This window comes from Amblyomma mixtum, chromosome 10, assembly GCF_055824585.1.
Source record: "Amblyomma mixtum isolate Tamu chromosome 10, ASM5582458v1, whole genome shotgun sequence".
NCBI classification, from domain to species: Eukaryota; Metazoa; Arthropoda; class Arachnida; order Ixodida; family Ixodidae; genus Amblyomma; species Amblyomma mixtum.
This window is the reverse complement of record NC_143021.1, coordinates 103,832,756-103,904,430: the sequence shown is the minus strand read 5'-3', so window position 1 is coordinate 103,904,430 and position 71,675 is coordinate 103,832,756. Positions and strand designations below refer to the sequence as shown.

At 48.3% G+C, this 71,675-nt stretch overlaps 2 protein-coding genes across 2 annotated transcripts; both read left to right on the top strand.

The window, feature by feature from the left end:
• Positions 1 to 25,660: 25,660 nt before the first annotated feature.
• On the top strand, positions 25,661 to 35,721 carry LOC149326591 (cytoglobin-1-like). Its single transcript, XM_089564625.1, has 2 exons — positions 25,661 to 26,146; positions 35,320 to 35,721. The coding sequence occupies exons 1-2, from the start codon at positions 25,685 to 25,687 to the stop codon at positions 35,719 to 35,721; spliced, it is 864 nt and encodes a 287-aa protein (XP_089420751.1). The 5' UTR covers positions 25,661 to 25,684.
• Positions 35,722 to 44,790: 9,069 nt separating this feature from the next.
• Positions 44,791 to 67,671, top strand: LOC149326590 (cytoglobin-1-like). Its single transcript, XM_089564624.1, has 3 exons — positions 44,791 to 45,279; positions 60,789 to 61,178; positions 67,615 to 67,671. Exons 1-3 carry the CDS (start codon positions 44,818 to 44,820, stop codon positions 67,669 to 67,671), a joined length of 909 nt encoding a protein of 302 aa, XP_089420750.1. The 5' UTR covers positions 44,791 to 44,817.
• Positions 67,672 to 71,675: the final 4,004 nt, after the last annotated feature.

The following is a 71,675-nucleotide window of genomic DNA, read 5'->3' as shown; positions in this document are numbered from 1 at the left end:
TGTCAAAGCTGTGGGAGCCGTTACGAGCGAGAGGAACGGGATGTTCTCCCGTATAAGTGTTAGGAAATTCCCGCTTGTCTTTATATCTAGATTAAAGTCTCCCCCCACCCTGCCACCCTGGCAGATGGCAACGTTTCTGCACACCGTTGCCAATGCCAAAGCATGCAGCGATGGATGGATGGATGGATAGGAGCGCCCCCTTTGAAACGGGGTGGTGGCAATTGCCACCATGCTCAGCTTTTCTTTATTTATTATTTTTTTTGGTTTACTGTGTTGGCAATTCTCATTAAGATTCTCCATCAACTTTGCCTACGGTTTCCTACTATTCTAACCTTATTCCACATCTCTGCTTTTCAGCCACCAATCCTCCAATCGCTTTTTGCTGACTTCCACTGCAGATTTATTTACATGACCATTGTTATCTTTAAACCCTAGGGCCTCAGAAAGAGTGACTGTGCCTGCATCGACATCCGGATGGATACCATCACATTTGATTATGAGGTGTTCAATTGTTTCCACAGATCTACCACACACTGCACATGTGTCATCTTCTTCGTTAAATTTCTTTTTGTAGCTGCGCGTTCTAAGACACCCTGATCTAGCTTCAAAAAGTAGGGCACTGCCTCTTGAGTTATCATAGAAAAATTCTTTTCTGATCTGCCTTTTCCAGAATCGATATAGTTCTACACTATGTTTCTTTTCCATTGAATTCATCCAATTTTTAACTTCCGCGTTTTTGACCTGTCGTTTAATGCTCTTTCTTTCTCCGTCCTCATGACCGGCATACTTACTGGTTAGTTTTCTAGTTCTTTTCCGCCACAGTGAGTCAACGTTCTTTCTGTATAAATATTTAAATACCTTAGCTGCCCATCTGTTATCGTCCAATTTCCTCAGGCGTTCTTCATATAGTATTTTACTCTTAGCTTCCCGTGCCTCGAACGATGCCCAGCCCATATCCCCTTGTACTGCCTCGTTTGTGGTTTTGCCGTGGGCACCTAGTGCTAATCTTCCAACAGCTCTCTGATTTACGTCTAATCTCGACTGAACTTCTGCCCTTAAGCACAGAACCGCATTGCCGAAAGTAAGTCCCGGCACCATTATTCCTTTCCAAATACCTCTTAGTACTTCATATTTGTTGTACCCCCATAATGCCCTATGTTTCATTATCCCGGCGTCTCTTCGTTCTTTTGCCCTAAGAGCCTGTTCATGCTTTTCCGTGTATATCTGCCCTTCGTTTAGCCATATCCCGAGGTATTTGTATTCGGCCACTTTGGGTATTTCGTGGCCTTGTATTGTAAGCACCTGATCAGTTGTATCGTTAAAAATCATCACACCTGATTTAGTTGCGCTAAAACTGAATCCTAGAGCGTCTCCTTCGTCTCCACAGCAATTAACCAAAGTTTGTAAATCTTCCTGGCTATCTGCTAACAGTACAATATCGTCCGCATACATTAAACCCGGGAGTCGCTGCTCAACTACATTTCCGCCTAATCTGTACGATAGATTATAACCCAGATTACTTTCTTCTAGCCTTCTTTCCATATTTATCACGTAAAGCATGAACAGCAGCGGTGATAGAGGGCAACCTTGCCTTAATCCTTTGTGCACCCCTACAGTTGTGGTACTTTTTTTTCCTTCCCATGTAATTTCAACTTCATTATCTCGGTAGATTTCCTGTAGAAAATCAATTACCTCATCACCAATACCTAAATCTTTCAATATGCTCCACAGGAGTTCCCTGTTCACGTTATCGTATGCACCGCTTATGTCTAGAAAGGCTATAAACAGAGGTCTATTTTCCGCCTTAGCTATTTCTATGCATTGGGTAAGCACAAACAGGCTATCATCTAACCGCCTACCCCTTCTGAACCCATTCTGAAGTTCTCCGAGTATCCGATTACCTTCTACCCATGCCTGCATTTTTAATTTCACCGCCTGCATTGCCAGCCTGTACATAACAGATGTTATCGTAATCGGACGGAAGGATTTTATGTTCATCTTATCTCCTTTCCCTTTATAAATCAAATTCATTTTACTCTGTCTCCAGCTGTGCGGAATTTGCTTATTTGTTATGGCTGCCTCCAATGCTTTTATCAGCGCGTCCTTGCTTCTTGGGCCAAGTTCATTAATCAGCTTAAATGGAATTTCGTCTATCCCTGCGGATGTGGTTTTAGGAATATTCGCTTCCGCCTTTTCCCAGTTAAGACTAGTCAGTTCTAAGCTGTTCTCTTTTGTGCTGTCCTGTGTTGCCGCCTCACTTGGGGAGATTCCCCCATTGGCGTCGCTAAAAGACGCAGCTATAAATGACGTAATGTAGTCCACAGCATCGTCTCCCTCCAAACATTTTCCCTCAGCATCTATAATCTGTTCCTGCTTTCTTTGATTTGTTTTTCCCAACCAGCTTATATGGTTCCAGAATTTTCTTGGCCCCCCTTTATTTGCCTCGCGAACTTCAGCCAGCCATTTATCAGAGGACTGCTTTATTTTAGCCTGGACTAGGACCTGAACTTGCTGTTTCTTTTGTCGATAAGATTCCCATTTTTTTCCTATTTCCTCTACAGATAACTGCGCCCTCTTTGCTTCTCTGTGTTCCCTTGAAGCCACCCGTCGTTGTTCGATGGCCTCCTTAATTTCCATATTCCACCAGCTTCGTGGCTTCCTCTTTCCTCTCCAGCGGTTAACTCCTTTCACTTGTTTCATTTTTGTAGCGATGAGCAGTTCCAACTGATTATAATCCCAATTTTCCATGTGGCGTTTCTCAATTACTTCTTCTATATCGGCTGATATTAGCGCTATTTGTTCATCATTTAATTTTGCGTTGTCTTTTGGACTTCGTTGCATTTCTCTTTTGACTAGGGCTCCCAACTGTAGACTAATACGTTTATGATCACTTCCTAGGCTCTCCTTCCCCTCTTCGTCTATTTCCATTATTGCGAGCTTGCTATAGATGCCCTGCGACATTAGACAGTAGTCAATGGTTGTTTGCCTGTTACGGGATTCCCACGTGATTTGTCCCTCACATTTAGTTTCTCTATTGACAATAACTAAGTTGTGCCGCTCACACAAGTCTAGCATTAACTTCCCGTTACAATCTGTGTATCCATCCAGATCCTCGATGTGGCCGTTCATGTCTCCAAGCAAAATAATATCGACACCGTCTCCAATCGGCTTTATATCGTCATTGAGGCACTTAACTAGATCCTTGTTTTCTTGCCTGCATTTGTCCCCGGTCCCTAAATAAACTACCCCTAGCCATGTCCTTTTGCCAGCAATTGTACCTGATACCCAGACATGTTCTTTGCAAGTTGATTTTATTCTTTGCCAATTTGTTCTTTGATGTATCAGCATACCTACTCTTCCTCCCTTCTTCTCCGTTGTTGTTCTGTTGCACCCTTCCCAGACATAGCCATCGATGAAAGGTGGATCTTCTAGATCCCTCAGATGTGTCTCGCATCGAGCGTACACACCTACTGATTCGTCCTTTAACTGCTGTTCTATTTCTAGCCATTTCGCTCTCTTTCTACCCCCTTGCATGTTTATGTAACTGATCCTGGCGTTAAATTTCTTTTTCGTAGTTTTCTTTCTGGGCCTCCTAGTGGCCATTTTGTTGGGATCAGCCGCCATTGTTACATTTACATCGCTTCTACCTACACCTACGCCCTGAGCCACCGTGGACCCCCTAAAAAAGCTACCGCTCGGCCTCCCAGGCGCCTGCCTATCTCTTCTCCTACCCTTCCACTGAAATGGATGCCATCTCGTCCAAAGTCTCTGCCCGAACCTGCCCTGTGCACTTCCTTGTTTATTTCTACCACCTCAAAGCCTTTCTCGAGGCCTAACTGCCTTATCTCGCGATTAAGATTCACAACGTCTTTAGCAACCTCTGCATTCCTTCCTTGTACCCCGGCACTGTACACACCACGATCTGCGCTTGCTGTGCTATCGCCCTTATACCGTCAACTCCCTCAGCTAATGTTTTCCCTACTTGTGCGGCGTTACCATTCAGGACATCATTTAGCCCCGCCGCTACCACTACCAAGTTACGCCTTGCAGCCTTCTCGGAAAGTTCACTTTTAGTCGCTGTCAGGACATCGTCCATTGTCTTTCCTGGAAACACCCCGACTGCTACCCGCCTATCACCCTTCACCCGGTCCAGAATAGCTCTTTTGCAGCGCCCCATGTTTGAGTCACCAGTCACCAGCGATAAGCACTAGGGTACTCTGCCACTCCCTCCTAACTTCCGGATCTCGCTGCCTCTTATCAGCGACTGTGCCCTCATTTCCTGGAAATAGCTCGGACCCCTTCTCAGTACCGCCTCTCGAATTCCCAGCTGCCACCTGGGCATAGCTGTTCCTGCCTGAACATGTCTGACCTACTGGCCCCTCGCTGTCCATGCCAGTGCAAGCCCCATCCACGTGGCTGGCGCTGGAATGCCCGCCATTGTGGCTTCCAATGGCGGTGTCCGCCGTTTTTGACTCGATCTGAGATAGCTGTACTTGAAGCTTACGCTTCTCTGCCCTCTCTATCTGTAACTCTGTTTCTAGAGCATCCATCCTTAGCACTAGTTCGCTGTTCGCCTGTTCAGCCCTGTCCAGGCGTGCACCTAATACGCAGAATTTGCACATAAAATCTGCGCCTTCGGCCTCCTCCACTGAATCGAACCGCGTTTCTTTTAAATTCACCGCTTCCTCACACTCCATACATCTAACCTTCAGTAGCTTAACCATCGTAGCAACACTCGATTATTGCTTGCACCAAATGCCCAGATATCTACACGCTCAAGACGAAAACACTTGAAAACACGTGCAAAATTAAAATAAAAGTCTGGCTACCGCAAATGCCGATCAATCACTTGGAAAAAAATAGCTATCTCTCTAAAAGTTAACGCACAAAAAAAAACACTGAGACAACTGTCGGCCAAATAGCCCCGGCCGAAATTAGGTCACTGACCTAAATTCTATTCCTTAACCTGCACTTCCCCTAACAGCCTAAAAAACTAAACGCACTTTTAAAACTTTTACAGGAAAGTACTCATCTATTTTACGCAGTCGCTCTCGCAGTCTGTCCGGTCCCGGTCTGCACGCGTGATCCGAAGAGCACCAAAAACGCACGTCCGCACAGCACGGCTGTCAACTGTCAGACAAGCTAGCGTCAGACACGTCAGACAAGCTAGCGCAGCGCCACCCGTGACCGCTTAAACCGGCTTACATCTGTCACTACCGCCACCTAGCTTAAAGCACGAAGGATGGAAACAACTTTATTACACAAAAAATATTCCAGGGTGGTCCCCTACTCGTCCAGGAGTCCACGGGCTTGTGCTTCACGTAAAGCCCGATCCACCAGCCATTTCTGGCCGGCGGGCTGAGTGGTCTGTAAAGCAGTTTCCCAGGAAGAATGAGTGGGATTGGGGATGGGGATGGGGGGTACTGCCTTTGGGGAAGAATATTCCCAAAGGTAGTGGAAAAGTGTGGATCTGGGCACGCCACAGGTGGTACAATCAGGAGGAAAGGTGGGGTGAAAGCATGAGAGACAGGGGGGGGAGGGGGAAATAAAACAGCCTGTCTGTAATTGTCGCCATGTTGCGCTGGATGAGGGCGACAAGGTACTGTGGGGTGGTGGCTTTGTCATGCGGCTGAGTTTCTAGGATGTTGTGATTTGATGACAGGTAGTGAGGACCGATGGGGCCTCTTTCGCAGGGTTGGGTGCCTGATCATCCGGGGTCCGGGAGGAGAGTTCTCGGGCCAGCGCATGAACGCGCTCATTACCGGTGATCGAGGCATGCCCAGGGACCCACGAGAGAGTAACCGTTCGGTCGAGAGAGGTGACTGTGGCAAGAATACAATGTGTTTCTGGCGTCGCCACACCCTTTAGGTAGTGGCGGTACGCGGCCTGGGAATCTGTGCAAATTTCGGTTATGTTTTTGTCAACGGTGGAGTGGGCCAGAGCAAGTGCGATGGTAGCTCCTTCCGCTTCTGCAGGCGAATTAATCCGGATAGTGGCGGCGGCCCCCACTGTGCCGTCTTCATAGGCTGCGACTGCCGTGAAATATCCTGGTTTCGAATTTTCTGCCGCGTCGACATATAGGATATCGGAGCGGTTGCTGTATGTTTTCGTGTAATAGCTCGCTCGTGCCTGCCGCCTACCCTGATGGAGACTAGCGCTCATATTGCGCGGTAGGGGCTTCTGATATGTGTGATCCTAAGTGCGCAGAGAAATCATGTAAGGTGTAGGACTTGAAGTGGGAATGGGTGGATTGAGACGTAGCTGTCGCAGTAGGTGTTGTCCTTTTTCTGTGCGACTCAGGCGGACTAAATGGTTGGTGCGTTGAGCATCTATTAATTCGATCACTGTATTGTGGGCACCAGTGGCCAGGAGACATTTCGTGCTAACCGTCCGTGGAAGACGTAGGGCGGAGGTCACAGCCGTGCGCATTAGAATGTCTGCCTATTGTGTTTGCCGCTGAGTGAGTATGTCGTATGGGAGGTGGTATATAATGCGGCTAATGATTAATGCATTTGTTATATTGAGGGTCTCGCGTTCAGGCAGCCCATGATTGCGTGCTGCCACCAGCCTGATAAGTGCAGCGACCTGTTTGGTCTGCCTTTGCAAGAGCTGAAGGGTGACGGTTGCATCGAGTGTGTTGCTAATGAGAAGGCCGAGAATCTTCACCTGAGGCGCAATGGGCACTGGATTCCCGTACATGTGCAGTTCAATCTGGGGGTCACTGGAGAGGGGCTTCAGCTGCTGGATTTCCGATTTATTTGGAGAGCAACGGAGGACTGTGTTTGCTAAATGAGTGGTGGTGATGTCTATGGCAGATTGCTGGATATCCTGGGCTGTTCCAAGGGATCCTCCCGTTGTCCAGAGGGTTATAGCATCTGCGTATATGGCTGTGTGGAGCTCTGGGATAAGGGCCGGTTCTTTTTAACATTGCCCTAGCGCCACTGGCAAAGGCTCTTGCAGCTTAAAGCACGATTGAGGGGTCCACTGCTCCAAGAGGGCAGTTATTCGCCTTCCCTCTGGTTGAGGTGTCCGTCAAGATGTGTGAGACACATACTGCGCATTTCCTTTCCTCAAAAAGCAATGTACAAATTTTACCATCTGCTTTCCAAGCCCCTGCTCTATTTGTTTCGCAGTTTTACGAGACTCGAACTGCGCGTTTCCTTTCCTAAAAAAAAATAGCGAAGACACTTTGGAAATTCTAAAGTGTGCTGGGGAAAGCCTTCTGGTCAACCCACTTCTGCTTCCCCGAACTGCTCGGCGCGGAATCAATGGGCCGCTTCGCAGATATGCGCCTCACTCACTCGACTGCAACGAGATGTCTGGCGAAGGAGCGGTCGTGTTGCTGCCACCGTCGTCGCGCGAGTTCTCGTTCTACCGCTACTCTGTGACGTCACGGTTGCTATGCACCGCTGCGCGCCCCCCCGGCGCGCCGGTTGCTATACAGAGGAGGAGGTTGCGCTTTTACTTTTTCATTTCCAAGCTCCCGCTCCATTGCTTACGCAGGTGGAAGGGTGTCCACTGCTGGTTACAGCGGACAAGGGCGACGGCGAAGCCGCGAAACGCAAAAATGGATGCCTAAAAGCTGCGCTCTAAAATAATTGGAGGGGACAGCCAAGCTCCGCCTTGAGGGTGTAACGCGATAGCGTAATCAACTAATTCCCATATAAACAGAAGGCCATTCTCTGCATTCATAGATCCCTGGGAGTCCTCATACCGCTCTTGGCGCTGATGTGCAGCGGTGGAGCACGATTAAGCTTCGGCACCTTGCCAAAACGCCCTGGTGTCAAGTTGCAGTCGTAGTTCGTCGGCACATCGTTCTCGATAAATCTGATGCCACCAACGCTAGCATAGCTTCCGCGCTGAAAGAACGGGCAGATAGCCGCAAGATTTGTGGTGAAGGCGCCTTGGATGTGCGCTGCGTTGTTTTCCGCTCACCGCGTGATTCCTGCGTCCCCAAACGGCCCCAGTGTGCCCGAACGCGACGAGGGTGAGGCGCTGCAGTCACGCGCTATCTGTTGGAGAAGTGGCGCACATTGCGAGGAGGAGGTGAAATGAATGGTTTTAATAGGCGCCGCCTGATAGTGCTACGTACGCGCAAAGCAATGAGGAAATGTAGCGGAAACGTACTTTTCTACTCGATTAATTGCGGCTTCTGTAGTTTCCAGTCTCATAATTACTAATATACACCGCAGCACAGGTCTCTAAAGCACCCTACTAAGACAACACCGTATTCACTAGACGCGCCTTCTTTCAATTCAAACCATCGAGCTGGCGTGGCGCAGTGGTTAGCGTGCTCGTCTCGCACTCCAAAGGTGCCGGGTTGATTCCCCAACTGTACCCATTTCCTACAGTTTTATTTATTAATGCTTCTGGGATTTTTCACTCACGGCCAACGCCGCCGACTTCGGCTTTTCTGCGACACGGGGCCTTAACGCTATGGCGTTGAAACTGTAGGAAACTCCGAGGCTCTTGTGAAGGGGCGCACTGCCAAGGAAAAAGTTCGGACCCTGACGTACAATAACATCTTGCAGGGGAAAAGAACATTAAGCAGAGGTTGGCGTTGTTCTTCCGATTATTTGTAGGGGCGCTGCATGTTCCTGGGCATCCTTGCTTACCTGTTCGCATTGGAGAGCAAGCAGTTCGGGATGCAGTCGCAAAAGATGCGTCCGGGCCTTCTATTAGCAAGCGTTCTCGGACCCGTTGGGAGGAGAGCCCAGTAACGAAACGATCGCGCAACGTGATTTCCGGCGAAGGATAGCTGCAAACATTAATCAATTCTCTGAAAGCAGCTACATGCTCAGCGACAGATTCGCCAAGTTGCTGACAGCATCGATGGCTTTCTATGACCAAGTGACATTGAATTGCGAACTCTCTCTTCACGAGAGTAACTTTTTATAGATATCTGGAGCGGCATCACCAGTGGAAGGCTGTGATGTGGAAGGTTGTGACGCAGTTGCCTGTCCCTGCGACGTAATTCGGATCAAGTAGTCTGCGTCCTTCATCTCCGAAGCTGTAAATTGACAGTTATTTTTTGCTTTCAACTAGCGCCGATGCTCAACCAAGAACACTGAAGCAGATTTCAGAAGTCTTAAACCATTGTGGCCATGGGACCGCTGGGCGACCAGGTCTTTGAAGAAACGGTTCGGGAAAACTTGCACCCGTAAAAGACAATGTGGACAATGCCATTTCTTCCAACCAGTTCCTAAAATATGTATTATTCAAAATGAGATATGGCAAAAATGTTCTTATTCTTCTTGCTTGAATTCACACTTCGTCGCTCTAGTCAGAACTGTACGTGGGAATCAATGACGCTTGAAAGTTCTTAGTTTAATATGGCTACTCGACCTCCCTGAGCACCAATACAATATGGAGAAGTCAAGAATCTTCCTCCTGCAACAGTCACTGACATTCAACATGGCTGCTCGGCCTCCTCGAGCATCAAGCCACAATGGAGAGCAACCGTCTTAGTCCTTAATATAAGATGTAGTAGAACTCTAAGACCAAGTAGGGCTCAACTGCGCAATCAAGCAAATATCAATCATCGCACAATATTTTGCTTTTGCAATGACTGCAATTATTTCTCCCTTAGTGATGAGTAAAAACACTTTGCATCACCGGTTCGAGAAAAGGTTGATCACACAATCTTATCTGCAGTTTGCTTTTGTTGCTACCGTATACGAAGAATTTAGGGTGCACGCTACTATTGTTCAAAGTCATAGACAAAAATCTCGTCCAAACATTGTTGAAACACTTCCTGTCACTTGTCTGTAATGTCGTCACTGAAATGGGATGGCATTAAAGTGGACGAGGAAAAACTAATAGCTTCAACATTCGCCGGGCGCTTCAGTACCATCGACTTCTTGAAGAGCGGCCAGGGCCTCTATGAGATGACGCAAAAAAAGCTAAATCGGCACTACAAAAAACATTTCGCTAACTACTAATGGCAAAACATGCCAGCAGCTTGTTTCAATCTACGGGAAGAGACGATTTCACTGGCAGAAATTGATTTTGCCAAATTATGTTCGGGACTATAACAGCGTTTGATCTACCCTAGCCTTGCTTCGCAGATGCAGTATCGACCGACATGGGCTTACGAAGAGGCCAGGCTCCACGTAAAATGGGACTGAAAGACGCAATTTACTGGTCGCACACATGTATTCATAGACAACAAGCACTTGACAAAAACAGCGGATCGACAGGAACACACAAACACAAACAAGCAAATAGCCAATCCATCAAAATGAACCGAAAACCAAAACCAAGGGATACTACAGTATGTATGTTCTTCCGCACGACAGCGGAATGCTATCAACACACCTTTGGAGCTTATGAGATATTTAAACTGGTGCCGAATACTACATCCCGCATTGGCGTGTGACACCTCTTCTCTGTGCGTTGAAAGCACAAAAGTGACCTTGCATAACAAGAAATTTGCTCTTATCGACAGCTTTTCTTAAATTTTGATTGACCACTGCCACACTTAATTAACCCGTTGGTGACAATTAAAAGAACTGTTTTACCGTTTCCATGTGTTATTTAACCACTTGAGATGGAGAACAGCGGTGTTTATTAGAAGTTTTTTTCCCGAATAAATCTAAGTTGATAGTTCAGCGCCTGGTTGTGTGTCCTCTCCTTTCTTGCGTGTCGTCGCTGCACGCTGCTCCGTAGCAGTGAATCCATGCCAACTTCCCCAGTTAAAGGTGGACTGAAGAGGAATCTTAACTCGCATTTTTACTATTGGAACTGGATCTACACGTTAGCGTTCATATAAACCTGGAATTAATGCCCTCTTCGGCCGCTTTCCCTAAATTAAATCCGATTAAACGTCCCGGTTTCCGACTTTCTTGGGAGGAGTCAACCAGTCTTTCAACCAGTCCCGTGGCGGCTTGCCGCTCAGCCGTAGGCGGAGTGATACATAGTGATCGGCGAAACAAAACAGTCTACGCGTATTTTTATTTCCGTCGACCTAAATTCAGCTATTTAGTCTCTGACTAGATCTATTTATTCGCGGAAAACTAAAAAAACAAAATAATAGCGAAAGCAAAGCCGCCACGCGACTGCTTAAAAGGCACTGCATGCGTTGGTTCACTCCTCCCACCGTCTGCGGAGAATTCAAAAAATAAGGCGGGAGCTGGACGTTAGTCTCATTTTAATTAGAGAAATTTCCCGCACTGGGCAATAATTAGGAATTTCCAAGGATGCTGGAAACGTGCAGATTGAGTTCCCGCGGAAAAAAGACGAGTTCATGTCCCTCTTCAGTGCACCTTTAACCTTTTTAGCAAAGTTTGAATAACGAAGACGATTAGGCGGGGAGACACGGTCTCGCCAATGCTGTTCAGCACCTGTTTACAGGAGGTATTTTGAGGGCTGGACTGGCAACAGTTGGGAATAAGAGTTACAGGGGAATACCTCAGTATTCTGTTATTCTCTGACGACATTGCCTTGCTAAGTCAGTCTGGAGATGAACTGCAATGCTTGATCAATGCGTTATACAGGCAGAGGAGAACGGTACGTCTTGAAATTAGCATAGAGAAAGCCAAAGTAATTTTCAACAGTAGCAAGGGAACAGTAGTCCGCAATTGGTAGGGAGGGGCTGGAGGCGGCAACGGTATAAGACGACTTAGGGCAGGCAGCGGCCGCTGATCCGGATCATGAGATGGAAATGCCGAGAAGAACAAAGATGGAGTGGAGCGCATTTGACAGGTTTTTTTGAGCTCATGAATGGTAGTTTACGAATACCCGTATGGAGATAAGTCTACAATAGCTGGAACATACCGGTACTCATCTACGGAGCAGAAACGTGAGCATAACGAAAAGGGTTCAACTTAAACTTTCGACCACGAAGCTAGCTAGTGAACAGAGAATGACTGGTGTAAGTTAATACAGAGAAAGAGGGCAAGATCAGTGAACTCACGCGAGTTAACAATATTTTAGTCGAAATCAGGAAGAAATGGGCGTGGGCAGGCGTGTAATGCGAAGGCAAAACGGATCGTCCATGAGAGTAAGGGAATGGATTCCAAGGAAGGCAAGTGTTACAGGGAGTGTCAGAAAGTTAGGTGGGCGGATGAGACTAAGAACTCTGTCGCGATAGGAAGCCAACAGGGCAGGGTTAAGGGGATAGATGTAGGAGAGGCCTTTTCCCTGCAGTCCCCGTTGTGAGGCTGATGATGAAGGCAATGTACTGTGCTACAGGTGTGTTGCGGAGTAGTCACGCATACCTGCTCTGGCAGGGTCAGCAATGGTCTTTATGACAATAATCTCAAGCGGCAATTTTGAAAGAATTTATACTAGCCCTTCTCCATCGTATTCGTTTTCCGCACAACAAATCTGTAGTAGCCACCCACGGGTGCTAGGGGGCCCGCTTACCTACTGATCTACTGAGCTGCCAGATCGAGGGATGACCTCTATAACCTGGTATCACCTCTCAACTAAAGGCAAACTTGGGCGACCGAATGCAGATCAGAGGCCGTAACCAAGACAATGCACTGTGCACAGTACAGAGTTCTGTTTGTGCTTGTTCACAGACAGTTCAGTGCATATGGTGGAGCCCGCTTAGGTAGCAGCGAGGCTCGACGCAAACTGATTACTGGTCGTACCCTGCGGGTAAATGGCTATAATGTTTATTGTTTTTGTGAGTAAACTGAACACATACTTTGCACCTCAACGATCTCAAGGGGTGTATCTACGCAAAAAAACTACAAATTTTATACCCCTGGTGGTACCTTATGGCCACACCCTTTTCAGGAGAATCAAGGGTGTTCTAAGGGTTTATAGATGACGTTCTGCCCTTAAGGGTTCAAAAATTCAGGGGGCACTTTGTTGACCTAAAGTGCGGTGAGGCGAAAGCCTTAAGCGTGGTGTTGCTGCTTGTGTAACTGATATGCGGTTAAGGTGTTAAGCTTCGCCTCTAAGAGTTGAACGCTGCAGCGTCTTGGAGAGAGAGAGAGAGAAAACTTTTATTGCTCTTTCAAGAGATTCGCGGAGATGAAGACTTCTTGGTCGTCCTGCTTGGGCGCTGGCGACTTGAGTCTTCGAGCAAGGGTGGGCCCTCAGTCCAGGGCTCCACTGAGTCGTGCCGCTTCAACAGCGTGCTGTACCAAGGCCCTCTGGACCTCGAGCTCGCTGCTGGAGAGACAGCTCTCCCATTGCTCCTCACTCGGTGTTTGATAACTGTGGAATGCTATGTTTCTTTCGCACTCCCAGGTAATGTGATAGAGTGTAGGTGTACCGCCGCACCAGGGACAGTCTGATCTGAATTGCGTTGGTGACATTTTGCTGTATATGTACAGGTTAGGAAAAGTGTTCGTCTGTAGCCTACGCCATCCTACAGCCTCTTCCCTAGTCAGTGCTCTGTGTGGTGGTGGATACCTCAGTCTAGTTCCCCTATAAAGTTGTAGGGTCTCTGCGTAGCCTCCCTCGCACGTGAGTAGCCGTAACTCCGGGGCGTCCGATAAGCCTGCTCGGTAAGTGAGCCCTCGAGCCAGGCTGTCCGCCCTTTCGTTTCCTGCTACGCCTGCGTGAGCTGGCACCCAGATGATATGCTGTATAGGCGTTTTTCCAGCGGAAGCTGCCGCCTCGCCGATGATCCTAAGGGCGATGCCGCTAATGTTGCCCTTCGTATAACTCTTGCATGTTTCTTTCGAGTCCGTTAGAATGTTCAGGGAGCGGCCTCTTCTATAGCCTTCGGCTACCGCCAGCGCGACGGCAATCTCTTCGGCCTCCGCTATCCCCGACACTCCCACTGAAGCGCAGGAGGTCATTTCCCCTGTACCATTGACTACCACTACAGCGGCTGTGCGCTTCTCTACGCTTGCGTACATAGAAGCGTCCGTATATAGTGTGTTTTCGGATCGGCCTAGCCTTTTGTCCATCTGCTCGGCCCTAGCCCTCCGCCTCTCCTCGTGTAAGTTGGGATCCATGTTTTTAGGCAATGGCCCTACATTGAAAGTCCTTCTGAGGTCGTCTGGTACTTCTGTGTATCTGTCAGCCAGACCACCGGTGTTCCGACCCAACCTCTTCAGGAGCGCCCTTCCTGTGGGGGAGCCTCTGAGTCTAACCAGTTGTGCACCCGTTTGAGCCTCTGCGAGCTCGTCGAAGGTGTTGCTGACTCCGAGCTGGAGCAGTTTTTCGTTTGATGCGTTCCTGGGTAGGTGCAAAGCGATCTTGTAGGCCTTCCTGAGGACACAGTCGGCCTGCTCCCTCTCCGCTTTCAGCCGCCGCGGTGGCTCAGCGGTTATGGTGCTCGGCTGCTGACCCAAAAGACGCGGGTTCGATCCCGGCCGCGGCGGGTAGAATTTCTTTGGAGGAGAAATTCTAGAGGCTCGTGTACTGTGCGATGTCAGTGCACGTTAAAGAACCCCAGGTGGTCTAAATTTCCGGAGCCCTCCACTACGGCGTCTCTCATAGCCTTAGTCGCTTTGGGACGTTAAACCCCATAAACCAAACCAAACCAAACCCTCTCCGCTTTCGTTGTAGCGTGGTAAGGCAGCGAGTACATGACCCTGCTGACGATCAAGCTGTTCACGAGTTTTAGAGTGTCTTCTTCCTTCATTCCGTATCTTCTCTGAGATACTCGGCTGATCATTCTTCCCACTTGTTCCGCGGCCCTCTTGAGCAGGGTGATGGTGTGACTGCATTTGCGGCTACTTTGCAGCCACATACCCAGGATGCGGACCAGGTTCTTTTCCTGGATCAGCTGTCCTTCGAGGACGACATCCAGTGAAGCTTGGGTGGGGTGTCTCCCTATTCTGATGATCTCCGACTTTTCGGTCGAGCACCTCAGGCCTCTCTCCCTTACGTAGTCTTCTATGCAGGTGGCAGCTTCTTGTAACCGATCTTGTTTCTCTCCTAGCGACCCTTGGGTGGTCCATACGGTAATGTCGTCGGCGTACATCGCGTGTTGAATACCCGGGATCTCTTTGAGCCTTCTCGCTAGTCCTAGCATCGCCATGTTGAAGAGTACAGGCGATATGACAGAGCCTTGGGGTGTTCACTTGCAGGGCGTGGCGAAGACGTCGCTTCGTAACTCGCCTAGCCCTACGGTTGCTGTCCGGTCACTTAGGAAGGCCCTGATGTAGTCGTGGACCCTCTTCCCGCAGTTCGTGTCGTTTATGCCTTCCATGATGGCGGCGTGGCTCACGTTGTCAAAGGCCCCTTTGATGTCGAGGGCCATGACAACGTTCTCCCCGCTTCTTGGCATCTTCTCCAGTACTTCCTCCTTTAGCTGGAGGAGTACGTCTTGGAACGCTGCCAGGGAGTCCACAGAAAGCCGTCGCCCATTCGGCTATACACCTCGCTTGTCGGTAAATTGGTTTTTGAGGAAAGGATATTATCTGTCTCGCGTATCTCGGTGGAAACCCGAACCTCGCCGTAAAGGAAGAGAGGAAGATGGGAGTGAATGAAGACATCGTAATAACTACACGGGCATTTGCTCATTCCAAACCATCGAGCTAGCATGGCGGAGTGGTTAGCGTGCTTGTCTCGAACTCCGGAGACACTGGTTCGATTCCCCAACTCGACCAATTTCCTACTCGGTTTGATTTAGTTATTTATTCACTTGTAGCATCAGTATACCATTCCTTGAATTGGTTGCCTGATTACTTGCCGAATTGCGCCACCGCGGTGGCTCAGTGGTTATGGTGTTCGGCTGCTGACACGAAAGACGCGGGTTCGATCCCGGCTGGTGGTGGTGTAGAACATTTATTTGTACTATATACAGAGGTATTGCTTGAACCGTACCTGAAGGTCCCGGCCCTCACAATCACTAGGAGGGATCCCTATTCCGGGACCCCTGTGGCCTCCGCGGCGGCCCCGGCTCCTGTCACCAGGGCTCGTTGGTCCTGGAGAGTTGATCAGCCGAGTAGGGCAGCCTCCCAGTCCTCTCGGGTGGGGTGGGGGTGGGGTGGGGGTGGGGTGGGAAAGCAGGATTGGCAGGGCATGCCCACACCATGTGATACGTGTCCGCAAACATTTCCCCACAGTGTGAACACTTGCCCGAAAAGGCCGAATTGAAATGTTTAAGCACTGCCGGGCACAGTACCGTGTTGGTGTAGAGGCGAAGAAGCCAACGCTCCTCTGCCTTCTTGAGGTTTTTACAGCGGGGTGGGTATCGGCCATGAGCGTTTTGATATAGGAGAGAGATCTCCCGAAAAGTAATAGCCGAATTAATATCAGTAGCCGGATCAGGCGGCGAGAGAGGCGATGCCCGGAGGTTAAGCGCGCGGGCGGTAGTGTCCGATACCTTATTTCCCTCTATCCCCGCATGTGCTGGGGCTCAGATGATGGTGTGCCGGGTTGGGAAATCCCGGCACTCACATCTGTGTAAAATTAGGAAAGCACGATCTGCAGTTTGGCCCTGTTCAAAATTGCGTCAAGCTTCCCTTGAGTCGGTGATAATGACTCGGGACGCTGGATCCGCAGCTGCAAGCGCGATAGCAACTTCCTCCGCAAATGTAATGTTGGGGGCACGGAAGGTGAGGCCCTGAACTGGGTTGTTTTGGTGGACAACGGCAGCCGTGTACTAACCCCTATGGTATGGACCGGCCGCGTCCGTGTCAAATACCCCTGGTCGAGCCCCCTACTGCTTGGAAATGGCCTCCGCTCGCGCGAGACGGCTGCCATCATGGGCATCTTTTGTCATGTTATTGGGGAGGGGGCGAACCATTAGTGCGAAGCGCCAGGCCTCGGGCATGGATACTCGCTTCTCCTCTTGGGTTGTGTAATTGATGTGGAGGCAGGTCACTAGGCGGCTGCCCGCACGCGTTTTGCTTAACCGCAAGTATTGATTGCTGAGATGTGCCTCGCGCAGCTACCCAAAAGTGTTCGTCATCGCCAGGCCGAGGAGACGTTGGTTGGATGTTGCAATTGGGAGATCGAGAGCTCTCTTATAGATTTTTCGGAGAATCACTTCGAGAGCGTTCTCATCGCATTTGCGCAGGTGGAGGTACGGTGGCGAATACAGGATTCGACTGGTTACGAATGCATTGGCCAGCCGCAGGGCGTGTTTGCATCGCAACCCCCCTCGTTTGTTTGATACCCGGCAGACCATAGGGCCCACCTGATCCCCCACCTTGCTGAGTTTATTCAACGTGGTGTCAATCTTGCGGTTGTTTTGTATGTAAAGTCCCAATACTCTGATTTCATTGTGTTCACGTATCGGGCCACTAAGCAGGGAGAGGGCAATTTTGGTTGTGCACCTTGTATTGGGACGTATGTGCACGAATTCCGATTTGCTAGGGGAGCACTCAAGGACGCAGCGGTGTGCATAATCGTCCACAATATCCGCCGCTTGCTGCAGGTTGGCCTCGATTTCTCCAACCGAACCGTGTGTTGTCCAGAGGGTGATGTCGTCCGCGTACAGGGCATGCTGCACACCCGGAACCTCACCCAGCAGGGTAGGGAGCTTCTTCATGGCCATATTGAAGAGAAGAGGCGAGAGGACTGCTGCCTGTGGTGTCCCTCGCGTACCAAGATGGTACGGGCCATGTTGACTGTCTTGGAGTCGGATATATGATTGCCGATCTGTCAGGAATTGCTTAATGTATTGGAATGTGTTGTACCCACAGTTCACTTGGGACAGGTGGGAGAGGATGATATCATGCGTCACATTGTCGAAAGCACCCCGCAAGTCCAATGCGAGGACCACCTTGTGATCGCTAGGGTGCTCGACGGGATAAAGAACCTCTCTATGAAGTTGCAGCAGCACATCTTGTGCGGACCGGTGTGGGCGGAACCCGTACATGGTGTCCGCAAAGGCGTTGTGCGTTTCTAGGCAGGTGGATAGTCTGTCACGGACCATGGTCTCCATCAACTTCCCCACACAAGAAGTGAGAGATATGGGCCGGAGGTTGTCAGTGTTGAGAGGTTTGCCTGGTTTGGGTATGAATGCTGTTGTTTCCAGAATTTATGTGTTTCTCTATTGTGTGCCCACCCTGCGAAGGTCTTGTAAAAGATCGCAGTATCAATAAATAAAAAAATGTGACGAGAGCCGTCTTCCAATCCACTGGGAGAGACGTACCTCCCGTTCAGATGGCATTGAAGTGTTCGAGCAGCCGCTCGTAGGCCGGTTCGGGTAGGTTAGCGAGAAGTTTCACAGTTCACTTGTCCCGACCCGGGGCTGTCCCTCGTTTCATTTTGGCCAGGACTGCTTTGCGGCCGTGAAGCGGGAACATTCGATCCAGCTCTGCGTTCTCAGAACCTTCATACGAGTACGCCAGACCACGCGAATCCTGGTCTGTGTACAGATATTTGTCTCGCAGCGCATCCGCCAATTTGGCTGTGTCACCGTTGAAGGTGTGAATTGCTCGTTGAAGATGTTTTTGTGTTTCGTTGCGGGTTTGGGTCGGATGAATGAGGGCGCAGAAAAGGCTTGTCCGGTGCGCGAACAGCGTCGAAATTGAACCCGAGGGAAAGGACCGTCCCTCGGTAGGTGTGGGCCGGTAGGAAGGCAAGTTGATCCTATCCATTCTGGCAGTTGTCGTTCCGTTCGGGCGTAAAGATTTAAGCTTCCTTTATTGGGACGCTTTGCACTGTTGCTCCCTTACGCTTGCAGTTAAGTTATCGTGTAGCTGTACGTGCGGGAAAGGGCTTTGGACGACATATTCTAGCTGGCGAAGGGCAAGAAATGCATCTGTCTCGAAGCTCTCGATCTTCTGGCGACACTCTTGTACACGAGCTTGTACTAGCTTCTTCTCGACTTGTCGCACGACCTGATGGCCCCATCATATCGGTCACAACTGCCAACCTGGTAATGGACGCTCTGGAAGTGAAGGTCCTCGCGGGTTTCAGACCAAGACCGAAGAAAGTCTACCGATATGTGGAGTTCTGTTTTGTATTTTAGGAAGAAAAGGCACATCTAGATGGATAGCTACATTAGAGAGGGGAAAGGCAGGGATTTTAACCAGAAAGCTTTCTGGCTGGCTACCCTGAACTGGCGACGAGAAAAGGGGAATCAAGAGGGAAGCGTGAAGGAAAAGGAAGCACAGTCACAATCTGTCAATCAAGGCAGTGTCTCTCAAAAACAACAAAACAGTGCCTTGTAAGCCTTGATGGCAGTCGACTGTTATGGCCACGGACCGTGGAAATTAGCCTCCGTGGAAGGGCGAGGATCAAAGCGGTCGAGAGCACAACGCAGCTTATGTCCTTCGTTCAGAAAGACAGGACACTCACATAAGAGATGAGTGATTGTCTCTTTACAGGCACAGTTTACACAAGAAGTGCTTTAGGCCGTCGCAATTCCGAAGTCATAATTATTTTGTGAAGGCAACGCCGAGCGAGACACAACACAGTCATATTGCTTCACGACGCGCTACATGATATAACACATAATAAGACACATCTAGGCTTCTACAAGAACTTAATGTGGTAAACCCTAGTTTGCAATGCAGTGTGCAGGTTTAAAAAGACTACTGCCTGCCATTCCTTCACATCCTCGTGTACTTCACCATGTACAGCAAGCCTACACACATAGGCCGCTACCTTGATGTTAGATCAAATTATCCTGTGGCTCACAAGTCGGTTGCTCCGTCTCTAAAGACACGCGCCACGCGGATCTGCACCGAGAAAGAACACCTGGAATTCGAGCTTAATTGGCGCGGCGGGTAACTTTCGAAAAATGGTTACCCTGCCAATTTTGTTGCAAGAATTTAAAGAAAGCAACCAAGAGCAGCTATTCCCAAAACATTTTGTGCCAGCGCCGGCATTCCATATGTTCGCGGGATAAGCGAAGTTCTGTCCCGCGTATTTGCAAAGTATGGTGTGCGTTTTGGGCACGTGCCAACCGGCAAGCTGCGGAACATGCTTGTCATCGTTAAGGACCGGCTAGCGGATATAAATTTCCCTGGTGTTGTTTACCGGATTCCTTGTGGCGGCTGCAGCCAGGTCTACGTCGGTGAGACGGGCAAGCTTAAGTGGCGACTCAAGGAGCACCAGCGCGTTGTCAAAAACAAAATATCCCTTCCAGTGCGCTTGCTGAGCACGCACACCAGTCAGGACATCATATCGACTGGAACAACGCAGCAATTTTAGCCAAAGAACGAAACTTGACAACGGGGGTTTTTATCGAATCATCATACATTCATTCGACAACTTAGACCATGAACCGGACTGCAGGCAGCTTGCCGCTAATCTATTACCACTCATTGCGTCACAAATTTTCCGCTTAAATTACGCGTACTTGCTTTGTCCGCCTCACTGTGAACAAGGAACCCGTAGAGGTTCCGAAACGTTATTGTTCATTGCTCTACTTAGTCAGTGACTGCACTTCATTTTTTTTTTCACTCATAAATGGGTTTAGAGGAGCATGAAGCAATAATTGCTACACTTCAGGCTACACTGCTACACTTCATTGCCGGACGAACGTCGACCGTTTGTCTTTGCTGAGGGTATGCCCTGGTATCTAGCCGACTTCGAGTGGGGCTGTGAGATAAAGCGCATCGAGCATGTTTGCTAGGCGTAAACTTTGCTAACCCTTCTTTCTAGGGAAGCGTCTTTCTAAGGGCTACGAAGAGCTTAATTGAATTGTATTGAGCATGTACCGCCTACCACGTATGGAAATAAGAAAAAAGAAGTGCCAGTGCGAAAAGAGGAGTCAACATTCGAACTTAGCTATGCCCTATTAGCTGAAAGCCGACATTTTAAAATGATTTTACAGTCAGGAACCTTCAGACGTTAAAGACACGGTGGTAGAATGCGTAGCTGCGGAGCAGCTCTGCTCTTCAGCCACGGAGGAAGATAGCTCGTCCTTTGCATATGCAACTGCCGTTCTTGCAGCGAAGATGCCCCACGTCCGCCAACTAAGGAAACTTCATCTGTACCTTCGGATGTGGTAGCCACTGCATCGAAAGACGTAATTACCGCGGGGTCGCCGTTCATAATTGGAGCGGAGTTATCGGAAAGTGAATCTTCTAGCATGTCATAACCGGCAGGTGTTGCAGAGCATGGCAGATAGGAAGTCCGGCTGGACACATTAAAAGCCAGCGCCGACGTAAGCGAATTCAAAGAGGATGACAAACCGTTTAGCCTCCGACAGAAATATAAAAATCTGAGATTTTTTGGTTCACGGAAGTGGACGCGTTATGAGGATGCGGAGCCTGAGTAGAATTACGCTAGTGTTTACGGCGACCAATGTAAAATACGTCTCATGCGTACGCACCGCTTCGAACTTAGTCACAGTCTGGAGAGAGCAGCAGCAGCACTAGCGATGACACCGCACGTGCAAGGAAGGACGACCTTCGCTCACTACCGACTGAAACACGTCAAGATCAGGAGCACAAACTGAACAACCTGACAGCGTTCATACTGTTTCGCCGGCGCTTGAAGAAGCTAAGGTGCTGGACGACAGTAAAGTGCAGGTCCTATCAGACACCATGGGGGCTGCAACGTCATTTCATCCCATAAAATGAGAAAAGTGCGCTAAAACGTAAAACGCTAATGCAAAAATATAACATTAAATGAAATCCCTGCTATCAGCTTGGTTAATATTGTTAATATTACCAATTTTGCAGCGCAGACCAAAATAACGCACTAATAATTGCAAATAAACAGTCATGGTTTCAGTAATACCTGAGAACATTAAGTAGTGCCATGTGTTATCATCATTTAGCCGTGTACTAAAACACAGTTCATGAATAAATTATTCATCCTTATTTCATGTCACCTTATTCCTTGGCTGGTATGTGTGATGCTGAACACATGGATGTCGAGCGATATGCGAAATTATTAAGAGATTACTTTCATATACTACTCTTTTCATTTTTGTGTTCCGACTGTTCGTTCCTTTTCTTACACTATTTATATTTTTACATCGTATTTAGATTCCTTCATGTTCAAGACAGTGTTGAACTGTGATACTCCTGCTGTATTGTTAGCACTTATTTGATACCGAATACTCGTCTTTGTTTTTAAGGCGAAAGCCTTGAACTCCTCATTGTTGTCGACAGAAGGTTGTCAGTAGGTTATCAGCAGAGGTGTCGCGCTTTTTGTAGTTAGACCAGAAAAAAAGAATATTTCTGCACAATGGGATTCGAACCACCATCCTTCCGTTCCGCATCCGAGCATGCTAGTGGCTGTGCTACTTCCTGCCAAAGAATACGTGGTTCTCCTTGTCTAGGACGCTGGAGAGTGTTTGCCGAACTGCTTCGAATCAGACGGGTGCCTCCCAAACGCCCTCCAGTGTCTCCAGCATTTAAGATTCACAAACAATTGTGTACTTAATTAACATCTTAACCACACATCAGTGACACAAGCAGCAGCACCGCGCTAAAGGCTTTCGCCTCACCGCAGCTTAGGTCAGCGAAGTGCCCCCCTGAAGTTTTTTGCTATTTTCATTAACTCATGTGCCAAAAAATAAGCGATTCTTCATGCATTTATCAACAAGAAATTCCCTTGGCAGCGAAAACGTCCACCACTTTCCCGAAAAATCTCCTCCACTTCCTCAGATGACACAGAACTAGCCTACGTACTGCCGTTGGCGAGCATTCCTGCCCAGCATGGATCAGAAAATGTGGGCTAGCCTGGATGGGGAACAGACAATGGCCTTTTGGGTGCTGCGCGGCATATCCACTCAGGCCAGCATCTTCGTCTGCAGGACCAGCGCTATGGAACCTCTTTATAGCCACAAAGCCATCACTCGGAATCCCAATGTATTTTTGGCCAAGTGCGCGCCACAGGCACTTACTCTACAGAGGTACCGGCTGTAGTCTCGGTGTCAGCAAGCAACTGCTCTGTCCGAGCACACTAAGGCATAGCAAGCGCAAGTGCAACGGTCAGAAGCCGTGCTATCTTCATACAGTGAGTGTCATTTCTTCTTTCGATGGGTACAAGGGCTGAAGCGCGCCATACGCATCGAGAACTTCGGTTGCATTCATGGAATGCTCCTGCAGTGTGTAATCCGTCGTAGGGTGCAAAAACCACCCTGCAGTTTGTCAGTATAGGACACTGTGCACTTCTCCACAGATGGTCGAAAAAAGATTACCGACGATTACGTTACTTCCTAATGCGAAATTTGAGCGCAGCAAAAAGCTGTTTCACCTTTTCGATAGATTGAGGCAAAGAAATCGACCAACACATGTATGCGCTATCACAGAGTTTTTTTTTTATTTTTCACACGTATTCCTTTAACAAAGATTCCACTAACAGTTCTTGACAGTCATGAATGAAGCTTTGTGGTCGGAGAAATAGACTGATATATGTTCGACTTGGTACACCAATGCTTGATTCTCAAAGACGAGATCTATACAAGTGCCTCGCGAGGTTGTCACAGCCGTGGGACGCGTTACGAGCGAGAGGAACGGGATGTTCTCCCGCATAAGTGTTAGGAAATTGCTGTTTGTCTTTATGTCAACATTAAAGTCCCCCACTACTAACATCGGTGTGGATCGATGGACGGTTAATGCGAGTTGCAGGAAGTGCACGACGTCTTTCGTGAGTGCGGTAGGGGCGAAGTAGGCAGCTACTACCAGCAAGCCGTTGGGCAACTTTGCGGCGCACAGTTCGCCAACTTCATGTGACGTGCCAAACATTTCGACTGGTATTGCAGAGAGACCTGTGCGCAAGTAGATAGCGACTCCCGCCGCTCTGTTGTGGTCTCTGCGAGCACCACAGCAGTATAGGAAATCTATGATTTCGAGAGGCTCTTCGGGATCCATCCAGGTTTCAGCAAAGCAAAGTACAGAGGAATGGCGCAGAATGTGATCGTGGTGTACGTCCTTGGCATGTGCGGCAAGGGAGCGTACGTTAAGAATGTGGTTGTGAATGATGAATCAAGTGCTGCCAGCGAATGACGCGTCCATTGGCTGTCTGCGTGTGTTACTGATGTGTGGTTAACATGTTAAGCTTAGCCTGTAAGAGTGGAACGCGACAGCGTCTTGCAACGCTGCCAGGGAGTCCACAGAACGCCATCGCCAATTCGGCTGTACGCCTTGCTGGACGGTAAATTTATTTTTTGAGGAAAGGAAATGTATCTCTCTCGCATATCTGGGTGGACACCTGCACCTCGCCGTAAGGGGAAGGTGGAAGATGGGAGTGAACGAAGACGCCGTATTAGCTAGACGCGCCTTTTGTTCATTCCAAACCATTCAGCTGGCATTACGGAGTGGCTAGCGTGCTCGTATCGCACTCCGGAGACCCTGGTTCGATTCCCCAACTCGACCAATTTCGTTCTCAGTTTTATAGATTTATGCGGTCTAACTAGAAAGGTTAATTAGGCTATTTCATATTTACATTATTGCATTTCTATCCATCGTGTTCTGTCATTAACCTGTCAATTGTTGGAACTGTCTAGGATGTTCGACACAACGTATATGAAACGAGCAACGTCTTACTGAGTGGGGAAGTGCGTGGTGGTGGTGGGAACGCGGCTTCGTACTTATCTGTTTTTTTTTCAGCAGCGTCTCCTTCCGCGGACGCTGTTGTCGCTGCGGCGCGCGTCTTTCTTTTCTTTTCTTCTGACCTCTTCATTCTCCTCTATATTAATTAGGCTAATTGATTAATTAAGCAATTAACTAAACTCAGTCCAACTTAGTTGCAGCATCACTATACGATCCCTTTGATTGGTTGCATGGTTACTAGCCAAAGTACAATTGGCCCCATTTGAAATTCGCGCACTGTGACGTCACGAGCATTTCGACCAATTGAAAAGCATGACATTGGGGGCGGAGCTGGTTACGAGGCCGACGCCGACGACGACGCGAAACCCAGGAACGGACGCCAAAGAGCTGCGCTCTAAAATAAGCAATTTTCACATTGGAGTAGGACAGCGACAAGTAACATGGCGCTCTATGTGGCCCCGCAGAAACAATGATGGCCTTCCTGTAATCTGAATGAAGCACCGAATTCCACACGCACTAACAGATGGGGAACATCGCTTACTGTGACACCATGAGCCAGTGTCTACCGATACCCCGATTCAAGGTCCGCGATTCCTCCATTTTCGTCACCCACGTTTCCAGCCGAGGCTGATTCCACTCTGTCGGAAGATTGTAGGGCGTTCCGAATGAATGTCTACATCCTCCAGATGATCAGAGCAGTTTCATCTTACTACCCTTGGCTCTGGGTCAATTATGACGCAAGGATAGTTTTTGACTGCAGTTCTGCCGCATAGACAAGTTTTGTGCTTCAAGCAATGAGTTCCAATCAACCATTCGACATATGAAACTGTCAGATGCAATTAATGCCACTCTAACCGATTACAGAATGCAAAACGTACAGAAAGTCTTGCGCACGATGGGGACTCACAGGGTGGTCTGGGCGTCCCCATCGCAGTACTACAGCAATACCTCGCGCTGCGGTGTTTGATCCTGATCCAAGAAAATCGAAATAACAGAAGTTCTGAACGCCATCCTATTCTTCCTTCATAGTCTTCTTTCAGTAGATCTTTATTTTTTGGTCCCCCCTGTTGTCAAAAGTATTCTCGCAATTTCGCGCACCAGTAGAGAAAAGAAAGGATGATCACGCGCGGAAAAATATCTGGAGTTATGACTACATGCTTTATAGGTAGGGCAAAAAATGCTAAACATTTTTGGCGCAGAGCAACAGCATGCATCTCCTACCAGTGCGCTTTGTTTTGAAGAAGAAGAAGACGCCGCCAAACGCCATTCCAACCACGTCCTTCTTGTCAGACAACGCAGTCCTTGCCAGCCGGCGCAACGTGCCTACGTTTTCTTCACGCAAAGCCTTCGACAACGGAATGGGCAACATCCATCGCAAGACCGGCGAGTTGCCGGACGAGCTCACAGGCTTGACGGAAAACGAGGTGCAGCTCGTCCAGCAGACGTGGCGCAAATTCACCAGAGAGAACCCCGAGTACGGCGCCATCCTTTTCCTCTCCCTGTTCATCAGGCACCCCGAGTACATTCAACTGTTCAAGCCCTTCCGCGGTAAGCCCGTCGGGGCGCTCAAGGAAGACCCAACATTCAGGGCGCACGGGTGCGCCATCGGATACCACATCACCTCCATGGTGGAGAGCTTGCGCGACCCGGCCACCTTCGAGATACTGGTGCGGCGCAACACCACCGAGCACGTGCGCCGCAAGGGGGTCAAACCGCTCCACTTCGAGGTGATGGGCGAGGTTGTGGTGGATACGCTGCAGGGCACAGATGAACGGCACATGACGCCGGCTGCCGTCGAGGCCTGGCGGAAGTTCTTCGCAGTGAGTAATCCATTTGGCTCCGCTTAGCTTGCAGCCTACGCTACTCCTTCAGCTGAACGAAGCCGACCTTTTCTCAAGCGAATGCGCTAAGGCAGAGGTATATGGTGCAAAAAACAACAGACTAGAGCTCATATAATTTATTCAAGGCTCATGTAAGTTGTACATTATGGCTTGCCTGCCGCTGCAGCTATAAACATTGACCATTGCTGACGGGCAAGTAACGTCTCGGAGAAGCAGTATAATCCAGAATTGGGATTGTAGGAGCCATGTAAACTGCACACGCACCAGAAAGAATTTCTTTATTCAGAGTAACTTGTAAAAAAATGTTCCTAAGCGTAGAGGATAAGCACAACAAAGATCCACCTAATACCTCCGATCTTTGGATCCAGTATACTGAGAAATAACGACACTTGGCTGCAGAGCGAAAACGCAAATAAGTTCCCTCGGCCATTTCTGCGCGTCACAGATTTAAACAAAATTCGCAAGGAGGTCCTCGAAGACATTGTGCAATTTCATGAGTTTATCTATGCTTCCGCGAGAAAGGTTTTAACGAGACCGAGTGGCTCAACAGCCTTTTAAATATATGTGGACTTCGAATTATATATATCAATTTTCAATGGCGAAGAAAGAAATTAACAGCCGACTTAGCACGGCGGCCCAGCATCGTGGAATATCACTGGTTACGGCGGGGTGGGCACAGAAGGTCCGTAAAGGCTAAACGTTAATAACCTACAGCCCTTAAATACATTTTCTGGAATGGATTTACCGTGAAGACCTTCTCCTTGAAGGTCTTTAATATAAGGCCTTCGACCAAATGTCTTTCCCACAAATGCGCCTTCCCTGAAGGCAAATATTTACCATCAAGGTCTTCACCGAGATGGTTTGCGGCAAGGTGTACATACCTGGCAGGTTGCCCACAGTCCGGCTCGTATGCCCGAAACCACACTAGCAGAGCTGCCGCAGTAAAAGTTTGCTAATTTTACCATTTCCGTGATAGGCCTCCTCCCCCCTCCCCCGCCCCTCAACCGACCAAAGCTGTACATCGCATAATTCCACACACCTCTCGTGACGCAAATCAGAGGTTTTTACGATCTTGTCCGAGAAGCCCATTTGGATAATGTGCTCATTTCCCGACCTGCTATGTCGTGAGTGTTGTCTGTCATCGAACTAAGGTGTCTCTGTCCCTTCCAGTTGAAAATTGTATAAAACGTTAACTTCACCGGCATGAAAACCTCATTAAGGCATCGACTGCACCCCTACCAGCCAATGTGTTTAGTGAAGCCACTACCAGCCGTCATGCCTTGAGCGGACGGGAAAATCGTTACGATACCTGAACGCGCCATATCCTCTTATTTGCCACGTCGATGTACGTCGGCTTTTGTGCTGATTGCACATATAATGTTTTCGCAATAAAAAGGAAAAAAAAATTACCGACGATTACGTTACTTCCTAATGCGAAATTTGAGCGCAGCAAATAAGCTGTTTCACCTTTTCGATAGATTGAGGCAAAGAAATCGAGCAACACATGTATGCGCTATCACAGAATTTTTTTTTTATTTTTCACACGTATTCCTTTAACAAAGACTCCACTAACAGTTCTTGACAGTCATGAAGGAAGCTTTGTGGTCGGAGAAAGAGTGATATATGTTCGAATTGGTACACGAATGCTTGATTCTCAAAGACGAGATCTATACAAGTGCCTCGCGAGGTTGTCACAGCCGTGGGACGCGTTACGAGCGAGAGGAACGGGATGTTCTCCCGCATAAGTGTTAGGAAATTGCTGTTTGTCTTTATGTCAACATTAAAGTCCCCCACTACTAACATCGGTGTGGATCGATGGACGGTTAATGCGAGTTGCAGGAAGTGCACGACGTCTTTCGTGAGTGCGGTAGGGGCGAAGTAGGCAGCTACTACCAGCAAGCCGTTGGGCAACTTTGCGGCGCACAGTTCGCCAACTTCATGTGACGTGCCAAACATTTCGACTGGTATTGCAGAGAGACCTGTGCGCAAGTAGATAGTGACTCCCGCCGCTCTGTTGTGGTCTCTGCGAGCACCACAGCAGTATAGGAAATCTATAATTTCGAGAGGCTCTTCGGGATCCATCCAGGTTTCAGCAAAGCAAAGTACAGAGGAATGGCGCAGAATGTGATCGTGGTGTACGTCCTTGGCATGTGCGGCAAGGGAGCGTACGTTAAGAATGTGGTTGTGAATGATGAATCAAGTGCTGCCAGCGAATGACGCGTCCATTGGCTGTCTGCGTGTGTTACTGATGTGTGGTTAACATGTTAAGCTTCGCCTGTAAGAGTGGAACGCGACAGCGTCTTGCAACGCTGCCAGGGAGTCCACAGAACGCCATCACCAATTCGGCTGTACGCCTTGCTGGACGGTAAATTTATTTTTTGAGGAAAGGAAATGTATCTCTCTCGCATATCTGGGTGGACACCTGCACCTCGCCGTAAGGGAAAGGGGGAAGATGGGAGTGAACGAAGACGCCGTATTAGCTAGACGCACCTTAGTTCATTCCAAACCATTCAGCTGGCATTACGGAGTGGCTAGCGTGCTCGTATCGCACTCCGGAGACCCTGGTTCGATTCCCCAACTCGACCAATTTCGTTCTCGGTTTTATTTATTTATGCGGTCTAACTAGAAAGGTTAATTAGGCTATTTCATATTTATATTATTGTATTTCTATCCATCGTGTTCTGTCATTAACCTGTCAATTGTTGGAACTGTCTAGGATGTTCGACACAACGTATATGAAACGAGCAACGTCTTACTGAGTGGGGAAGTGCGTGGTGGTGGAGGGAACGCGGCTTCGTACTTATCTGTTTTTTTCAGCAGCGTCTCCTTCCGCGGACGCTGTTGTCGCTGCGGCGCGCGTCTTTCTTTTCTTTTCTTCTGACCTCTTCATTCTCCTCTATATTAATTAGGCTAATTGATTAATTAAACAATTAACTAAACTCAGTCCAACTTAGTTGCAGCATCACTATACGATCCCTTTGATTGGTTGCATGGTTACTAACCAAAGTACAATTGGCCCCATTTGAAATTCGCGCACTGTGACGTCACGAGCATTTCGACCAATTGAAAAGCGTGACATTGGGGGCGGAGCTGGTTACGAGGCCGACGACGACGCGAAACCCAGGAACGGACGCCAAAGAGCTGCGCTCTAAAAACTGCGGTGTAAACAAACATGGTCAAGCCGGTGCTGGAACGCTGCGCTTGGGCCGCAAGCCAGGGGCGCTAACCCTCTGCCACCGACGAACTTTCGTTCAGTCCGATAGCTTAAGGGTTCACTGCAGCCACCTGACATCGCATAGCAACGGTATCAGATTACACCCTTAATGCTAATTAAGTCTACTGCTTCAAGTAACAGCCCAAAAACACAGACGGGACGCATAGAACTAGAACACACAACGAACGCTCGTTTTGTTTTTTAGTTTTACGTGCCTCGTCTGTGTTTTTGCGCTGTTACTTGGAGATGAATGACCAACAAGCCCAAGCTGCTGCTCTTGTTAAGTCTTCTGATGAGTTTTTTTTTTGCTGTTTGCGGCACTAGCTCACCGAATTCACTTATTGAGTAGCACGCCAGAGTGAATTTCATCCGCGAACGGGCCTGCTGTATTGAATGCTTGATAAGCTTAACTCGTCTTAGTCGCTTTGGGACGTTAAACCCCATAAACTAAACTAACTAACTATAATGACATACTTTCTCTTTGTCGACCCTTGCCCGTTTCGGTTACGTTTCTATTTATGCTGGAGGCCCATGTGCTGTGCGATGTCAGTGCGCGTTAAAGAGCCAGGTGGTGGATAGCTCCGGAGGCTTTCACTACGATGCCCCGAGGCCTGATTCATTTACGGACGTTAAAACCGACAAACTAAATTAACTTAAGCATTTATTTTTGTTCATATTATCCCGCTTCCGAATATATGTTTTGTTTTCGGGAGTATTGCGAAAGCATTGTATGTCCCATTAGCACAAAGCCGGCGTCTGCCGCCGTGCATTGCATGAAATTCCACGCGGTCTACTGAACAAAACCAGGACGATGACCAACGGCGGTGTACGATGTCACAAGACATGCAAGCGAGCATGCAAGATCATGAACAATGAAGCGTAACCTGTTGTTACCTATGATATTCATAACTCGTAGATAGTCATCACTCATAGTCATTGTGAAAGGTATCATACTCAGCGCTATAACATAAGAGTAGCGCTAAACCAGGACGACAGAAAAAAAGGCCAGAGAACACACCCACAAAACGGGCGCTAACTTCCGACTGACGAAGAAAGCCAAAACCAACCAAGTGAACGGAACCTAAGCAAAAGTAGCGCATGCGCTGACCTCAGGGAAAAAATAGATCGAAAAAAGATGCGATTAAAAACGGGAGATCAGGGATGTTTTCAACCCAAGAAAGCCCTCCCGTAGAAAGGTTTTCCTTCCCAAGCTTAAGGCACAAGCCATGCAGCTATGTGGCAAGCTCAATCTTGCGAAAGTGGCAAAGAGCGTTGAAAATAGCAAGCGTCTCTTCTTTGAAGTGTTTTTTCAGCGCACAAAGACTCATAAGGCTGATCCATCCCTTAGGGAAATAATTTCTGAACAGGACACTAGCCGGAAGTAAATCACTCTGTTTCTCTAAGAGAAACTTAATATTTTGCCTATTAAAGACCCGTTCCTTCTAAGAAATTCAGAAGAAGTTGTAAAAATGGTAAAATCGTTTGCCGTCAAGAGCCTTCTCGGCTTCCCCATTGACGTTAAAAACTTATATTAATCCTTGGCTCACGATAACCTACTTACCATAGTTGAAGACTCTATTCTTCATTAGAGTGCGGGGGCTTTTCAAACTGAATCAGGGCTGTCTATTGATAGTCTTTTAGAATTCCTGTTGTTTTATCTGCGCTCCACTTTCATAAATTGGCAAGACGCTCCGTACATTCAAAAACAGGGAATATGCATTGGGTCCTGCTTGGCCTCCGCACTTCGTAGCCTATACCTTGCACACTTTGACAGGATCCTCCAAGAGCGACTTGCAAACTCTTGCCTGAATAGAACCTTCAGATTGGTTGATGATTTTTACTTCCTTTCAATTGCACACCATCGAGCCTGGAGGCCGTTCCTTTAGACATTTTGACCATTGAAGAAAGATGGATAGCTGGGCAAGTTTGTAATAATACATCGTGGGAGGGAAGAGCGCGAACACGACGAGTCAGCGCTCGTCTTTGTGTCCTCTTGCTTCGTCTGTCGTCTTGTTCGCGCTGTTAACTCCCACGATGTATTTTGACCATTGAAAAGGGTGTTTTCACCCGATGCTATTCGCTAGCGAAATGCCTACTGACTCAGAGATAAGATTTCTTGATATTCGGCTTAAATTCATGGACAACCACGTTTGCTGCTGCTATTCATCTCGCGCCAACAATCCGCTTCAACCATATACATCAGCTTATTCTAAACTTGTGAAACGAGGCATCATTAACATCTGCATGAAAAATGCCTTTGCAAAGTAATTCCCCCACCAATGCACATCTAGCTTTCATGAACGACTTGCGAGGTTCCTAGAAGCAGGATAGCCTAAGGATTTCGTGGGTTCAGTCGCCGAAAACATCCTGAAAAAGAAACTCCGGAAAAAAATGTGATACCACAGAAGAAACGAGGAGCAAGGTGGCTGTCATTCCTTACATCCATTGTCTCGCGCACTATCTTAATTAAATAGGAAAAAAGGCAAACGTTCGCGTGGTGTTTTCAGCTCCAGAGAAAATAAGTGTGTTAGGCAAAAGATCCCTACCCTCCGCACATCGCTCCCAAAAGCAAGTTTACCATCCACCACAGGAAAATATTTTATTAAATGTACTGAGGGCATTGTGTACAGTATTCCGCTCTCTTGTAGCAAGCAGTATAATGGGCAATCTGGTAGCTGCCTGAACGAGGCTTCGGGAGCACAATAACGAGATGAAGACATATACCGGCAGCAATCTAGCTTTGCATTGCAAAGAGTGCAAGCGTGTACCTTTTCTGGATGAATGCTCAGTCGTTGCCAAGAGTAGAGATAAGGAGATAAGCTAACTGGCGAAATTGTGGAAGCTGCGCAGATTTCTGCCTTACAAGATAACTGTGTTAGTACACCGTCCATTTCCTTTTCTAAACGGGAGCTGGCCTTCATAGGTTCAAAACATCCATGATCTCCCATTATTATCGCATCTTTTTTCGATTTTTTCGCGTAGGTCAGCGCATGCGCTACTTTTGCTCTGGTTCTATTCACTTAGTTGGTTTTGGCTTTCTTCGTCAGTCGGAAGTTAGCGCCTGTGTTGTTGGTGTGTGTTCTTTCCCCTTTTTTCCCTCGTCCTGGTTTTGCGTTACTCTTGTGTTATGGATCAGTACCGACTTGCCCATATTTCCACCCTGGTGAATAATATACTCAGCGCTTTACAAGATCTTCTTTGAAAGGCTATGCGCTATATAGACGTTCACAGGAAAAAAAAAAGAGTAGAGATGGGCGGACAGAAACGCGCTTCTCTCTTGTCGTCTCTACTTTTTTCCTGTGAATGTCTAATTAGCGTACACCCTTTCGAAAAAGATCGCTTACTAAATAGCCCATCAAAAAGTTTTACTGGAGAACATATCGTCTGCTACGGGCATTTTACTATGTCTTAAGTCCATGCGATTCGTTCCTGTCGTCTATACTTCTTTCCTGCGAACGTCTGATTAGCGCACGGCCATTCAAAACAGATCATGAACCAATTAGCCCGTCAGACTGTCTTACTTCAGCGCTTTGTAAGTAACGTAGTTTAAGTTGTATCCAGTAGTAGTAGTAAAAGACTTTTATTCGACCATAATTTATAGGCCGAGCATGTCGACTGCCTGGGCGACCAGAAGCCGCTGTTCTTCTTCCCCTTCAGCGCCAAGCCAGTCGAGCCAGGTGGTGATGGATAGAGAGGGTGGGGGGAAGGAACCGGACTGCTGAGCAGCCGGGCAATAGAAGAGGCAATGGGCCAGGTCCGCATAGATACAGGGTCAGTTTGGACAGGAAGGATCTGATCGATAGCGATAGAGGAAGAGGCGGGACGGGGTGATAAGTGCATTCATCTGAATGTGCCGAAGGTGAGACTCCAGCACCGTGACTGATAGATGAAGGGGAGGGTAAAGGCGTTTGTCGAGGCGGAGCTCAAGGTAGACCTCTTTTATGGTGCGGCGAAGGGTGAGTCACCCACCGTCCTCTGAGGGCTTGGGCCAGGGGATCAACAGTGCCCGGAAAAGTGTGTCGCGGGCGAGCTGATGGGCAGCTCATTGCCGTCAATCCCTGATTGGCCAGGGACCCAGCGGAGGAAAACGATGGAAGGCTGCAGTGCGGAGACCGCTCGTTCGACCTCCTGTTGGAGAGAAGGGGTCAGGGTGCGTTTCTGTATGTGGTGTATAGCGGCTTGTGCATAGAGTACGTACAATGCATGCGTAATCATGACGCGTAGTCAGTCGTTCCTCAAAGTTAATAATCATTCCGCAACATAGCACGACTTAGCGCTTTCCTTTTGCGACGTAGCATGAACCAGACCTTCCAGGTAGCGCCGTGATAGCCATGACGCATGAGTCAGCAGCATTACTGAGCACTCTGTGACACAATGTACGGTGTATAGAGTTGTGCAAATAGTATACCTTGTCCTTTTTCGTAGACATAGTCACGGCTAATAATCATTCTGAAATGTACTTTACAAGCAAGGTTAAGTAGGGGTACAGAGTTTCTTAAGAACTTTAGAAGCATATTGCATGGTGATGCCTCATAGTTATGTCTCATACTCATCGTTATGACTCATAGTAATCGTGACACGTAGCATGACTCAGCATTTTAATGCTTTCGCATTTTGTGACAGAAGCAGTCTTAAGGGCCTTCACCGAATTCTTTTACTACTTAAGGGTGCTTTTTCATTGAATGCGTTTTACCTTCCTCCACGCGGTCGTGACGTGCCCAGTTTCCGGTGGTTGCCTGCATTTATTCTTTCAGATTTTTCTCTGTTTATTTCCTTTTCCATCAGCACTGCCTTTAAGATGATAGTCAGCATTTGCCTGCGATTTGTTTCTTTTGTACTTTGTTGCCTGTGGAGCGTTTTGATCATGAGTCATGTCGTGAAATTTTGATTTTTTTTTTCGTTTTGAACAACAGCCGTGGATGACACCATAGCTTAGGGATTAAAAGATTGATAAAATACCAATTCTGTCGGAAAAAAAAAACATGCAGTTCTAGAAGACGACGTTTCAAGAATCCTCTCCAGTTACCACTATTTACTTTGGGGGAAATAATTAATGTAAACATGCTGAATGTTTCTTGTCCATCAGTCACCATTTTGCATTGAGTTGTGATGCACCAGTAGCGCCGAGCAAACTCCCTAGGCCTGTGTAATTATAAAATGAGTTAAACTAGTCAAGCTCACAGTAGACTGGCTCATTTAACTACAGCAACGTTCACCTATTCAAATCTTGGTCAGAGTTGCGAGGGGGCCTGCTCGCGCTTCATTTCTGTGTAAGCGGCACTCAACAAATGTCTTGGACGGCGTTGAGCGCTAGAGTTTTCGCTTTAGGCATGCTTCGATTCTCTCTTTCTCTTCCTTCATTCTTTCCCTAAAGCCGCTGCCGTCGTTAATCGGTGCAGCCCTGAACAGAATTAGGCCCGGTGCCCATCTATATCGTTTGTCAAAAGTATTCAGCGCAATTCGTTTTATTCTTGGCCTTACAATGTGGGTTCGTAAACACAGCTAGCATTAAAAAATCTGTTGAAGGTTGTTGGAACTGCCGTGGCGCGTAAAAATCTTGCTACTTGTAAGGATGCTACAAGAGTCCCACAGCACTGCTTTGATAAAAACATTTTGGACTGTTTGCTTTTCATAAAGGCTGTTCATAGACACCTGCTGCTGCGGCTAAGGTGCTATGACGCTCGGTTGCTGCGCCCTGATTCGTTGGTTTAAATCTAGGATGCGAGGGCCGCGAATTGATAAAGGCGAAACGCAAAAAGGTCCCGTGTGCTTAGCAAAGTGAGCGCGTGATCAAGACCTCCCTGCGTTTGAAATCAATCGGTAACGTTTTCCTACATCTCCTATCATGGCCCATGTACGGCTTCACGACCGTTCAGCTAGCATACCATGCAATTTCAGACCGGCTTACGCTGACTCTTCCGCGCTGATTTTTGCGCAGTGCATGGTGGCCATATGCCAGGACGTGTACGAGAAAGCGGCCGCGGAACACGCTGAGAGGGCCTCGACTGCTTCTGCGGCATCGGACTACTACAGCCGCGCCTCATCCTTCAAGAGCGAGACGATGCTGTCGTCGACGCCCTTGTTTACCGCCACGGTGAGCAACGTGGGTGGCAGCGATCGCTCAAAGGCACCGGCTGACGAAGCGGCGGCTCCGAAGAGACCGCCGCGCATTATCCGCAAGCAAACCGCCGGCCCCGCCGAGGCCAGACCGGGAAGCGAGGGGCACAAGGCGGACGCCGACGCTGCGTCGCGGCAGGACAGGGGCGCAGCCAAGAAGAAGAGCGCTAAAGAGAAAGCGGGGAAGAGCGGAAGAGAAGGGCCCCGTAAACAAAAGCTCTGAATAAGAAAGCGCGGGGCCCCACGCACACATGGGCTTCAATCTCGTCAACGTGGCACTCGTAGACGCGTAGCGCAGATCTTTGTGATGTGCTGATTTTGGTACGCTGACGTTATTAGATAGACGCATGCATTCCTATTTTAGGTCTCGGCGTAATTTGTTTGCCCTTGCCGTAACGTAGATTTTCTGGCGCAAAGTTTCGCCTTGAATTCAAGTTGATGTCGATTTTTTTCGCCGACGGATTTTTTGTGTTAAAGCAGGCGTCCAGCGTTTGTTCTAACTAAATCATTCGTGCGTACGGCTTCTGGACTTCTGCCTGTTTGGAGTGCGTTTAGTGACAATTCCCGCTATCATACCGGGAAAGTTTAATGGAATTTCCAAACTCTCCTGCTCATGCGCAAGGCCCTCAGAAATTTGATGCACTGGACTACGCTCTTTTTTGAGACGTTAAATTCAGAGCCACTCAACAGCCACAGTTGTTGGTTCCCTGCGGCAGTGAAGAAATCCCTCAACGCTGTTTTATGGGACGCGTAGAATGTATTTTGCGCAGTGCTATCTCACACTTTTTTTGTTGTTGTTGAGGCTTCCCTGGGAAACCGGCTTGCTGACATGAACCGCAAGAGCGCGAGTGCTTAAGACCTCGTTAGCTGGAAGTTAAGAATTTGGGTACTGAATCATCATCGCGCATCTCATCCCTGAAGCGTCTTTACCTTCGTGAATTAGGAAATAAGCCAAAATGAGCTGCATGAGCTGGGAAGAATTGCACCTAAATCATTATTAGTGACAACCGTGCCAATGCACAGATACAGCACTTCAGCGCAGAAAAAAATGTCAGGTTGTCATGACTAGGTCGTAAATACGGATGGTCTTCAATGACCAACCATCTCACCCCAAGTTTAATAATAAAAGGCAGGTCGCTCTTTCCAATGCACTTTTAAAAATTCGATACGGAAGCTATACCTGCACGACAGGCATCTTGGTGACTTTTTTCCCTATTATAATCGGATCTCAGATGTTAGTCGTAATCAGGTTAGTGGGTCAAATTTGAGTTTCTTAAAAGGAGCGTTTCCGCGACTTCAAGACCAGCAGCGTACAGTCATTTATGGTTCTCTTATTTCACTGGAGGCCAAATTGTCGGTTTCTGCTCTGTAGGGCCAGAAACATCCTGACCCTGATTGTATTAGTAGTGAGTTTTATATGACATTTCTTGCGTTGCCTAGCACATGTGTTGTTTGAAATTTTCGATGCTGCTTATGACGTGGGCTTGCTACCTCCTACATTCAGTGCTGATCGCACCATACTGAACCCACAAAAGCACACCTCCAGATCAGTTGCAAACTGTTGAAGGGCATCGTTCGATATGCGTATTGAACGTAGACTGCAGCATGTCTTGGAAGGTTCTTTCTTCTCGTCTGCAGCTAGTGGCAATAGTTTTGGTAGGATTGCACCAAGTGTGCAGAAGCAAAGTCCGCAGTATCCAAAGCCACATTCATCTCACAAGTCCTGTGCCGGAGAGAGCTTACTACGAAGTTGAGTGATTTTGCGACGGCCTGACGGTGGCACTGGGACAGGCGTCTGAACGTGGACAGTGTGTTTGCGGATCTCAAAGAGAACTTTCCCACCGTGACGCATCGTTTAATAAATAAAAAGTGGCGTTTTACAACATTAACCCTCAAGTGATGTCATTGGTAACGGATTACCTATGTTTACGGCCGTTTACGTCCTCTGCTCGAGATAAATGTATTTTGACGGTGCAAGGGTTCTAGGCAAAAGCAAAGATCAAACTGCACGCAAACTACTAGAAGCTTACCATATGAAGAAAAAGGGCGATTTTTGCGTAAGCGATACTGCTATTCATTTGTACAAAGCAGAATGTGATCTTTTCTCTGCCACGCGATAAGATGTATCTGACGGATGATAAGGTTTCTTTGTTATTCATGGCATGTGTACTTTCCTGCGTGCGCATTCGCGGCGGAATCTTCATATTTCCCATTGCTGGCGAAATAAAATCAGTTGAGTGCAGCGTTTGTCCGTGTCGTAGGTGTTTTCTTCCTTCGGGCTCGTCTTTTTTATGCTGCAGTGATGTGGAAGATGAATGCAAGTTGTAGAAGGTGGAGAGACTTCCCTCTTGTTTTACGTCTGGCACACACGGGCTCAATACAGTACATCGCACGAGAAAAGAGCGCTCAACACCGAATTGTTCTCGGCAGCATGTCCTGTTATACGAGACGCTTGCCGGAACATCCATCCCGCGAAGGATAGCTTAAAATATTAAACAAATCTCTGAGAGCAGCTACATACTCAGTGACAGATTCGCCAGGTTGCTGACAGCGATTCTTACATCGATGGCTTTCTACGACCAAGTGACATTGAATTGCAAACTCTCTCTCCACTAGAATAACTTTAATATAGATATCTGGTGTGGCATCACCAGTGGAAGGCTGTATTGTGGAATGTTGTGACGCAGTTGCCTGTCCCTGCGACGTAATTCGGATCAAGTAGTCTGCGGCCTTCATCTCCTAAGTTGTAAATCGACAGTTATTTTTTGCTTTCAACTGGTGGCGATACTCAACCAGAAACACTCAAATAAAGTCCATAAGTCTTAAATCATTGTGCCCATGGGACAGGTGGGAGACCAGGTCGTTGAAGAAATGGTTCGAGTGTACATGTACCCGTAAAAGATGATGTTTACAATGGCATTTCTTCCAGTAAGTTCCGAAAATTCCTGTTATTCGAACTCAAAGATGGCAAAAATTTTCTTATTCTTCTTGCTTGAATTTATACTTCATTGCTCTAGTCAGTACTGAACGTGGCAATAAATGACGCAAGAAATTTCTCAGTCCAATATGGCTACTCGACCTCCCCGAGTACCAGTCCAATATGGAGGAGTCAAGCATCTCCCTTCTGCAAATGTCACTGACATTCAATATGGCTGCTCGGCCTCCACGAGCTTCAAGCCAGTTAACATTCAATGCGGCTCCTCGGTCTCCTCGAGCTCCAAGCCACAATGGAGAAAAAGCGTCTTCCTCCCGAATATAAGATGCAGTAGAACTCTAAGACCAAGTAGGTTTAACAGCGCAATTAAGCAAATATTGTTGCACGCTATTTTCCTTTTGCAATGAATGCAATAATTTCTCCCTCAGTGATGAGTAAAAACACTTTCCATCGCCGCTTTGAGAAAAACTTGATCTAAAGCCCTATTTGCAGTTTGCTTTTCTTGCTACCATATACGACTCATTTATGATACACGTAACTCTGGTTCAAAGTCATATACAAAAATCTCGTCGAAGTATTTCCTGTCACTTGTCTGTAATGTCATCACCGAAATGGGATGACATTATACTGGATCAGAAAAAGCTCGCAGCTTCAGCACTCGCTGGGCACTCCAGTACTAGTGACTTCTTCAAGAGCGGCCTGCGTCACTATGAAAAGACGCAAAAAAGCTTAAATCGGCACTGCAAGAAAAAATTACGCTAACTACTAATGGCAAAACATAACAGAAGCTTGTCTCAAACTGCAGAAAGAGCCGATTTCACGTTGAGAAATTGTTTTTGCCGAATTACGTTCAGGACTCAAACTGCGTTTGATCTATCCCATCCTTTCGTCGCCATTGTAGTATCGACCGAGGCGGCCTTACGAAGAGACTGGGCTCCACGCAAAGTGGGACCGAAAGACGCAATTTATTGGGGGCGCACATACATTCAATAACAAAAAGCACATGACAGAGATAGCGGTTCGACAGGTACACATAAACACAAACAAGCAAATAGCCAATCTATCAATACGAAACCAAAACCAATGGATGCAACAGTATGTATGTTCTTCCGCATGACAACGGAATGCTGTCCACACACCTTTAGAGCTTGTGAGATATTTACACTGGGGCCGAATACTATATCCCGCATTGGCGTGTGACTCAGCTCTTCTGTGGGCCCACGCTCGGATCTGACCAAGCTTCCTGGAACGGAAAGCATACCTCGCGCGCCGTGTCTAGTTCCTACTTTTTTCAAGCGATGTGGCATTCCATGGACGTGGGCACCGCAGCATAATTTCTTCTTTCTTTTGGGTCAGGTCCGACCTTTTCTGCACGTTTCAACAAAAACAAAGTACGACGCTCGTGCACTAGCAGCCCAACCTTGACAGCACAACCTTGACCTTGCGTAACAAGAAATTTGCTTTTATTGACAGCTTTTGTTAAATGTTTGATTGACCATTGCCACATTTAATAAACCCCTTGGCTTGCACAACAGTGACAGTGAAAAGAAGTGTTTGACTGTTTTTAGGCGTTGTGGAACCCCTTGAGTTGCAGAACAGCGAAGTTTCATAGAAGTTTTTTCCCGAATAAACCTCAATTAATAGTCCAGCGGCTGGTCCTGTGTCCTCTCCTTTCTTGCGTGTTGTCGCTGCACGCTGCTCCGTAGCAATGAGTCCATACCAACTAGTTACAATTAAAGGTGCACTAAAGAGGAGTCCGAACTCGTATTTTCCTTGTGGAAAAACACAGCGCACTCCTAAGACAAGGACGAAGAAGACAAGACGATACAGCGCTGACTTCAACTGATTATTTTATTGTAGAGCGACATATATATATATATATATATATATATATATATATATATATATATATATATATATATATATATATATATATATATATATATATGTTTGTTCGAAACGTGCGCAGGAAGACATGGGTAACAGCTGCTGAGTTTGCACGTGACCGAAAGATAACATACTAAAACTGAAAAGACACGAGAGGGCAAGGGTGACCCTTGGAGGCAACAAAAAATGAAAACTAAACAAGATAAACAGACAAGTGGAGGGGCGATTGAAAGAATGACGCTTAAAAGGATGACGCGAACAGGCAGTACAAGAGATAGAGATAGATACAGAGAAAGGGAAAGGAAGGGATGTTAACAAACTCAAACAGCCCCAGGCAGTACAAGAGAAACAAAAAAACACTACTAGATGGCAACAAGTGCATAAAGTTCACTAAAAGGCCAAGAAGATCACTAAAAATAGGAAGAAATTTAAAAACTATAAAAGAACCAAAAGGGCCATTAAAAGCGGAAGACAGAAAACAACCTTGTCCAAAAGGTTTGGTTTGGTTTGGTTTATGGGGTTTAACGTCCCAAAGCGACTAAGGCTATGAGAGACGCCGTAGTGGAGGGCTCCGGAAATTTCGACCACCTGCGGTTCTTTAACGTGCACTGACATCGCACAGTACACGGGCCTCTAGAATTTCTCCTCCAAAGAAATTCCAGCCGCCGCTGCCGGGATCGAACCCGCGTCTTTTGGGTCAGCAGCCGAGCACCATAACCACTGAGCCACCTTGTCCAAAAGGTAAAAAAGGCTAAGGGACGTATTTCGTAATCGTACACATTAAAGTTACTCTGTGCCTGGCTCTAATAGTCTAAACCACGTTTCTTTACCGCTATGGAGAGTGTGCTAATACATTCTTCACCTAGCTTTAGAATGTGGGCGGTTTCTATGACTTCGCGCGTGGTTTTATGCGCATTTCTCGAGATAACAGAGCATTCTCGAAGGAAGGGCTCACAGGAACCAGAGGGGCACTTTAAGCAGTGAATAGCCAGGTTTTTCTTGACGGTGTTAGAAACATTATTTGAGTGCTCCATAAGACGCTCATTGAGGCAACGTCCGGCAACGTCCCGCCCACTTTTCGAACTTATGTATATGTCGCTCCACAATAAAATAATCAGTTGAAGTCAGCGCTGTATCGTCTTATCTTTCTTCGTCCTTGTCTTAGGAGTGCGCCGTGTTTTTCCCCAAGATGAACTACCAACTAGCCCGCTCTTCCACCCTTGGTCGTATTTTTACCGCTGGAACACAATCTACACGTTGCGAGCGTTCTTGGAAACTTCGAATTATTGCCCCGTGCAGCCAATTTCCCTTATTTAAATCCGATTAAATGCCCCGGCTTCCGCCTTTATTTTTAAGTTCCCGCAGACGGTGGGAGGAGTGAACCAACCTTTCAAACAGCCCCGTAGCGGCTTGCCGCTCTAGTTATCTCGAAAGCAAAGTCGACGCGTATGTTCATTTCCGTGGGCCTAATTTGAAGCTGTGTAGTCTCCGACTAGATCTATTTATTCATGGAAACCTAAAAAAATCAAAATAAAAGCGAAAGCAACGCCGCCATGCGGCTGTCTAAAAGCCACTCCATGCGTTGGTTGACACCTCCCACCGTCTGCGGAGAATCCAAAAGTTACGGCGGGAGCCGGACGTTAATCCGATTTGAATTATAGAATTCGGCCGCACACGGAAATAGTTCGAAATTTCTAAGAATGCTCGGTACGTGTAGATCGAGTTCCCGCGGCAAGAAGACGAGTTCAGGTATCTCATCAGTGCCGCATTAACCGTTCTAGCACAGTTCCAATAGGGAAGACTATCAGGCAGGGAGACACGGTCTCCCCAATGCTTTTCATCACCTGTTTGTAGGAGGTATTCGGAGTGCTCAATTGCGAGGAGATGGGGATGAGAGTTAAAGGGGAATACCTTAGTAATCTGTTATTCTCTGATGTCTTTGCCTTGCTAAGTCACTCAGGAGATGAACTGCAAAGCATAATCAATGCGTTAGACAGCCAGAGCAGAACGGAACGTCATGAAATTATTATGCATAAAAGCATAGTAATGTTCAACAGTACCAAGGGAACAGTGGTTCACTATTGGTAGCGAGATGCTGGAGGTGGCAAGGGTATAACAAGACTTAGGGCAAGCAGTGGCCGCTGATCCGGATCATGAAATGGAAATGCCGAGAAGAACAAAGATAGAGTGGAGCGCATTTGAGAGATAAGTGTACAATATCTGTATCATACCAGTACTCTTCTACGGAGCAGAAACGTGAGGGTAACGAAGTGAGTTCCACTTAAACCGTCGACCAGGCAGCTATCTATGGAACGGAAATTAAGCGGTGTAAGTTAAGACAGAGAAAGAGGGCAAGTTCATGGAACACACGCGAGTTCGCGAGTTAATGATATCCTAGTCGAAGTCAAGAAAAAATGTGCGTGGGCCGGCGCGTAATGCGAAAGCAAGGTAACCGATCTTCCGTAAGATCAACGGAAGGGATTCCAATGAACGTAAGTGTAGCACGGGTGGCATAAAGTTAGGTGGGCGGATGAGACTAAGAAGTCTGTCGTGATAGGATGGCGACAGGGCAGGGTTAAGAGGATAGATGTGGGAGAGACCTTTTTTCTGCCGTGGCCATTGTAAGGCTGATGATGACGACAATGTACTTATGCGACAGGCGTGTTTGTGGAGTAGTCACGCACACCTGCTCTGGTAGGGCCAGCAGTCTTCTTTATGACAATAATCCTAAGAGGCAATTTTGAAACAATTTATACTGGCCATTCTCCTTTGTATTCTTTTTCCGCAAGACAAATCTGCAAAAGCGACCCTTGGGTGCTAGGGGGCCCGCTGACCTACTGATCCCCTGAGCTGCCGGATCGAGGATGACCTCCATAACCTGGTCTCCGCTCTCGAGCGAATGCCAACTTGGACGACCGAATGCAGATCAGAGGCCGTAACGGAGACCATGCACTGTGCGCAGTGCAGGCTTCTCTTTTGTGTTTGTTCACAGGCAGTTCACTGCATACGGTGGAGCTCACTTAGGTAGCAACGATGCTTGGCGCGAACTGACCACTTTAATATTTAGCGTTTTTGTGAGTAAACTAAACGCATATTTTGCACCTCAACGATCTCAAGGGGTGTATGTACGCAAAAAAGTACAAATTTTACACCCTTGGTGATACCTTATGGCGACACCTTTTTCACGAAAATCGTGGGTGTTTTAAGGATTTATGATGAAATTCTGCCCTTAAGGGTTCATAATGGCTTGCAGTGTACCTCTGGCAGAAAATCCTTCTTGTTCATTCTATGATCACTTTCCAGCTGGTACAAAATCCTTCTTGTTCATTCTATGATCACTTTCCAGCTGGTAGAAAATCCTTCTTGTTCATTCTATGATCACTTTCCAGCAAGCAGAAAACCTATCTCCTCAATGTAATAAGTGAAGTCAACCTTTTTAACATACGTGATTCGTAGACTCACGACTTCCCTGTATGTAGCATGATGGCTATGATACTTGTTCGGTACAAGAAAAAAGCTGTGCATGAAAAATTAAAAGTGAGCCTGTCCGCTGCACATAGAGAGCCGGCGTGGCATGTTGTTTTGGACTTTTGTAGCATTTTGGACTCTTCTAGTGCATTAGCGTCTTGAGCTGCGCGCCAAATGTATAATACGGATTTCAAGGTCAGACAAGAATTTTTTGGTGCAGAAGCCCGAAATGATACAAAAATATTTCGAAAAAAAAGACAATTACAGGAATTTGCCCTAAGGCGTAAATAAAAAAAATATAGCATGTAAGTATTAGCAAAAATTTTCAGCCCAATTTGATGGCAATCGCGCAGCCAAATTTTTTCTTTTTCTTTTCCGCTCACGTTGTATGTGGATAACATCATAACTCGCAAAATCACGTATACTTGCTGTTAGTGTAAGAAAGATTGAGCAGCTTCTTTCGATATGAACGAAATCCACCTAAAGAGGCAACGAGAAAAACCCGCAGATTCCTTGTTCGCATAAAACTATGTGGTATCCAAGCTGTAGCTTATAATATGCTGTGTTGGTATGCAAACTAAAGACTTCTACAGGACCATGTACTAAAACATGGGTTTGTCTTCGGAAATTAAAGTATATATATTTCCTTGCATTACCGATAATTCTGATGTAGTTTCAGCTTCTTGTTTTCAGTATAGTTACAAAAAGAAACTACTCATATCTATTTCATATTATTTCTGCGAAACGTGCTGTCAGGCTGCCTCATGTATGACACTCACAGTGAATGCAGAATGACGTTATACGGGCTCTTATACTAAACAGAGAGTGCCTTCTTTCTGAGGCAGAGCAAAGAATCCTTAACATTTCGGGTGCGAGCATGAATCCCTAGCCATGCGCTTTATCCAGAAGAAGAAGCCGAAGAAGCCCTAATCGGTGTTCCCAGCCGCGCTCTGCTTCTTCCACCGCACCGTTCATGCCAGTCCGTTCAGCGGCTTTATATTTTCTTCACGTAAAGCCTTCCAGGAGGGAATGGGCAACATCCACCGCAAGACTGGCGAGTTACCAGACGAGCTCACTGGCTTGACGGAAAACGAGGTGCAGCTCGTCCAGCAGACGTGGCGCAAATTCGCCAGCGAGAACCCCGAGTACGGCGTGCTCCTTTTTCTCTCCATGTTCCTCAAGCACCCCGAGTACATTCAACTGTTCAAGCCCTTCCGCGGCAAGACAGTCGCGGCGCTCAAGGAAGACCCAACGTTCAGGGCGCACGGGTGCTCCATCGGATACCACATCACCTCCATGGTGGAGAGCTTGCGCGACCCGGCCACCTTCGAGATACTGGTGCGGCGCAACGCGGCCGAACACCTGCGCCGTAAGGGGGTCAAGCCGCTCCACTTCGAGGTGATGGGCCAGTGCCTGGTCGACACGCTGCAGTCCACAGATGAACGGCACATGACGCCAGCTGCCGTCGAGGCCTGGCGAAAATTCCTCACGGTGAGTAATGAATTCTTCTCCAGTTACACTACGAGCCTGCGCATGCGACACTGCTATGTGGAGTTGGACACTTCTGACGCGAGCACGCCCAGCATAGAGTAGAAAAGCAACAAATTAGAGCTAGAAGTTCCGACCAAGAAAACAATACTAGAGAGGAGCCGTACAGTTAGGACATGGTGTTCATAAAGCCACTGGAACTAAATTTGAGCGCTGAAGCAATGTTTTTTGATTATTTAATACTATCTGCTTGAATTGTAACTCGAGGTTGCAGGCAATCATTCTACCGTGCCGTAGGACGCAAAGGCAAAAGTGCTTTTCGTGCCGCTCTCTCATTCCGTCGATTCTGAATATCTGTTGAGGTCTCGAAACCGTTGATAGTTTCAAAAATTTATTCCGCAAAGTTCGCCTGGGTGCTTCTACGAAAAATCTGTGAAAAGGGCGCGTATGCGTTAATACCTTTACAAAAATTCAGGGAGCACTTTGACTGTCTAAAGTGCGTAGAAGCGAAAGCGTTTTCCGCACCACTTTCGCTGCTTCTGCGGCACTGGTGGCGTCACATATAATTGAGTACTAATTACTAAGTGATGACAAATCAGTAATTAATGGTTAATTGCTGATTAATGCCTGAGTATTAACTGCTAATTAATGACGCTTAAGCTTCGCCTTTAGTAGTGGAACGCGTCAGCGTGTTGTAGCGCTGCCAGGGAGTCCACGGAACGCCACCACCCGTTCGGCGCGATGCCTTGCCCTTTGAACGCAACGCTTTTTGAGGAAAGGAAATGGCGCTGTAATTCTGTGTCATCTCGATGGACACCTGAACCGCACTGTAGAGGAAGGGAGGAAGTGGGATTGAAAGAAGACAAAGAGGGCCCGTAATGAAGAAAATGAAAATTGTATTTTAGGAAAGGAAATTACGCAGTAACTGTCTGACATATCTCGGTGGACACCCGTCAAAATTCAGGGGGGCACTTTTTTCACCTAAAGAGTGGTCACTGATGTGTGGTTAAGATGTTAAGCTTCGCCTCTAAGAGTGGAACGCGACAGCGTCTTGCAACGCTGCCAGGGAGTCCATAGAACGCCATTGCCCATTCGGTTCTACGCCTTGCTCGTCGGTAAATTGGTTTTTGAGGACAGGAAATGTATCTGTCTCTCATATCTCGGTGGACACCTAAACGTCGCCGGAAGGGAAGGGAGGAGGATGTTAGTGAGCGAAGACACCGTATTCATTAGACGCGCCTTTGTTCATTCCGAACCATCGAGCTGGCATGGCGGAGTGGATAGCATGCTCGTCTCGCACGCCGAAGACCGGAGTTCGATTCCCGAGCTCGACCAATTTCCTACTCGGTTTTATTTATTTACATGGCCTGACTAGAAAAGTTAATTAGGCTAATTGGGTAATTAATCAATGAACTAAGCTCAGTCCTACTTGGAGCATCACTATACGATCCCTTCAATTGGTTGCATGGTTACTAGCCAAAGTATAATTGGCCCCAAAGTACAATTGGCCCCGTTTGAAATTCGCGGACTGTGACGTCACGACCGTTCCGACGAATTGAAAAGCGTGACATTTCTGTCGACAACTGCTGCTTACAACGTTGAGACATTAAAGGCTTTCGCCTTAAAACACGTGACGTTTCATACTGTATGGAATGAATTTTCTGTTTGGAGGACAACCCTGCGAGATTTATACCAGCTGCGAATCACCAAAGAAAATGCCGGTGCGCTCCCTTCACATAGCTCCCCCCCCCCTCCTGATATCGGCGCCCATATCACTCGGACGTACCAAGTGCATTTTTTGAGAGGCGCCGCCTAGGCCTAGGATAATAATCGCAATATCTTACACGCCATGTAGCTGATTTTATAAGCTGTGTCTTTCTACCAGTAACGGCGTATATGGCATATACACTATAAAAAAAATGTACACAAAACATACATCCGTGCAACAGGCTTCGTAAAAGTAGCCCTAGCATACCTGGAAAACATTGAATCCATGAACACGCAATGTGCATGACGAAGAGCGCGAACTCTGCAGCCTAGCTTTGTAACATTCAAGCCAGCGCCTTGGAAGATTCAAGAGGTTATCTGGTTCCGGCGGATAACAGCCACTTAAACACTAAACACCAACCCACCGGATATATGGCCAGATGTGGATGAACTCGCTTGTCCTCTAAAGCATTCAATTTTGGAAATTCGCTTTATTCCATCTATGGGGTGTAATTTTTGCCCGAAAATAAATTTTTCCCTGGCTCAATGAAAATATTTATTAGGTCCTTAAAAGAACTGGTAAATGCGCTGAGGTAATGTTTTTCGTGCGCACAGGGAGGATTTCAAAGGAGCCTCTGGCAATTAATTTAAACCGTTTAGGTACTTTTCTGAGGACTCTGGAAATTTTTTTACTTACTAAGGAACATACATATTTCGGACTTATATTCGTTTCAAGTTTTCTTCAGACTGCTTCTGTCTGGGAGCCTCATCATCGTCGCCCTGACGACACCTTCTGCAAGGGACAGGTTGCTCCAACGTCTCTCGAATTAACCCCGACCTTTGCCAGCGGTGGTGGTTGTGGTGAAAACTTTTATTTTTTGAAATAGAGTTTGGGAGCCACAGAGTGGCCCCGCTACGTGGTCGGCGTCCCTAGTCCGGGACACCGCATGGCGAGGCCCCGTCTCTCCCACGTTTCACCAGAGCCCTTTGGGACTCAAGCGAGGGGCATTTGAGGAGGGCAGTCTCCCATGCCTCTCTGGAAGGGGCAGGCGCAGGGGGGAGGCTGGGATTTTGAGTACATGCCCACGCCATGTGGAAGATATCACAGGTCTCCCCACAATGTGGGCATCGCCGATCCGTGTTAGGATCGTAATGTTTTATGATTGCAGGACAGAGTAGAGTACCTGTCTGCAGGCGCCTTAAAGTTCGCTCCTCCGTCTTACTCAGCCCTTTTGCAGGGGCCGGGAAAAGGCGGTGGTTGTCGCTATAATGTGTTAATATTTCCCTGGATCGCAGCAGCGGCTGGTAAGTCTCCGAGCAAGAAGAGCTTGGATGAGGAGCCCGGTGAGTAAGCGCTCGGGCAGCCGCGTCGGCGGCCTCATTACCTCGTAAGCCGTGGTGGCCAGGAGCCCAAATGATTCTTTTGGCTGTTGAATCAGTGGCAGTCCGTGGTAGAATACAAGCAGCTAAGGGGGAGATCTCCCCTGCCAAGTAATGTTCACATGCTTTTCGGGAGTCCGTGATGATTATTCTCGAATTGGCATGGGCTGCAGCAAGCGCTTTCGCTACTTCGTCGGCTCGCATTGAATTCGGGGCTCGATAGGAGAGTCCATCAACGTGCATTTCGTGGTGAACGACAGCGGCCGAGTAAAATCCCGTGGGCGATGGCCCTGCTACGTCTACATAATATACACCGGGTCGGAAGCCGTGTTGTCTCTCAAGAGCCCGAGCCCGCGCTTGTTGTCTGTTTTCATGCATGTCGGTGTCCATGTTACGGGGGAGGGGGAGACCCAGAGGATATGGCGCCATAGTACTGGGATACGCTCCGCCTCCTCTGGAGTGCAGACGTGTTGGATGTGTAAGCGGTTTAGCAGGCGGCGCCCAGGAGCCGTCTACATGAGCCGCGTGTATTGGTTCTCGAGGTGGGCCTCCCGCGGCTCCTGGTAGGAGTTTAGCACCCCCAATGCCTTGAGTTCGGCATTAGAGGTAGTCACCGGGAGATCCAGGGCTCGCTTAGTTGCCTTGCGGATGATGGCTTCTATTCGCGCCTCGTCTTGCTTAGTAGTGCGGAGATATGGCACGGCGTAGAGGATCCGGCTAGTGACGAAGGCATAGACGAGCCGAAGCGCGTCCCTGGCCCGCAGACCATCTCGCTTGTTGGAAACGCGGCGGATCATGCGACCCACCTGTTTGCCTACTCTCTTGAGTTTCGCAATAGTGGAGTCCGGTCTGAGTCTGTGGTGAATGAAAAGGCCCAGAATACGGAGCTCCTCCCCCTCTCTAATAGGACGTCCTGACATAGAGATGTGTATTGCTGTCCTATACTTTGGGTTCGCTCTGACATGCAGAAGCTCTGATTTCGCTGGAGCCCATTGGAGCCCACAGTCAATAGCATACGCATCGACTATGGAAGCAGCCTGCTGAAGGCGGTCCTCCATATCCCCAAGGCTCCCATGAGTGGTCGAAATTGTAATATCATCTGCATACAACGCGTGTTGAATGCCTTCCACCCGGGCCAATTGGCTTGGGAGGCGCATCATAGCAATGTTGAACAGGAGCGCTGACAGCACTGCTCCTTGAGAGGTACCCCGTGTCCCCATCATGTAAGGGCTGTATTCCTGATCCTCAGTATGAAGAAAGGCCTGGCGATTAGTCAAGAAATCTCTTACATACGCGTGGGTCCTAGCAACACAATCGGTAGAACTCAAGTTGAACAGGATGTTTCCGTGTTTAAGATTGTCGAAAGCCCCTTTCAGATCAAGGGCGAGGATGGCTTTGTCATTGTGTTGAATAGTTGTGGGTCGTATTACATCCCTGTGCAGCTGGAGAAGGACGTCCTGTGCAGACATGTGGGGGCGAAACCCGAACATGGTGACTGCAAAGAAGCCCTTACTCTCCAGGTATGGAGAGAGGCGATCCCATACCATCGTCTCCATAAGTTTGCCCGCACATGAGGTCAGTGATATGGGCCTCAGGTTGTCCGTATTCACGGCCTTACTTGTTTTAGGGATAAACATCACATGTGACGTTTTCCACTCAGGAGGGAGTGGACGCCCGTCCCAGATCTGGTTGATGTATTGTAATAAATGAAGGTAGGCTGAGTTCGGTAGGTTCGCCGACAGGTTCACTGTTATGTGGTTCCGTCCCAGAGCCGTACCCCGGCGCATTTTCGCTAAGGCCGCCTTAAGGTCGGGCAAATCAAAAGGGGCATCGAGTTTTTCATTAGGCCTGCCAGAGTACATGTACTCTGACCCAGGCGGGTCCTCCATACGACAGAGATATCTGTCGCACATAGTGTCTGCAAGTTGCGCCGTCTTACCTTGAAACCCTTGCAGAGCCCGCCGGAGCTGCTTTTGCGTCTCCCCTCTCATTTGGGAGGGGTCGATTAGACTGCGAAAGAGACACCACGTCCCCTTCGAGCTCATCTGATGAGCTGCGGCGTCGCAGCGTGCTATCCAATTTGAATCTGAGAGTTCGGCAGCATACGCTGCAGCCTGCTCTCTGAGTTTGGCTCTGCGGTCGCGTAATTTGCGATTAGTTTTCTGCTTTTTCCACCGTTTAGTTAAGCTCCTGCGCGCCTCCCACAAATGCAGGAGGTGGGTGTCCACTGCGGGGATCTCTTCGGTGGTTTGTAGTGTTGTGACGTGTTGTTTCTGAAGGTTGTATATGTGGCTAGTCCACTCCGCGTAGCCGCCGGAAAATAGTACGGGAGGGATAGTGTGATTCCGCAATTTGTGCCAATCGGTCAGCTTGGCCTCACCCCATTTTTTGTGCGCTTCCTTTGCCACGAGCGTAATCCGGAGAAGGAGGTGATCGCTGCCTGGAGAATCTCCCAAGTTCTCCCAGGCAGCCGCTCTAGCATTTTTAACGAGAGAAAGGTCTGGACACGTGTCGCGGGTTACCGAATTTGCCACTCGAGTGGGATACGCCGGGTCCGTGAGCAACGTGAGGCTGAGGGCGGAGATGAGCTCCGCCAGCTTACGTACTCTTTCCTGTTCGAAGTGGTAGCCCCAATGAAGGATGGGAGGATTGAAGTCTCCAACGATCACTAGAGGCTCTTTGGCTACCATTTTTTATCGCGCGAAGGAAGATTTCGTTGAAAGTTACGCTCGGCTTATGCGGAGGGCAGTATATGTTGAGGATATGTATTGACGGGTCGCGGCGTCTGAGAGGCAGTACTCGGACCATTGTATATTCTTGCTCGGTACTCAAGTCTAAGTCGACCTGAACCACGGTGTAAGCCTTATTCACCAGGATGCACGTAGAGGGACCCCCCTGAAAGGTGCTGTAGTCTGATAATTTAGCGTCTATGCCGGGGTCCTGCAGGGCAATGAGCGCCGGCATGTCACCTAGGGACTGCAGGTAGAGGAGGTGTGACCGCTTTTTCCAAGCTCTGAAACACCTGCAGTTCCAATGGATGATCTGAAATTTTTCAAAGTTTTTAGCATTCCTATTACATCTGCTAGCCATCTTGTTGTATTTATTTAAGGGCGATCGGACTAGCTCTTGACGGGAGCCGGTGCAACCCCAGGAGGGGCCGCACCGACCCACCAGCTGCCGAGCCTGAGCCATGTTTCTTCGCTGCCTGGCGGAAGGCTGTCTTACGTTTGAGGTGAGGGGATTCGCAGCTAGTGGCGTTCTTAATTTGGGTGCTGACCCAGGGTTGCACGGCTTTAATAATAATAATAACATATTTTTATTTATTCATTCCAATACAAATGCGGGCCTGCCAAAGCCTTAGAAGGCTTCAGTGGCAGCGCCCGGCAGCAGACGGCACACAACTCATGCACCGAACACAAAAAGTGCCAAAAAACAGAAAGAAAAAGTGGGGGATAAGAAACCTAAAGGACGGCAGTCAGTGACCTGAGCCATAAGGTCGGGAATGGCTTGCGTTAAAGCCGCCTTGAACATGTCCTGGAAGGACTCGCGGACTGCTGACATGACTTGATTCGGTAGGGCCGCCACTTGCTCCTTCACTTGATCGGTTTGGCGCTGCAGTGCCTCGAGGCCGCCGACGCGACCAGCAGTGGAAACTTATCCATCTGCCGTGTCCCGGTCTGCTGCGAGACGCTAGTGAGGCAAGATGTTACGGATGATCCGTCATCCTCCTCATCTGGCTCGGCTTCCTGCATTGGTTCGGATGGCCCGGCCTGTTTAGCCTCTAATTCTTGAATTTTGCGTGCTAGAATTTGGTTCTGGCGCCTGAGCCTCACCAAACGATGGAAGAAACAGAAACATAACAGACGCCTAAAGAAACGCATCCTCGAACTCACACAACAAGCCGCGGAATATGCTACCCAGCTAGCCGACACTAACTGGGTGGACCGGTGCAACGCGGCTGCGCGCCAGATGTCTGGCCGCAACACGTGGCGCCTATTCCGCGCTCTCATCGATCCAATACAAACACGCACGGAAACCCAACGCCACTTACATAGGGCATTGCACAACTTTACAGGAACGACAACACAGCTAGCGCACACGCTCAGGGATCGATACCTTTGCACCACTAAGAACCCCCGGCAGGCGGCGTACTCGTATGCAGGCGAAGAGAACACGGAGCTGGACAAGCCGTTCCAGCTCCACGACCTCCGGGCGGCCTTAAGCAAGATGAAGCGGAGCACTGCACCTGGGCGCGACAAGGTTACGGTCAAGCTTTTGGCCAACCTTCCCGACGCAGCCTACGCCGCGCTCCTCAAATACATCAATAGCATTTGGGACGGGGAGACTCCTCTCCCTCTCGATTGGAAATCGGCTCTCGTGACCTTCATAAACCTATCGATGTTGAGAACCTTCGCCCCATCTCTCTGACGTCTTTTGTCGGCAAGCTGATGGAGACGATGGTGCGCGACAGACTCTCCGATTATCTCGAAACACAGCACATTTTCGCGGACACCATGTTCGGTTTTCGTCCTCACAAGTCAGCACAGGATATACTTCTGCAGCTCCACCAAGACATTTTAGAGGCTGTCAAATGTCCCCACAACGACAAGGTGGTCCTGGCCTTGGATCTTAAAGGCGCATTCGACAACGTCAAACATGAAGTAATCCTGGACCACCTCAGTAACACCAACTGTGGCCACAAAACATTCCATTACATAAGTCAATTTCTTACAGACCGTCAAGCCTATATACGCATACAAGATGCGGAACACGGGCCATACACCATCGGCTCGAGGGGAACACCTCAAGGCGCGGTCCTGTCTCCCCTCCTCTTCAATTTGGCAATGCTTCGCCTTCCCTCCAAATTGTCTTCTCTGCCCGGGATACATCACGCTCTTTATGCCGATGACATTACAATCTGGGCCACGCAAGGCAACCTGGGCCACATGGAGTCCTGCCTGCAAGCAGCGGCGACCCTAGTCGACGACTATGGGGCCTACTGCGGACTCCAGTGCGCCCCAGCTAAATCAGAATTTGTGCACTTACGTCCCTCCCCTCGGTACACAACTCCGCTTCGCATCAGTCTCCCCTCGGGACCGATCCGGGAGGCCAAGGAGATCCGCGTCCTGCGGAAATTCATCAAGCGGGCTCTCGATCTTCCGGTCACCACGTCCAACCAGAGGCTTCTGGCCTTGGGCGTGGTGAACATATTTCGAGGGCTTCGGGAGGCCCACTTAGTCAACCAATACACGCGTCTTGCACAGACCACGTCCGGTCGCCGCCTCTTGGACCGGCTACACATCAAACACGACTACCACATTGAGGAAAGGGAGAGAGTGCCAGAACCCTAGAGACGCGCCCTCCGGGTCCGACCCCTTCCCCGCAACATGTCCAAAGAAAACCATAGCGGTCGTCGCCAGGCGCGCGCGGAAGCGTTGGCGCGATACTATGGTAACCAAGAACATGTGTATTGCGTAGACGTTGCCGGCCCACACCACGGGGGGTGGTACACGGCCGCAGTCGTACACAACACAAACACAGTTAACGGGCTTACTTTCAAAGCCTACAGCGCAACACACGCGGAGGAGATTGCCATTGCTCTGGCTCTCACGAATCCCAAGTCAAAACACATCATCACCGACTCGCGAGGGGCCTGTCGGAACTACGAGTTGGGCTGGGCTCCCCCGCTTGCCTGGCACATACTGGAATATAGCTGTCGATCTGAAGATCGAACTCCACGCAACCTGATTTGGGCCCCCGGTCACCAGGGACTCCAGGGAAACGAACAGGCCGATCACGCCGCCCGCGCACTTTCTCCCCGGGCTATCTCCCTGTCCTTGGAAGGGTACTCCCAATCAGCAGACAATCTGGCCATTACATTCAAACAAATCACCGATTACTACAAGGAGGAGCACCGGCGCTACCCGGCCCCTTGTAAGGGTCTGGATCGCGCTGACGAGCGCCTCCTCATCAAAATTCTCACTAACACTGTACTGTGCCCGGCGGTGCTTAAACATTTCAATACATCCTTTGATGGCACGTGCCAGTTCTGTGGGGAGGTGTCTGACACCTTCCACATGGTTTGGGCGTGTCAATCTAACCCATCTATCCCCCCCAACCCCACCAGAGAGGACTGGGAGGCGGCCCTGCTCGGCTGTCAAGACCTGAAGAGCCAAAAGGCCTTGGTTCAAAGGACGCGGGCGGCGTTGCTTGCCAATGGGGCCCCGGAATAGGGGCTCCACCTAGTACTGTGAGGGGAAAGGGCCAATAGGGTCCTACCCCAATCACCTTTCTGTAAAAATTTAATTGCTTATAAATGTTTTTCACCACCACCACCTGAGCTCCTCTACCAGCTGCTGTAGGGCGGTTTCGGTAGGGGAGGGACGGGCAGGGGTCCGGAGACTGCCCTACTCCAACTGCTCACCTGTGGTTGGGCGGGTGCCAAGGGCGGGAAGTCCCTGGCGTTGAGTACCGGGGCCACCGCCTGGGTCCCGGACTTGACGGGCTTCGATGGCCCGGTTGGGGCCTTGGGTTCCTTAGCGGCTGGCACTTTCTTGGCCTTGGGCAGAGGAGCCTGCTTGGGCCCCGTCTTGGTCTTCGGCTTGGATCCGGATGGGGAGCTCGGTTTGATGGCTTTCCGGAACCGCCCGGCACAGCCAGAAGCTCCGGTTGGGTGGCCGCCTCCGCAGATGAGGCAGCTGGGAACACAGTCATGTTCCGCCGGGCCGTCAGGAGTGGCACCAGGAACCTGTACGCCGCAGCGTTTGCAGCGCCCCGGCTGCGGTCGCGGGCACGCATCGGCCCGATGGCCCACTGTGCCACAGCGGTGGCATGCAGGCACTGTCTTCTTGTACAGGCGGACAGGTAGCCGTTCACCATCGTACGCCTGAACTTCTTAATCTCATCTGTCCACATAATTTTCTGCCGCCCCCTGCTACGCTTACCTTCTCTTGGAACCCCCTCCGTTACCCTTAAGGACCTGCCGTTATCGTAACTTCGCATTGCATGCCCTGCCCAAGCCCAAGACCCAAGGCGATACTAATTAAAAATTTTATTGCAGTGCACATGATGCATTGCACAGGACGGTCCACTATTAATGGGGACATCTTGCAACGTGGGAGCCCCCGTCCATAACCGTGAGAATCGGCAACACTAGGCGCGTAGGGCGGACGATAGTCCGCCTCGCATATTTTGCTACGGTGCTCTCCGGGCGCTTGTCTTGCGGAGGTAGAATATCTGGAATGCGAAGTGGGTACTAAAACTTGTTGAACTCCCGAGAGGTCTCCGAAGCTTAAAAGTGCTCAACATCTAGAGCACCTCGAGGGCCCCTCGTCGTTCTGCTTCGTTTTCCCGCATCTGCCCCGTAACTTGATTCTCTCATGAATCAATACTATTAAGGCGAAAGCCTTTAATGTCTCATCATTGTAAGCAGCAGTTGTCGACAGAGAATGTCACGCTTTTCAGTTGGTCGAAACGGTCGTGACGTCACAGTGCGCCAATTTCAAACGGGGCCAATTGTACTTTGGCTAGTAACCATGCAACCAATTGAAGGGACCATATAGTGATGCTCCAAGTAAGTGGGACTGAGCTTAGTTAATTGCTTAATTACCCAATTAGCCTAATTAACTTCTCTAGTCAGACCATATAAATAAATAAAACCTAGTATGAAATTTTTCGAGCTCGGGAATCGAACCCCGGTCTTCGGAGTGCGAGACAAGCATGCTATCCACTCCGCCATGCCAGCTCGATGGTTTGGAATGAACAAAGGCACGTCTAGTGAATACGGTGTCTTCGCTCACTGCCATCCTCCTCCCTTCCCTTCCGGCGAGGTTTAGGTGTCCACCGAGATATGAGAGAGAAATACATTTCCTTTCCTCAAAAACCAATTTACCGACGAGCGAGGCGTAGAACCGAATAGGCGATGGCGTTCTATGGACTCCCTGGCAGCGTTGCAAGACGCTCTCGCGTTCCACTCTTAGAGGCGAAGCTTAACATCTTAACCACACATCTGTGACCACACTTTAGGTCAAAAAAGTGCACCCCCCCCCCCCCACTGAATTTTGACGGGTGTCCACCGAGATATGTGAGACAGTTAATGCGTAATTTTCTTTCCTCAAATACAATTTTCATTTTCTTCATTACGGGCCATCTTCGTCTTTCTTCTTTCACTCCCACTTCCTCCGTTCCTCTACGGTGCGGTTCAGGTGTCCACCGAGATGACAGAGATTTACTGCGCCATTTCCTTTCCTCAAAAACCGTTGCGTTGAAACGGCAAGGCATCGCGCCGAACCGGTGGTGGCGTTCCGTGGACTCCCTGGCAGCGCTACAACACGCTGTCGCGTTCCACTCCTAAAGGCGAAGCTTAAGCTTCAGCTTAATTAGCAGTTAATCAGTATTCAGGCATTAATCAGTAATTAACCATTAATTAGTGATTTGTCATCACTTAGTAATTAGTACTCAATTACATGTGACGCCACCAGTGCCACAGAAGCACTGAAAGTGGTGCGGAAAACGCTTTCGCCTCTACGCACTTTAGACAGTCAAAGTGCCCCCTGAATTTTTGTTGGCCTACCTGCCCAAAAATAGGAAGCACATTTTAGAGCGCAGCTTTCAAGCGGCCGCTTCTGCGTCTCGCGGCGTCGCCGCCACCGTTGTCCTTTGTAACCTGCAGTGGAAGCAATGAGCGGGAGCTTAGAAAGGAGAAAGTAAAAGCGCAACCTGCTCCCCTCCTTAGCAACCGACGGGCCGGTGGGGGGCGTAGCTGTGCATAGCAACCGTGACGTCACACAGTAGTGGTAGAACGAGCGCGCACGCGTCGGCGGTGGCAGCTGCACCGCCGCTCCTTCGCCAGATGTCTCGTCGCGAGAGGCCGCCTAAATAATATATGAGCCTTACTAGGAAAAGTTTTTGTCATCAGGTTCTGTAGGAACGCTCGGAAAATTTGGATGCGTCCTTACTGCTTTTAATCCTGGCCTCTCGTTCCCGCAATACCCTTCAGGACCATCACAGCTTTAGTGGCCTACGTCATCGGCGCACATGCTAGGGGTCTGGACAAAACACGCAACTTATGACAGACTGCTGCGCTGAAGATTCGAAGTGTACCGAGGCTGCTGCATAGTGAGGCGTCTCCAATCGGGAGAAGAAAAGCAGCGGGGAATGCTCGAAACACGCAAAACCGAGGCGAAAGTGTACGCAAGTTCGCCCATTGAGCCACGCTCATTTGCTTGAAGTGAGCTCGTGTTGTGAGCGTGATGCAGATGTCGGTCTGTTGTGTTCCCGAGTTTTAAGGCGGAAGCCTTTAATGCCTCGTCGTTGTAAGCAGGATTTATCGACAGAAATGTCACGCTTTTCCATTGGTCGAAACGGTCATGACGTCACAGTGCGAGAATTTCAAACGGGGCCAATTGTACTTTGGCTGGTAACAATGCAACCATTTAAAATTCGCTGTCGCATAGCTTGGTTGAGCCCGGTAATTGCGAAAGCAATATCCGTACCTACGCCATGGTGCAGCTGGCTTGGTTTGGTTTGGTTTATGGGGTTTAACGTCCCAAAGCGACTAAGGCTATGAGAGACGCCGTAGTGGAGGGCTCCGGAAATTTCGGCCGCCTGGGGTTCTTTAACGTGCACTGACATCGCACAGTACACGGGCCTCAAGAATTTCTCCTCCAAAGAAATTCTAGCCGCCGCGGCCGGAATTTCTTTGGAGGAGAAATTCTTGAGGCCCGTGTACTGTGCGATGTCAGTGCACGTTAAAGAACCCCAGGCGGCCGAAATGTAGCTGGTGGTGGTGCTTGTGGTTAGACTTGTGGTGATGCATCGGTTATACAGTCCAATCCAAACCAATCCAATCCCAATCCAATTCAATTCAATCCAATCCAATGTAATCTACTCTAATCTAATGTAAGTCAATCTAATCCAATCCAATCTAATCCAATCCAGTCCAATCTAATCCAATCTAATGCAATCAAGGTCAGATGAAGGTCAATGGTGGTCACCGCCGCGGCACGATGGTGGTCACCTCCGCGGCACGGCAAAGGCGTGAAAGTGCAAGTAGTATTGCTTTCGCTCCACGTAAGTGGGACTGAGCTTAGTTAATTGCTTTTAATTACCCATTTAGCCTAATTAACCTTTCTAGTCAGGCCAGATTAATCAATAAACTGAGTAGGAAATTGGTCGAGCTCGGGAATCGAACCCCGGTCTCCGGAGTGCGAGACGAGCGTGCTAACCACTCCGTCATGCCATCTTGATGGTTTGGAATGAACGAAGGCGCGTCTAGTGAATACGGTGTCGTCGCTCACTCCCATCTTCCTCCCTTCCCATTACGGCGAGGTTTAGGTGTCCACCGAGATATGAGAGACAGATACATTTCCTTTCCTCAAAAACCAATTTACCGCCGAGCAAATCGTAGAACCGAACGGGCGAAGGCGTTCTATGGACTCCCTGGCAGCGTTGCAAGACGCTGTCGCGTTCCGCTCTTAGAGGTGAAGCTTAACATCTTAACCACCCATCAGTGACATAAGCAGCTACACCGCGCCTAAGGCTTTCGCCTTACCGCACTTTAGGTCAACAAAGTGCTGCCCTGCGTTTTCTGGTCACTCTAGAAAAGAACAGCGTCCATATCGATTTGCCCGGGAAGTGGGCAGAGAAAAATAGTAGGAATCACAGGACAGGTGAGATGGCTGTAAACCGACAGAACTCAAAAGTATGCGAGGCAAGGCATGAGAAATGTTTGCATTGCAGAGCAGTGTTTGCTTGGAGCGAAGATATAATGCGCACAGTTAACGTTTCATCCCCGTAAACTCCTCGCACTTGACTTCGCGGCGAACGGGAAGCCGTTTGAATGGCAGATTTGGCGATTAGGTAATTCTGTTTGTTTGCAAAGAAATGAAATCCAAACCATCCGGGCCAGCAGATTCCACTGCAACGCTCGTTGTGAGAACGTAACGACCGTTCACAAGCCGCCCAGTTTCTCGGCAGATTAGGCACGAAAAAAAAATGTACTTTTGCGTAGCCAACTTTTATATTCATTTTAAACTATCTATGGTTCAGTTATGATATGTCGCGAAGTGGAACTGTACTAATTCCGCCGACGTAGGCGTGGTTCCCCCTCGAGACTCTGGAATGCAGATGTCTTACAACCGGATATAAATCGGAGGGAATATTAAAGCGAAACCTTTCAATGGCTGAAACTCGAGGCCATGACTCCTTCCGACCGTTACATCTGAAGTTAAAGTCATAACTAGTCATTACTAGTCAGATGTTAGGGCCGACTAGTCATTAACCAGTCATCAAATAATTTGTGATGCCTAGCTACGTATGAACCAGTCATCAACTAATTAGTTAACTTAATAGCCATAGACCAATCATGACTAATTAGTCATGGCTAAGTAGTCATTATTCAGTCAATAATTAAAAATCGGGAGTAGCTAGTCATTAATCAATAATGACCAGTTAGTAATTAACCAATCATGACTAGTTCAATTTTTGCTCTTGGAATCCGTGGGAGCCCTAGGTAACATGACTCACTGGTGATAGGGTGGAGGAGGAGGCATCGCCAAGGAAGAAAAGATTTAATGAAAAATGATGATAATCAGAATGCATTTATTTCCCAGTATACAAATTACACGACAGGGTAGCGAGAAACAAGCTGCTCGCATACAGCGTCACCAGCCGAGAGTCCTTCGTCGGTTTTGGTTTGGTCGGAGCAAGAGCGGCACATCGTAGAGATGCTCACATATATAGTCTGCAGTTTGAAATTTATTTACTACTGAAGTGGCACAATTTGGCGAAAAAACTAATTACAGACACGATAAAAATCACAGAGTTCGTGAAATATAAATGCAGCGCAGTTATAAGTTTCGCGCTAACTTATTTGGTACAAGGGGTGAAAATATTATTGGTAATAGGAATCTTCAATGAAAATGCTCACAAATGGCGAAAGGAAAGTTCATTATTTGCATTTCCATTTCTTTCGCTGACCTTTGTTGTCAGTGCCAATTTCGGAAACGATGCCTCTTTAGAGGAAGACATTTCCTGAAGAGTTTTCTTGTTTATCCTACGGTTCATTGGTGACCCAGCTTGTTAACCACCGGTGACGCGTTGCCCTTTTACATCGCTACGAGACCGGAGAGCTCTGAAACATTCAACATTCACGGCGTTTGAGATGGTTGCTAGTGTTTCAGGTGCCTTATTTGAATACATGGATGCCACTTTTAAATTCGTCTGGAGGTGAAACGCAATGAGCGTCCGCGGCCTGTACGGTGTGAGTGCTTCTTGAAGAACTCTGGGTACCATAAGTTAATCACGATCGCTCCAGTACGATGTCTCTCATTGCCGGTGTCAGCTTCACGAACTTAACTTCCACCACATACCCTACTATTTTGCACCGGTTCACGCATTCTTTTCTCTTCCCGACTTACGTGCAGTGCATGGTGGCGATCATCAAGGACGTGTACGTCAAGGCTGCCGCGGAACGCGCCGAAAAGGCCTCGATTGCCTCTACGGCGGCATCGGAGAGTTACAGCCGCACCACGGATGTGTTGGACGAGGCGATATTGACGTCATTGACAAAGCCTGCTGCAGACGGCTGCAAGCCTGCAGCTGAGGGACAGAAGCCTGCAAAGAGACCGCCGCGCATTATCCGCAAGCAAAGCGCCGCCCCTACAGTGGACAGGTCGGGAACCGAGGAGCGAGGTGTGGACGCCGACGCTGTGTTGCTGCAGGACAGGAGCGCAGCCGAGGACAGAAGCTCCAAAGGGAAGTCCCCGCGCAAGAAGAAGAGCATCCTTAGGAGCCAAAAGCCAAGAAAAAAAAGGGCACGGGAAATGAGCGCTTCATATCAGGGTGGTCATCGCTATAGAGGCGCCCTTAAACTCTTCGCGCTTGCCTACGATATGCACTGGTCCCGTCTTGCTAACGCTGTTAGGCACCAGCGTAGGTTCGTGCTTAAGGTCGTTGCGCAGAATTTGTTTGCAGATGCCGTGGCGTGCGTGTTGTATTACACATTGCGCCTTGATGCCCTAAAGGTATAATTATTTTTTTCTCAGACGGATTTTTTCGCAAAAGCACGCGTGCATCGGATGTGTGGTATAAATCACCCGTGGCTCCAGCATTTTGGGCTTTTTAAATCTATTCAATGCCTTCAGTGACAGTGACGGGATTATAGAACAGAACTGTCAACCTTTTATACACATGCAAAAATCTCTTCGATATCCGACGCTCTTACCGCGTAACCGGTTGCGCTCAAAATGCAGAGCTGCTCAAGAGGCACCTTATGAAACCTTATTATATCCCTCAGTGCTGCTCAGTGCCACGCTTCGATTATAAGAGGTCAGGGAGGATGTCAGGATAAATTTTGCCGCTACCTGCTTGGGAGCAACAGCGAGTGTAGAGGTACCTCGTTGACTTTGCGTGCCCGGCTTCGTGCGACGACCGGCTTCCAGCCTGAAGCACTGGCTCACGACTACTTAGTACCTGGGCTCGTACAATCGGCATCAAACATTCCCTTGGACGCGGGCGTGCAGAAAAAAAAAATATAGATTAGCCATGTAAGTCGATCGCTTGTAATGACTGAAGACGAAATGCTACTTGCATTCTCTATCCGATGGCAAAGAATTCCAGGTCAGTTGGTGCCGACGCAACGCGACAGAAAGCTGTTTTCCAGGAACGCGCGAGCTGTAAACTTCTGCTGCCGACAGTAACCAGCCAGCTCGCCAAAGTAGCGATAGCAGAGTCGGCAGAACTCGGTGTCTGCACCGACATTCAAAACCTCAGAAGTTTGTTATAATAATGGCGCAAAAAAGTTTTGCGCTTTTACATTTCAAGCTGCTGGCCAAACTTGATTTGTCTCCAATCGGTTTCCTTGCGGCGTACTTTTATGAAGATCAGCAAACCTGTCCACTTATTACTTAGGGATGAGATTAGTTTTTCGTGCGCTATGCGGGAATGCATTCTTGATTTTTCTTTTATGAAAAATTATTTTTGCCTAAGATTAATGGTCATTCAGTAATATAACGCTAAACTTGCTTTTCCAATAGCATGGCTAAGCACGTGTCCTTCAAACCGTCAAAGGTCATTGTGCACGGAGTTGTTGCGTTTGCTTTTCTTTTTTGTATTCTTCGAAAGATAAACCGCCAAGTAAATAAAAGCTGACGGTGGCTTTCATTGCCGCTGTCCTGTTATTTGCGACTTTTCGAAAGTTGGTAATTCGCTCTATCCATCACTTCTCACGAAGAAGAGATGTGGATACTGGGGCCATTAAAAATCGCGAGCCGGGAACTTAAACAGGTAAGGCGTGGGTGGGCAGAAACACTCTGATCGGCTTAGTTTCCATCAGGATTTGTGCGGTAAAGTAATCCTAAGGTAGAACGTTAATTGACAGCACAGAACAAATACTTCCGATGGGGGGTTGCGGTGTTACCTCAGCGCACTAGAACTGCTCCAGCAGTTCGATAATAATCCTGAGCGCCTCCCACACTACATTGCCTGCATTTTTTCCACTTCCTTACGCTACCTGCTTTCATCCGTTGCCTAGTATCGCGGTTCGCAGGTCCACCGAGTGAGATAGTCACTCGCTTTTTTACCCGTAACAAATTTTTGCCACTTATTTAATTAGAATATTTAGGCAGGACAAATCGAATGAGAGACGTCTTGGACGACGAGCAGTTCCTCAGTGGCTGCCTGCTAGAGATATAGTTGCGTTTGTATGGCGACGAAAGGTGCAAAGACGCAGAGGTTGGATTTCTACGTTTGCATACCAACCGTTCGTTAGAAAGCTGACTGTGTCATGATTTGCGTGGAATAGCACTGGTCAAGTGAGGCACATTTTAGAATTACATGGACACATTTAACTACGAAAGAGAACATCGGTGAAGCGCATTGTACGAACTAAAGTCTTTTTTTTTTGGATTTTAACTTCCGTAGCCAAATAACAATCCCTTACCACTGCTGCCTTCTAGACCCAACAACGTTGCTGCTACCGAGCACTTCAAAGCGAATTGATGTTTTGTCGCCACTCTGGACGTAGTCGAAGTCCAACTGACTGTGCAGAAATGTGAAAGTTTTTCTCGGAGGCTTTTTATTTCTTCGCGATCGCCAGGATCCAACCTTATGAAAGAAATGATTCGTTTGAAAAGAACATAACATTCGTGGGCAATATTCAAAATGCTTCAGTTTTATATCACTGTTACCAAGCTAAATGGGCCTTAAAATTAAAAATAATCTTTATAAGGTTTCTGGTGCCCTTTAGTCTTAAAAATGGAGCAAAGATATCAAAGGTATCTTGCACTTAGCAGGGAAAGTAAAAAGTCGTCAGCCTCATCGAGTGTAACTTTTATTTGCGGGCTGGTACAAATTCCAAGTATGAGTATACGTCGGCCTTGTTGGTTGCGGTATTAAAATAGCGTTATTAGACAAAATTCAGGGGGCACTTTGTCTGTCTAAAGTGCGTAGAGGCGAAAGCGTTTTCCGCACACTTTTGCTGCTTCTGTGGCACTGGTGGCGTCATATATAATTGTGTACTAATTACTAAGTGATGACAAATCACTAATTAATGGTTAATTACTTATTAATGCCTGAATACTAATTACCTGCTAATTAATTATGCTTAAGCTTCGCCTTTAGGAGTGGAAAGCGAGAGCGCGTTGTAGCGCTGCCAGGGAGTCCACGGAACGAACGCCACCACCCGTTCGGCGCGATGCCTTGCCCTTTGAACGCAACACTTTCTGAGGAAAGGAAATGGCGCAGTAATTCTCTGTCATCTCGGTGGACACCCGAACCGCACCACAGAGGAAGGGAGGAAGTGGGAGCGAAAGAAGAAAGAAAAGAGGACCCGTAATGAAGAAACTGAAAATTGTATTTGAGGAAAGGAAATTACGCAGTAGCTGTCTCACGTATCTCGGTGGACACCCGTCAAAATTCAGTGGGGGGCACTTTTTGACCTAAAGTGTGGTCACTGATGTGTGGTTAAGATGTTAAGCTTCGCCTCTAAGAGTGGAACGCGACAGCGTCTTGCAACGTTGCCAGGGAGTCCATAGAACGCCATCGCCCATTCGGTTGTACGCCTCGCTCGTAGGTAAATTGGTTTTTGAGTAAAGGAAATGCATCTGTCCCTCATATCTCGGTGGACACCTAAACCTCGCCGGAAGGGAAGGGAGGAGGATGAGAGTGAGCGAAGACATCGTATTCACTAGTCGCGCCTTTGTTCACTCCGAACCATCGAGCTGGCATGGCGGAGTGGATAGCATGCTCGTCTCGCACGCCGAAGACCGGGGGGGTTCGATTCCCGAGCTCGACCAATTTCCTACTCGGTTTTATTTATGTATATGGCCTGACTATAAGAGTTAATTAGGCTAGTTGGGTAATTAAGCAATTAAGTAAGCTCAGTCCCATTACTAGGAGAGGCACTATACGATCCCTTCAATTGGTTGCATGGTTACTAGCCAAAGCAAAATTTGCCCCGTTTGAAATTCGCGCAAAGTGACGTCATGACCGTTTCGACCAATTGAAAAGCGTGACATTTCTGTCGACAACTGCTGCTTACAACAATGAGACATTAAAGGTTTCCGCCTTAAAAATCATCGTCACATTCAGGAAAAAACACTGGTGGCATACTAAAGTGAGTTTGAATACAGGAGTCGAGAAACCATTTGCAGTTATTTCTCCTCAGTACAGTTCAACTAGGACTGCTCGTTCCCAGCGCTATGGCACTGATCCAGCAAATTTTCGTCAGGATGCTTCGTCCACCGGTGCCAGTCCAGCTGTTGCGTCGACGAGAAGGCCATGCCGCTGTTTTCACACATGACAAGTGGGCACGCTGATGCTTCCTCTGCAGGTGAATTGAATACAGAAATATATGTTCGTTCGAAAATGATCCGTATGATCGGTACTTTTTTTTTATCTCGATGTTTCAATGGTGAATGCACGGGATCAAGCGACAACTCTTCTCAAACGTTGGCCATGTGTTCGTTTAATAACAGGGTAGCCGAATGAAGAGACGGCTTCATTCTTATAATACACTCAGTTCTTACAAATCGAGACACGGTCTTTTCATCACCGACTTAATCTCATGACAAGTTTTGGTAAATGGCAAGATGACCCTAAAAGCGCGGAGCCCTCTGCAAACGCCCCTATTCTTGTATGTTTATCCCCTCTGTTGCGTTACAAAGCGCTGACGCATCAGCTGATTCACATTCTCGAGATATTCACAGAATTACCTGGCTGTGCATCGTGTTAACGCTCCAGACATCTCGGCACGAATGTAAATTTTTGGTGCTACGAACGCCGTTTACGCGACAGTTTCTACAACTGCGCCATGGAATCACCCACACTGTCCCGCTACTGCTCAAATTACAAAGAGCACAAAAATAATTAGGACAACTGACGCCCTGTCAGCACAGAGACAGGGCGACACGAGACGTTATTGCAAAGAATGAATACTGGCGACGAGACTAGCGATTAATCCCATCATCGGTGCAGAGGCGAGGTTTATAGATGACAACCATTCGAGAAGAGCTCGTACTGTCTCTGGCCACGTCAGACTGTGCACCCAGATTCTTATCTTGCTTACTTTTATACTCAGTGTGTCACCGTAACGCCCCGAATACGACACGCCAAACCGAGAAGAGTGCATGACTAAACAAAGACGGGACAGTTGGTGTTTTTGATTCACTGGCTGAAACATGGTTACTAACGCTAGAAAAAAGGCAAGGGACAGCAAAAAGATACGGACGGGAAAAACGCTAGACAACAACTAAACACCAGCAACCATGTTTATGCCAACTAGAAAAGTGATACAAGATCTAAGAAATCTGTGCCGACCAAACTCTCATGCTTCACCAGTTCCGCCTGCAAAGCGCAAAGCATTTTTGTATAACAACCGTAATACGAGCAGACATTACACACTCGAACCCACGGATACTGAGCATTCACAAAATAACAAACATTACCCTCGCACGATGACTCATCCTGTGCGAAGTCTGCTGTTTGTCAAAGCATTTTCGCAAAAGCTGTGAGGCTGTCCGGTATTGCGCTCTTATCCTGCGCCTCGTTCTCTTATTTAAATGTTGAAACCGCTGAGACAACCTTGCTATCGGTGTACTCGGGACACACACCATGGCACCATTTGTGGGTGTTTTGCTGCTCCTGCTGCTCTTTATCACTGTCGCTGAGCTCTTTTCTAGATCTGTAACATACCTGATGCCTGGTCGATAAACACAACAGTATAGTTTTTGCCATTACAGCAGATTCTCTTGAATGTTTTCTAGTGTGAACTTGTAGTAAGAACAGAAATTTGTTTACTGATTAGAAAACGATACTACGGAACTGCAGACACAGAAAGGAACTAAAAAAAAATCTACACTGCTGCAGCAAAAAACAAACCAACATAAAAATCTTATGAAAAAATTCCCCAAAATTCAGGTACATTTCTCACAGAGATATGACGTTTTTTTAGACTAAGTAACACCTGGCGAAGTTAGCAAGGTTAACAGCAGGGAAGAATACAGAAATCCAGAAGCTTACACCAAGCTCTTTTTTTTTAATTAACTCAAGAAATTATGGTGGCGAAATTCTGTGATCAGAACCGTTTCTCTAATTATCCTATGAATGCCGTCACAGGATGGAGTTTGTCGAACGTGGTCAGTTCATGGACTGAAGAAATGTTACCGAAATTTACAATGGTAACTTGAAAATCTCGATTTTCTTCGTCGACGAGCATCAATCTGCACGCCGAAACCGAGCTACAGGATGTGCGTGTATTCAAATGGTTATCAAGGTTAGAAAAAAAAATTCAGTTTTGTAGAATTCATTGTAAGGCTGACAGTGCTTGAAGCCAGTGAATGCACCCAGATATAAAGCTTGTATGTGTTTGCAGAAGGGACGAGCTCGAAATCTGCTTCTGTGTGCACTTTTTAGCACTGGACGTGCATGTTCCTTTTATGCCTTACATTTTTCATCATACAGTTCTCCGACAGTTTATAAGCGCTTTATGGACTGTCCCTGCAATGTTAATTGAGCGAAAAATTTTAATTTCATCGCGCTTCTAGCAGTAAGAGCGATATATTCGAACGCCTATTTTCAAAAGTAGTTTCGAAGACCGAAAGATCCCCCAGTTGAACGAAATCTCAGTGACAAGGCTATACTTACCTGCTTCGACCGAAGAAGCCACGGAACTTCTATTCTGGGCATCCATCAAAAATGTGGCGGCCCTCGGAGTCGACATTCAAGGTTTAGCTGCGCCAATGGCTCCCACAGGACACGGTCTGCGGCGCGGAAGGCCTCGTCGATGTCGTCGTCAAGCACGCTGCGTAGGCTCCAAGGGTCGTAACCCAGTGCCGTGCGCAGAGCGCCCATCACTCGCTGCTGAATGGCGATCCCCAGCCAATGAACAGCCAGCAAACAATGCCCTGGCCTGAGGACCATGTACACGACACTGTGCTCCAGGGAGAGAATCTCCGGTTCTTCCACCAAGAAACAAACGATAACTGCACCCTTGTACACTTTCCAAGCGACCGTTGCACCTTGGTCACCACACTGCAGTGCGGCTAAAATACGGCTGATCAGTCCGGGACACTCCGCCCTAGACGGCGCAACCGTGAAGCGGTAGTGCCGCCATATCTCAAGGCACTGCTGTGGTACCAGGCAGCAGTGCAGCCACGCTATGCGCCGGAGGCAGTAATTGTCGGCCACAGCCGACTGAGCAGCCTGACAGATAGCACGACGGACGTCGGACGGCGGAAGTTCCCGCAGCCGCGGCAGCCACGACGCTTTCTTCTCGTCGCAACAGTTAAGTTGCGCTGGACTGAAACATGTCACTAAAACGTGCACATTTAAAAGCTGTTTGTGAACCGCTGTAGGGTTCATAGACAAGCGGCGTTGGTGAAATGACATTGCGACGATGCGAGGAAATGCGCAGCCCTGTTGATGAGACGTTCACTAGCACCGTTGTTTCTGTTTCAGGCAACTAAACGAGAGCCTTCGGTAGCTTCAGAAGTAATATAGGTCGCAACGCTGCTCCAAAACATCCTATTTTAATTGTAGCGTATTTAGCATTGGCATCTTTGAATGAAAGGCTAGAAAACTTCGGCGCTGCACAGTGTTCTAACTAAATTATGCAGGGGCCCTAAATTTTTTTGCAACGTGCGGTACTCAAGTTTTGTCTCCAACAATCCCGAAGCACTTTTAGCAGAAAAAGTATTTGCAAAGGGGCGAAATACAAGGGAATGAAAACGGACGGTAAAGTTATCAAACATGACGAGAAGGTCTGTTCGATTTGTCAAAAGCATATCACAACTTAAAAGTGGTTCTTTGCGTGTTGCTGCCATGTGCAAGTTACACTGCCGGAAGATACGTGCTGTGCCACGAGGCAACATTATTTGTCCGGCGCGAAAAGAACTTTGGAGCGAAACAGAACTGCGCGAAGACGACGGGTCAAAGGTGGCATGACAGTGTCCAAGGGCAAGGTGGGGTGCCTACCAGACAAAATGTAGAAATGGGAATAGCCCATGGTGTCATGCAGTGAAGAATTATATGTGAAGGTCACATAAGGCCAGCGGCTGTCCCAGCCACGGTGGTTGGAGGAGACATACCTGTACATACCTAAGTTGCCGGTCAAAGCTCGGTTAAGGCGCTCAGTAAGCTCAATGGTTTGTGAGTGATACGCTGTGGAGAGCTTGCGCTGTGTGGAACATGAAAGGAGGATGCTCTCGATGGCTCTGGTCAGAAAAGTACGACCGCGATAGTTGAGTTGTTGGCAAGGATCGCCACGCTGCAGAATGACATTCTTCAAGAGAAAGGCCGCGACATCTGTAGCGCAGCTCGTAAGCAAGACTCGAGTCGCATAGTCCGTTGCGACAACGATTCACTTGTTGCTGGAGAGGAAAGTAGGAACATGGCCGAGAAGGTCCAAGCCAACACGGTGAAAAGGTAGCAGCGGGACATCAGTGGCTTTTAGAACAACAGCAGGCAATATGGGAGGCCGCTTACTGTGTTGACACAGGCATGAGCGGTGACGTAATGCTTGACGAAGCAACATAAACCTGGCCAAAAGAAACGGCGCCGGATGCGAGCATAAGTGCGGGAGACACCAAATTGTTCAGCTCTTGTTAGATCTTGAATTTCTTGAAGGATGGAGGAGCGCAGCCTTCGAGCAATGGCAAGGAATAGCGGAGGGCCATCGGGAAGCAGAACATAACCAGCCCCTATATAATGTATAGCATTCATTGATTACGAGAATGCATTTGACGCAGTGGAAACCTCAGTTGCCATGCAGGCACTCCGGAATCACGGTGTACAAGAGTGTTATGTGCAAATATTGGATGATTTCTAGATGTTTAAAACCAGCTACCATAATCCTCCATAAATAAGCAATAAAATTCCAATAAGGAAGGGCGTTAGGATGTTAATTAAGTACACAATTGTTTGCCAATCTTAAATGCCGGAGACACTGGAGGGCACTTGGGAGGCATACGTCTCATTCGACGACTTTCTGCAAACACTGTCTAGCGTCCTAGACAGGAACTACATATGCATTGACAGGAAGTAGTGTAGCCATTAGCACGCTCGGCTGAGGAACAGGAGGATAGTGGTTCGAATCCCATCGTGCACAAAGATATTTTCTAGTCTGCCTAGAAAAAGCGTGACACCTATGCTCACAACCTTCTGTCGGCAACATTCTGACGATAACGATGAGGTATTAAAGGCTTTCGCCTTAAAATAGTGAACGGGTAATGGAGCGCTTATAAAATGCAGGCCCTGGTTTCTGATTTCCACTAGCGCCGGCTAATGGTAAAGAAGCCGTGAATGGCTTCAAAGGCTATTTCTAAAAACAAGTTTCGCCAGTGATAAAGCAGACTGCTTATCCTATCAACTGAGAAAAAACTGTGGAAAAGACGCAACTTCTTTTAGTGCGGTAGAACGAGATGCCGCGCTCGAAGCAGTCCTATAGCACATGGAACCTCGGAGTAAGTCGGGTAAGCTAGGAGGAGCGTCAGCAAATGGAGGAGGTGCGGACAATGTTTTTAAGCACGAAATCCTTTTAAGCATGAACTGCTTTTAGCTGTCGTTGTCGGCAGTGTGGTGACGTCACGCCGTGAACGAGAGCCAACATCCGGGCACTGAATTCTACTCATACGGGCACTGAATTCCACACAGCCGGGAGCTGAAACGAGAGCATCCGGGCACCGTACGAGATTTAACGAGAGTCTCTAGGCTTTGAGAGAGGGCCGCTTAGAGCAAGAGGGAGCTCAAGGGCGAGGTGGGCTTTGGGCGGAAAAATTGCTTCCGCGCCGTCCCCAGGGATGGCGCCGCGGTCCCACACTCACGAATGTAAAAGACCGGCCGCGGTTCTTCAGCTCGTGACGTTTCCCCCTTTGGCAGGCAGATGTATACACGCTCGCGGAGTATTCGAACTCGCTGCATATACATTCTTGTCAGGCCTGCGTCTCGTCGTGTCCGCGTACGCTTCTGCATCGTCCTGCATTTCAATGCCTCCACAGTCACAGCTAGTGCACTGCATGAGCTCGGGCCGGTCCGAAACCCCAGGCCCGGCCCGGCCCGCGGGACGGGCCGGGCCGGGACTTGATCTGTTTTGCCGGGCCTAGGCTGGGCCAGGCCTGAAGTTGAGGGCCCGGACCGGGCTCGGGCTTAAAGCTGCGGACCCGAGTCTGGCTTGGGTCCGTACATAAACGGCTGGTGTCCGACTATTCATTCAATATTGCATAGTGAGGCCGCCGCGGTGGCTCAGTGGTTATGGTGCTTGCCTGCTGACCCGAAAGACGCGGGTTCGATCCCGGCCGCGGCGGTTGAATTTCGATGGAGGCGAAATTCTAGAGGCCCGTGTACTGTGCGATGTCAGTGCACGTTAGAGAACCCCAGATGGTGAAAATTTCCGGAGCACTTCACTACGGCAACCCTCATAGCCTGAGTCGCTTTGGGACATTAAATCCCAATAAACGAAACCAACTATTGCAGAGTGAAGTCCACAACTGCGGCATTGGAGCAGCGACAGGGGTGAGCTATGGGTATGCGCTGAGAAAAAAACTAAGCTTAATTTACTGACTTATTTATTTCCTTATTTTCCCGCGGCGGTGGCTTAGTGGTCAAGGCGCTTGATTACTGAGCCGGGGAATCAGGGTTTGCTCCTAGCCTCGGCGGCCGCATTTCTCTTTCGGTGGGAAGCATGGTAGCCATGTACTTTGCAGTATCATTGCTGGTTGAAGAAACCCAGGTGGTCGAAATGATCCGGAGCTCTCTGCTTCGGTGTCTCTCACAGCCTAACTCCCCTTGGGCCAAAACATAGATTTTATTTTATAGCT

What these genes read in the sequence shown, in the direction of transcription:
- LOC149326591 (XM_089564625.1), top strand. Translation starts at nt 25,685, where the DNA reads ATGGGCAACATCCATCGCAAGACCGGCGAGTTGCCGGACGAGCTCACA. An exon ending in CCTGGCGGAAGTTCTTCGCA is followed by an intron (nt 26,147 to 35,319) that starts GTGAGTAATCCA and finishes ATTTTTGCGCAG; the next exon opens with TGCATGGTGGCCATATGCCA.
- LOC149326590 (XM_089564624.1), top strand. Translation starts at nt 44,818, where the DNA reads ATGGGCAACATCCACCGCAAGACTGGCGAGTTACCAGACGAGCTCACT. An exon ending in CCTGGCGAAAATTCCTCACG is followed by an intron (nt 45,280 to 60,788) that starts GTGAGTAATGAA and finishes ACTTACGTGCAG; the next exon opens with TGCATGGTGGCGATCATCAA. An exon ending in AAAAGCCAAGAAAAAAAAGG is followed by an intron (nt 61,179 to 67,614) that starts GCACGGGAAATG and finishes TGGCTCCCACAG; the next exon opens with GACACGGTCTGCGGCGCGGA.